The sequence below is a fragment of the Microtus oregoni genome, unplaced genomic scaffold, assembly GCF_018167655.1.
Source record: "Microtus oregoni isolate MIOR12 unplaced genomic scaffold, Mior012 000003F_ref0000135, whole genome shotgun sequence".
NCBI classification, from domain to species: Eukaryota; Metazoa; Chordata; class Mammalia; order Rodentia; family Cricetidae; genus Microtus; species Microtus oregoni.
Window position 1 is genome coordinate 36,855,901 of NW_024543062.1, and position 72,089 is coordinate 36,927,989.

A 72,089-nucleotide genomic window follows, 5' to 3' on the forward strand; every position below is an offset into this window, starting at 1 on the left:
GTTTTGCATAGACCCATGCAGACCCTTTTGTTGTCACAATCTTTAGAATGGACCTCTATGAGTTCTGCTTAGTTGATTTTGGGGCCACATTCTCTGGGTCCTTGACTCATCTGACTTCTTCAGTCTTTCCTACATAGCTCTTAAAACTAAGACCCATAATCTAAAAGATAAGAATTGGAATACATTGTTCTTTACTTCAAAAACCAGAGTCAGAATTTATAAATAATAATTTGGGAAGGAATATTCATATTATAATAAGGGCGCCAGAGCTGAGGAATTGCCTAGATAATATATTTATACCTTACCAACATTTTAATTCACTTTTACAATAAATTACTTTTCTGATTAAAGGTATTTTCAAACCAAGCACAGTGGCACGCATGTTTAATCTCAGTACTCTGGAGGAAGAGACATGTGGCTATCTGTGAGTTAAAGTCTAGAATTTTTCTACATAACCAGCCCCAGGCAAGCAAAAGCTACATAGTGAGACCTTGTTTCAAAAAAAAAGGAAAAATAATGTCATTAAAATGGTGGCATCTTAGAAATAAAAAAAAAAACTATGAGGAGTATGTTTGTTATCTGAAGACAATTTATTCTGAAGATCAACTGTACTTTCATTTACATATACACATCCTCTGCTGAAGAAAAAAGAAATAGAAATCTTGATAGAAATCCAGCATACCTCAAATCTACTGCATATATTTTATACCTTAATTTTAATTTTGGTTGAGCCAGACATAGTGTCCCTTCAGTAAATTACTTAAACTTTCCAATTATAATAGTGTCCTTCAGTGTATATGAGAGGCGATGTTATAAGTGACACATAATTCTCACATTAAAGTATGTTGTAGAGAGATGTAATGAGCTGTAAAAGAGATGTTTGGCACTGTAATAGATTTGATAATTGTTAAGAAAAAAATAAGTGGATCTACCACAGTGTTATTGAAAATATTGACTATATTTTTCCAAGAAAAATTGACTGTCAGAATATGTGACAGCAATAATGTAGTTTGTTTCATTGGCATTAAGGAATAATAGTTACATTTGTATTTAGTTAAGATATATAGTTGAGAACCATTAATTTTATCATTTAACATAGACTTAAAGTGAAGAAATTATGATTATATTGCAGAGAATAGGTTTTTCTTTTTTAAGTAGCACAAACAACAGTTTTGAGCCTAAATGTTTCTTGCAGTGATGTGGCAGTGTTTGCTTTGCAGCTATCTTCTTTGTATTTAATTTTCATATAAATTAAATTACACTGTTATTATTTACATGGAATAGAAAACACACAACATTATTAAGCAATGTGTTAATGTGTTCAATATCTCTATTTCACTAAGAACTTTAATTTTAGAGAAAGAAAGCTGTAGAATTTTATATTTGAAGTTAGGATAATGTATGTAAAAAAAGGCAAATTTTCTATTTTTAAAGCAAATTTCAAATTACATTTGCTTACATAAAGTCAAGAAAATAGTTTTTATTTTTAACTTGATAAGAGGTTTACAGAATTCCCAATCTCAATGATCTGGTATGTTATTAAAATATTTATTTTGATTTATGTCTGTTTTCACAATTAGATCATCAAAATACTAGTTTTTATTTGTTTTTAGATATAAATGTAAAGGGAATAATTTGAATGAGTTGTGGGAAAAAATGTGCTCAAGTATATGAACTTGTTTTCAAGCAAGAAGGTTTGAATGTAATCAGGCAAAGCAGAAAATTGTAGTATTTTGTAAATAAAACTCTTATAATGATGAACATGGAGAAAAGCATACAAATAATATTCATATATACATAAATGCATATATACATAAATTTCTATAGCCTTATTTAAGACATCAATGCAAAGAGATAATTTCTGGCAACCAGTCTGCCATATTGATTAGGGAATAAGGTGTGCTATCTTTACTTTTTCTCCTGTCCTCCAATTTCAACAACACAGACCTTTCCAGAGGATTTAATGTGACCAATGTTTCTCATCTGTCCCCATAACCCAGTATCTAGAAATGTCACACCCGACAGGGAGACAAAAACATTGCGTACCAGAAAACTGACAGTCACCAAACTCTACTAAGAAACAAAGAAACCAGCAAAAAGCAAGAAAAAAGTACCCTACCAACAATGACAAGATCAAATATTAGCACATAGTTTTATGATCATTGTAGATCCAATGTATAGATGCTAGAGAAATTGACTCTCCCCAATCCTCACCTTCTCTCCCACCACCCCACCCTGACCCCAGTGCTTATAACTTTTGCCTGGTGATCTTGTCTGTTTCCAATGTCCAGGAGGATCTATATATGTTTTTCTTTGTGTACACCTTATTACTTAGGTTCTCTAGGATTGCAAACTATAGGCTCAATGTCCTTTATTTATGGCAAGAATCCACTAATGAGTGAGTACATACCATATTCAACTTTTTGGGTCTGGGTTATCTCACTCAGGATAGTATTTTCTATTACCATCAATTTGCATGCAAATTTCAAGATGTCTTTTTTTCTCCCACTGACTAGTACTCTAATGTGTAGATTAGCCACACTTTCTTTATCCATTCTTCCATTGAGGGGCATCTAGGTTGTTCCGAGGTTCTGGCTATTACAAATAATGCTGCTATGAACATAGTTGAACAAATGCTTTTGTAGTTTGATTGCGCATCTCTTGGGTATATTCCCAAGAGTGGTATTGCTGGATCCTGAGATAGGTTGATTCCCAATTTTCTAGAAACCACCACACTGATTTCCAAAGTGTTGCACAATTTTGCATTCTCACCAGCAATTGATGAGTGTTCCCCTTACTCCACATCTTCTCCAGCATAGGTTATCATTGGTGTTTTTTATTTTAGCCATTCTGGCAGGTATAAGATGGTATCTCAAAGCTGTTTTGATTTGCATTTCTGTGATAGCTAAGAAAGTCGAACATGTCCTTAAGTATCTTTTGGCCATTTGAAATTTTTCTGTTGAGAATTCTCTGTTCAGTTCAGGACCTCATTTTTTTAATTGGGTTATTTAGAATTTTAATGTCTAGTTTCTTGAGTTCTTTATATATTTTGGAGATCAGTCCTTTGTCTTATGTGGGGTTGGTGAAGATCTTCTGCCATTCGGAAGGTTGCCTTTTTGTCTTATTGACTGTGTCCTTTGCTTTACAGAAGTGTCTCAGGTTCAGGCGGTTCAATTTATTCACTGTTGCACTTATTGTTTGTGCTACTGGGGTTATACATACAAAGTGGTCTCCATGTATCGCAGGCTACTTTCTCTTCTATGAGATTCAGTGTGGTCGGATTTATATTGAGGTCTTTAATCCATTAGGACTTGAGTTTTGTGCATGGTGATAGATATGGATCTATATTCATTCTTCTACAGGTTGACATCCAGTTATGCCAGCACCATTTGTTGAAGATTCTTTCTTTACTCCAGTGTATATTTTTAGCATCTTTATCAAAAATCAGGTGTTCATAGGATTGTAGATTAATATCCTGGTCTTCAATTCTATTCCATTGGTCAATGTCTCTGGTTTTATGCCAATATCAAGCTGTTTTCCTAACTGTGGATCTGTAATAGAGTTTGATGTCAGGTATGGTAATACCTCTGGAAATTCCTTTATTGTATAGCATTGTTTTGGTTATCCTAGTTTTTTTGTTTTTCCATATAAAGTTGATTATTATTCTCTCAAGGTCTGTGAAGAATTTTTTGGGGATTTTGATGGGGATTGCATTGAATCTATATACTGCCTTTGGAGAATTGCCAATTTTACTATGTTGATTCTATCAATCCAAGAGCATGGATTCTACCAATCCAAGACCATTTTCTGATATCCTCTTCAGTTAAGTTCTTGTTAAATAGGTCTTTCACTTCCTTAGTTATTGTTATCCCAAGATACTTTATGCTATTTTTGGCTTTGTGAAAGGTGATGTTTCTCTGATTTCATTTTCTGCTTCTTTATCCTTTGTGTGTAGAAGGGATACTGAATTTTTTGAGTTGATCTTGTTTCCTGTCACATCACTGAAGGTATTTATCAGATGTAGAAGTCCTTTGTTGGAGGCTTTTTTTCATGGTTCACTTATGTACACTATTATAATATCTGCAAAAAAATGCAAGTTTGACTTCTTTCTTTCCAATTCCAATCCCCTTGAACTCGTCATGTTGTCTTATTGTTATAGCTAGAACTTAAAACACTATGTTGAAGAGATATGGAGGGAGTGGACAGCCTTTTCTTATTCCTGATTTTAGTGGAATCGCTGAGTTTCTCTCCATTTAATTTTATGTTGCCTATCAGCTTGCAGAAGAGTCATGGTCAAACACTTTTTATGAAGCTACAGTTACCTTGATATCAAAACTACACAAAGACTCAACCAAGAAAGAGAATTACAAACCAATCTCAATTATGAACATCAATGCAAAAATTATCAATAAAATACTGCCAAACTAAATCAAAGAACACATCAAAATAAATCATCCATTATGATCATGTAGGTTTCATCCCAGAGATGCAGGGCTGGTTCAACATATGAAAGTCTATCAATGTAATCCATCATATAAATAAGCTGAAAGAAAAAAAAATCATCATTTCATTAGATGCTGAAAAAGCATTTGACAAAATTCAACACCCCTTTATGATAAAGTTCTTAGAGATATTAGGGATACAAGGATTATATATAAATATAATAAATGTCCAATTCATTTTAAAAGACCAAAATTAACTTGACATATTAAGCAAAAGGAGACTCAACAAAGAAAATTGCAGACCAATTCCACTTATGAACATAGATGCATAAATTTACAGTAAAATACTTGTTAATCAAGTATATGAATAATTCAAAATAATCATCCACTAGCTTCAAGTAAAATGCATTCCAGAAAATAGGAATAGTTCAAAAATAATATATTTATAAATGTAATAAATCTAACTTTTCATTTAAATAGTATGAAAGGCAAAAAGCAAATGATTGTTTAATCACATGCATAAAAGGCTTTTGACAAAATTCAACTCCTTTTCAAGATAAAGTTCCTAAAGAAATTTTGGGTACAGGAGACACAGTTCAACTTAATAGAGGCAACATAGAACTAGAACACAGACAACATCAAAATAAATGGAAGAATGTCAAGGCATTTACAATGAAATGAAGAACAAGACAATGTTTTCCATTGCCTCCATACATATTTATTATACTACTATGTCTTATCTGGAAACATAAAAAAAACTAAAATATGCCAAGGGATTCCAATTAAAAAGTAAGGACAAAGTACATATTTTCAGATGATAAGATTGTATACATAAGTGACCTGAAAATTTCCACCAGTAAACTTCTATACCAGATGAAAACTATCATCAAAAGAGCAGGATTTATAATTAATAAAAGAAAATTAATAGCATTTAACTATAGGAAGAAAAATGGACATTGAAAGAAATCAGTGAATCAATATTTTTCACAACAGTCATGGAAATTTTTCAGGGCAACTCTTAAGCAATCAAGTAAAAAAATTATATATTAAAAATTTGTACATTAAAGAAAAAAAGTGAAGAATATATCAGAAAAGTGAAAGATCTTCCGTGCCCAATTATCAGTGGAAATAAAATTATAAATATGAATACCCTACAATAAGTAATCTAATTTTTATATTTGATACCTACCCAGAAAACTGCCTTGTCTTCTAAATTTTCCAGTCTTTTTTAGTCCAGGTTTTTAAAGTATGGCCTAATGAGTCCCTGGATTTTCTCAGTGTCTCTTGTTGTGTTCCCCATTTTATTTCTGATTTTATTAAATTGGAAGTTCCCTCTGTCTTTAGATCAGCTTGACTGAGGGTTTGTCTGCCTTGTTGATTGTAGTGATTGGGGAGCGGGCCTGCTTTCCGTCCCACCCGGCTCCCGCATGGCTAGCTTAGCCCTGAATTAACAACACACAAATTGTATCCATTTAAGGACTGCCTGGCCCATTAGTTTCAGCCTACTATTTGCTAACTCTCACATCTTGATTAACTCATTTCTAATAATCTGTGTAGCACCAAGAGGTGGTTGCTTACCAGGAAAGATTAAGCATGTCTGACCTGGCAGCTGGCTCCATTGTGTCTGACCTCACTTCCTCTACAAAGCATCCTGTTCTGTCTACTCCACCAACCTAAGGGCTGGCCTATCAAATGGCCAATGCAGTTTCATTATTAACCAATGAAATCAACACAAAACAGAAGACCCTCCCACATCAGTTGATTGTTCTCAAAGAAGAAGCTCTTTGTTTCATTGATTCTTTGTATTATTTTCTTTGTTTCTATTTTATTGATTTCAGACCTCAATTTCATGATTTCCTGTTGTCTACCCCTCTAGAGTGATTCTGCTTCTTCTTTTTTTTTTCTGGAGCTCTCATGTGTGTTCTTAAGTAATCAGTGTGAAGTTTCTCCATTCTTAGCACTGCCTTCATAGTGTCCAAAGGTTTGGGTATGTTGTGCATTCATTTTCCTTCAATTCTAGGAAGTCTTAACTTTCTTGATGTCTTCCTTGACCCAGGGATGATTCAACAGAGCACTGTTAAATTTCCGTGAACTTTTGGAGTTCTTCTAAGAGTGTTATTGTTGAATTATAACTTTAAACAATAGTGATATGGTAAGATACAGGGAGCTGTTCTAATTATTATATATCTGTTGAGGTATGCTTTGTTACTAAGTATATGGTCAGTTTTAGAAAAGGTTCCATTAGGTACCGAGAAAAAACTATGTTTTTTTATTTGTGTGAAATGTTCTATAGATGTCTGTTAAGTTTATTGAGTCATGACATCTATTAGTTCTATTATTTATTTTTTTTAGTTTCCTAATATCTAGAACCTGAAAATAAGATTCTCCCAAACTGAAAAATGTATAAGGAAAATCTGGTATGCTGTTGGGAAGGAGGTTTGTTTGTTTGCCTGCCCAGCAGAGACCCAAAATGATCACATAGAAACTGTATTAAATAAGTCACTGCTTGGCCCATTAGCTCTAGCTTCTTATTGGTTAACTCTTACATCTTAATTTAGTCCATCTTCATTAATCTGTGTATCGCCAAGTGGCAGTGACTTACAGGGTAATGTCCCCAGTGTCTGTTCATGACTCTCTGAATTCACCCTTCATTCTCACAACATTCAGTTAAGGCTTCCCTGCACATGTCTATTCTATCAGGCCAATCCAGTTTTATTTATTCATTAATGGTAATCACAGCACATAGAAGGGAATCCCACATCACCTCCTTTTTTTTTCTGTTTAAATAAAAAAGGAAGATTTTAACTTTAATATAGTAAAATTACATAATTATCAAGCAAGAATTATAGTTACAACATTTATATATACTTTATTTTATATGATAGCTAAAGAAAACTATATCTAATTTTTAACTCCATCAGAGACTCCAGAAAGACATAATATTATTTACATAAACAGGAGATGCATTGTCAGCAACTTCCAAAACTATAGAATTAACAGAGACATATCAATGTCTGGACAGTCACCCAAAGTTCTTCTGTACCGTTGGGACATCTAATCCTCAGACCACTGACACATAGTATGCAGCAGACATTTCCATAAAACAGGAAATTTCACAGATAGTTCTGCCTATAATGGCAGTTTGTCAGTTACATTTTTCTGTGTCCTACAGAATGTCTAGTAGACTCTTTCATGAAGCATCTCCTCTTTAGGCAAGTTCAGCAGTCATTTTTCTCTAGGTCCTACATGTTCAGTTCATCAAGCAGTCCAGGCAAGAGCAGTTTCTTGTCCAAATGGCTAACAAACTCCATAAGAAGCCTCTTCAAGAAAAAAAAAAAAAAAAAGAAGCCTCTTCAATGCCCATCTTACTCTTGAGGTAGATTGGTGCTGCCCTGAGCTGATGTGTCTCACTGTCATTAAAAGTCCTAACTTCTTAAAACATTTTAAATGCCATATTTTGTAGTCTTTGAAAGGTTTGAAAAATGCCTATCCATCTGAAATACAACAAGCTTGACTATTATAGATGATTATCTATTAGGATATATTTCTTGATTATATATTAATTTTTAAATACACTGCAGAAACATAATACTTTGATCAAGAGCAGAAATATACATATAACATAATTTAAATTTGTATCAATAAACCAAGATCCATACCAATGCAAATTTCTATAGCATACCCCCTTTTAAATGTAAAGAAACATTTATAGACAATATTTGGGAATATGGGTGTAGTTTTGTTCAAACTTCTTCCTGCTGTTTATTGAGTAAAGTAATTTTTGAGGGGTGTTCAAGGCAACCTTGCAAAGGGTCTTGGTCCATCAAACCACACTAGTCTGGAAGGATTCCTCAGATTTTCATCCTCTGTGGAAACTAAAGAAGAAACTCTTTACTAAAGGAACAAATCCTTAGATCTATATTTTGAAATCAAGATACCTTTAAAATATATATGTTGGTTTAGCTCAGCAGCCCATTAAATGAATTCTCTCTGTGTTCTTAGCTTTCTTACAGGCAAAAATGTCAAGGAATATACAATAATATACATAAACAAGACTTTGTAAGTTTTCCATCTTTATATTGCTTATTTTTCTTACTCCTCTACTCTATTACTATCTGTACTCTGTTTCTTTAATGATGTTATTTTACTTTATAAAAACCAGTTACTTCTTTCTATAACTCTCTATACTCTTTGTTCTCTCTTCCAAGCTTACATACATTTATCTAGCTCTGTGACTTGTGTGGAGTTCTCTTTTATCTGAATCTGTCCTATTGTGAATCTGTATTATTTTACTGCCCAGGAACACTTCTTAAAATGCCAAGCACTTCTTAATAACTTAAGCTGAAACTTTACTAGTGTATATGCAGTAGTTTCTGCTTGCCTTGCCCAGTCCAGCATGGTGGAGTACTTGTGCTAAGCCACACATTCTGCCCCACTTCCAAGCACATATCAAGTCCACATTGCCACCAAGCAAACTGCAGCATGCTGCTCACAAACCAATGGTATGTTTAAACAATGGAGTATTACTCATAAAAACTATGACACCATGATATTTGCAGACAAATGGATAGAACTGAAAAAAAATTCCTGAGTAAGGTAATCCAGAGCAAGAAATACAAATATGTTATATACTTGCTCATAAGTGAATATCCAACATAAAGCATAGGATAATGAGCCTATTGTTCATGACCCTGGAGAAGCTAGGCAACAAATAGAACACTAAAACAAACATATATAGAACCTCCTGGAAAGGGAAACCAGACTAAGTTCTCCAAAGAAAATTGGGAGTGTGGGGGTAGGGGTCTAAAGGAGGTAGAGAAAGAAGAAGAAGGGAGGATGGGAGGGAGTTGAAGAACTTGAGGGACAAGAATGGACATGATGGGTAAAGGACAGGGAGGGAAAGCAATGAGAGTTGTTACAATTGAGTGAACGGTTATGGGGCTAGAAAGAAACCTGGCATAGAAGAATCCATAAGTATGACCTCAGTTAAGACTCTAATCAATAGTGGATAGAGTGCCTGAACTGGCCATGTCTTGTAGTCAGATTGAAAACTATTTTAAATGTTATCATAAAACCTTCATCAAGAAACTGATGAGCCGGGTGGTGGTGGTGCACACCTTTAATCCCAGCACTTGGGAGGCAGAGACAGGTGGATCTCTGTGAGTTCTAGACCAGCCTGGTCTACAAGATCTAGTTCCAGGACAGGCTCCAAAACCACAGAGAAACCCTGCCCCCCCCCCCAAAAAAAGAAAGAAACTGATGAAAGCAGATGCAGAGATCAACACTGCTGCACTGGGCTGAGCTCCCAAAGTCCACTCAAAGAGAGGGGGGAATGCTAATATGGAAAAAGGAGTCAAGACCATGATGGGGATGCCTACTGAAACAGCTTACCTGAGGTAATGGGAGCCCACTAACTACTGGCCTGACAAAAGAAGAAGCATTTTAAGATGAAACTATGTCCCCTGGATGTGGGTGACAGATGAATAACAGGGACAGACTATGAAGCCACTGGCAGTGAAACCAAGATTTATCCCTTTTGCTTTCTCACACTTTTTGGAACCCATTCTCTTTGGAGCAATTCCTTCCTCAGCCTAGATATAATAAGAAGGTCTTTGGTCCTGCCTCAAAGCAATGTGCTAGATGTTGGTGACTTTCCATGGGAGTTCTTACACTCTCTGAGGAGTGAATGGGAGGCATGGTAGTAGGGAAGTTGTAGTGAGTAGGAGAATGGGAGAGAGTTGAAACTGGAATAGTTTTTCTTTTTTTAAAAAATAAATAAATAAATTTTAAAATGTAATCTAAAGATTTAATGCAATATCTATTAAAATTTAAAGAAATTCTTCTTAAGTTTGAAAGGATAATTTCCAGTTTCTTAGGAAAACACACATGCCCACAGACAGACACACACACACAAACTAAGAGAGATGTAACAATTTAGAAAAGAACTCCCAAGATTCTCACCATTGTTGATAGCAAATTAAGTGTTCAACAGAGCCATAGTGATTAAAACATAATTGTATGAAAACAAAAAAGACACATTGATAAAATGAATTCAAGATGCATATTTTGTCCACATATATGTGGAGAATGTATTTGTCTAAAGAATACATAAAAATGCAATAGAGGAAAAAACAATATCTTGAATAAGTAGCACTGGTTAAATTGATAATTACATATTGAGGAATGCAAATAGATTCAACCTTATTGTCCTGTAAAAACTCAACTCAGAATGGATGAAAGATCTGAACATTGAACTAGATTCATTGAATCATATACAATCAAATGTAGGGAATAGTGTTGAATTCCTGAAAAAGGAAAAGATTATTTGAACAGAGCACTCATGGCAAGGCACTAAAAACAAAGAAATTTAAGCAATGGGACCTCATAAAACTGAAAGCAAAAAAAAAAAAAAACTATCTGGATGGCAAAGCATGCCATAGTGGAATGCTACAGAATGTAAAAGGATTTTGCCACCAATGTATCTAAGTCTGATATCTAAACTATATAAAGAGCTCAAAAAACTGCTCTTCAAGAAAATAAGTAACCTAAGGAAAAATGGGTAGAGATGTAAACAGAAAAATACTCAAAAATAAGTAGAATATTAAATGACACAGAAGTACTTAACAAAATATTCAATTCCTTACTAATCAGAGAAATGTAAATAAATACTACTTTAAGATGAAACAAGAAGCAAATCATACTAGTGAGCATGCAGAGTAAGGGAATCACTCATCTAATACTTGAACAACAACTCTGGATATTTTTGTGTTGTGAGTGAAAACTTGAACAGCCACTATGGATATTTTTGTGTTGGCTTCTCAGAATTTAAGAATCAATCTACTTAAAATTCCAGCAACATCACTATTCAAGCTAGTACCTATCTAGAGTATTCATCCATTAGAACTCATACTTATAGTGATGGAAGTTACTATGCACACTGTCAAGGGAGAAAAGTAAGCACACCAATCTAGCTACAAAACCCTTTATCTACAGTGATGAACTGCCTCCAAGATGTCACTGTTGAAATAGTGGCACAATGCTGTGGAAGTAATCAATAAAAATTTGTCTGGATTTAAGGCCATCTCCATGAGATAAAGTCTATTCCTGGATTTGCTCTAGTTGTCAAGAACATGCAACCAGATAGGAAACGTTGGGGAAAACCAAATACTACTATCTAGCTAAAGGAACACACCCATCAAATAAATTCTCATGGTATTCAGCTATACCAATAGTTCAGAACCTTATTGATACATTATGAGATAAGTTTTCTCCTCCAGAAAGTGAGAGTAAAGATAAAGACCAATGACAAGACAATTTACTGAGAGTGAGAGATTTTGAAAGACTCAATTCTAAATGTTATATCTCCAACAAATCTCTCCTATCAAGGTTCAGGGAAATCTTGGGAAGAGAAGACAGAAAGACTGTAGAAATCTCAGGGGATGGATGGCACCAAAAACTTCTAAGCACAAAAAGATCTAGAGATATATAACCCCATAGATAGTGTGGCATAATGCACAGGGCCTCTCAAAGTATGTATAAGATGGAATCCCAGTGCTGAGAGATGAAATGGAAAAAAGCCCCATTCATAAACCAGAAATTTTCCTCAACTGATAACCATTTTTCCAATGAAATATTACATTTTTTCAGTAGAGTAAAACTGAGTTTATAAAACACTTATGCGGCAGTTAACAACCCCTGCAGCATATTACCAAAACAGAAAAAAAAATGGCATCTATGGATGGTCTTCATCTCAGCCCATAAAACTTTATGAGGTCTCTATTTATTTCATTTTAACTTAGAATTTATTTTATATATTTAATAATATATATTATAGTTTTATTGGAATCCTGTAAATATGTATCTCTAAACCTATAATTCTTTCTTGTACCTTTTCATGGAAATTTATTCTTCAGACTTTTTGTTTTGTTTTACTATAATTTCATCATTTTCTCTTTTATCTTATTTTATTTTGTCTAGTTTTTAGATATCTATTTGTTTTCTAAGTAAAGACAGAAGAAGAAAGTTAATTTAGATACAAAGGTAAAATAAGAGAAACTCAGAGGAGATGGGAGAGGAGAAATTGTACACAGAATAAAATGTATAAAATTATTTTCAATAAAAGAACAAAAATATCAATGTTTTATATACTATATCTATATTTTAGACTGAATAGGGTATTCCAGTTAGACACAGAAAGATATTATGGATTCTTTTTATGAGAAGGTTTAGTGATGGCATATGGGTTATGTACTAAAAGTTACAATCCATTTGTATATAAGAGCCTTGGTGTCAATGCTTTTTAAAAAGGCTATTCTATATCTTTTGCTAATCACTAAATACTAATTACCTGTATCATTATTTTTTTTTCACTATGAATTTGAGACTTTAGTCTACATACATTCCCAGAATTATTATAGGCTTCAAGTGACATTTTGTTCACTTAATGCAATCGTTTAGGACTGAGACACCCTGTATTGTGCAGGTTCTACCCTAGACCCTAGATCACGCACAAATCACACCCAAATACCTGTTTCCACAGAGAGATCCTTATTAACTAGGGAAGAAAAGTTAAAATGGCCTCATTCTAACTGTGACAGAGAAACAGCAGCCAATGATCTTTCAGTTGTAATTTTTAAGAAGATAAAAAGGGGAGGTCTGTGTTAGAATGAGGTAGGATGCAGTGGTTTTGATTTTCAGATATTGTGATTGTCCATTTTAATTAGGTTAGCCAACGGGTCTTTAGATTGCTAGACTTTAATTCTTTGTAGTCAGTCTCAGGAGGAAGAAATGCCAAACAAAAATGGACCTTGGGAGGTGCTTAATTAATGTGGTCTAAAGGATTTTAGCAAGGAAGGGGAAGTGAGAGAGAAGGAAAATCCTTGACTGAGCTGAGCCACATGAAAGTGGGCTAGTATCCACTCAAGTACACATAAAATTTATTTAATCAACTTTTGTGAGATGTTTGAATATTTTATCAGGATGTATTGCAGTGATTAGTGAAGTGAAACACTTGATGGTCAAAATTTAGGCAGTGAGAAAGGATCATAACCGTAAATAAGGTATATAATTGATAAATACCTATCTCAGTCTTTAGTCTGCTTCAATATTCAAATTATCTTGTCATTTGTCATATGAAAACTTACTAGTTTTCTGTGGTTCCATTTATTAATGTTGGTCTTACTGTCTGTGTTACTAGTGTCTTGTTCAGACAGTCCTTTCTAGTGACAATGAGTTCAGGATTATTCCCCACTCTCTCTTTAATAAGATTCAGGGTATATGACTTTATATTGTGATTATCGAGTAATTTGGAGTTTCGTTTAGCTCAGAATGATATACATGGAAATATTTACACTCTTCTATATGCAAGAATCTGATTTGACCAACAGCATTGGTTGAATATGTAATTTTCTCAATGTCTTTGTTCAGCTTATTTACCAAAAAACTGTATTTGTCTATATATCTGTTGACTTATTTCTAAATATTCAATTCAATTCCATTGATTAATATGTCTGCCTTTTATGTCAAAACCATGCAATATTATTACTGTAGCTCTAGTGCAACTTGAAACCTAGGATGGTGTTATGTCCATCAGTTCTTTTATCACTATGTTTTGTTTAACTATACATTTTAAAAATGGATTTACTGGATTTTCTTTATGATATTTCAATTATTTGTTGACACCTGCCTCAGGATATTTTATTTTTCTAAAGCTATTATAAAAGGTGCAGTCTTTCTACATTCTTTCTTAGTGTGTCATTTGTATACAAGAAGGCTATTGCTTTGTTTGCTATATTTATATACAGATTACATGCGGAAGTGTTTTTCAGAATCAGATATTTTTCTGATTGAATTTCTAGAATCATTTATATATAAAACATATGATCTGCAAATAGAGATAATTTTAATTTCTTTCATTTCTATTTGTATGCTCTTGATTGCCTTTAGTTATATTACAGATAAAATTTCAACTCAAAGTATTATATTAATAGGTATGGAGAGAGTAAAACATTGTTTTATTCCTCATTTTAATAAAAATATTTTGTTTTTTCTCTACCTGAAATGATATTGTCTATAGACTTCCTGTAAATTGTATTTAATATGCTATGGTATGTCCATAATCTCTTTGGAACTTTTATCATGAAGAAATATTGGATGCTGTCAAAAGATATTATTTCTGTATATAATGAGATTATCACTTTCTTTGTCTTCTAGTTTATTCATGTGGAGTGTTATATTTAGAGATTCACAAGTCTTGAATCATTTCTATATTTGTAAAATGAATTCTACTTGATTATGGTAGGTAATTTTTGATGCGTTCCTGGATTCATTTTCCATGTATTTTATTATTTTTTTTATATTGTGCATAAGAAAAATTGGTCCACAATTATCTTTCTTTATTGAGTCTTTATATATGACAGTTATCAAAATAATTGTGGACTTGCATGAAAATTTTGGCAATCTTCCCTCAGATTCTATTTTATCAAATAATTTTAGGAGTATTGACATTTATTCTTCTCTGACAGTTTGGTAGAATGCATCAATCCATCTGGTGCTGGCTTTGTTTTGTTAGGGGTTGTAATTACTTCTTTCATTTCAGATGGGTGCCATGAGTCTGCTAAAATTACTTATCTGATATTGATTAACCTTTTGTCACACACACACACACACACACACACAGACACACACACACATATACAGAAGTATATGTTTTTATAATTTTCCAAATATTCTCTGTGGATTTAGTAATGTCCTCTTTTTCATCTCTAACTTTATTAATTTGAAGCCACACTTATACTTCTTTATAAATGGAAATATCTCCCTAGATCTCTCTATTTTGTTTTATTTGCAATCTTGCTTCAATAGATTCAAACAATGTGCCTCACATACTCTACATTAACAAGTGATTTTTTTTTGATAATTTCTATTTCAATTTTTAATTACTTCGTGTTGTAACAGATTTTAATATATTAATCAATATCAGTTGACATAAATTTTATAATTTATTTCTGTATTTTAAATGATTGAGTAATTTTTTTGTATGTTAAAGAGTATCATTTTGCAATTGGTCCTACTGATAAATGCAATAATCTAAGGTAGATAGTGCAAATTGTCTTACACCCATGAGAAATAGAACACAAATTTCATTGCAATTTGTCTGGCAAAACTTTCAATTAATAGGACACTCATATTTCCAGAGTTTGAAATAATTATTAATATATAATAAAATAATTGTTATGCAATACATTTTGACCATTCTTGTTTATATCTTTGTGGATATTTCATGAATTGCAATTCTTCCAAATTACCACAATGTAGCAATTAGGCTATGGTTGATGATAGAAGTTACAAAATAATCCAACACTAATTCAGAATTATATATAATAAAGGGTTCTTTATTTAGGAGTAGACTCATAGATCATAGTCCTCTGCATTAAAGGGGAACAGGAACTTAATTTAGCAGGCAAAAGTGAGAGCTGGAATTAAGAAAGATCCAGTATCAGGGCCCGTGAGGGTCCCACATAAATTCTCTGATTCCCTAACCCAGCTGGAACGGAGTCATGAGGAAAAGAAATGACACAGCTTACACCATCATCATGGAAAAGGCCAGCCTCTCCATTTATTCTCCAAACATTTTATATACCCACACCAAACTGAGCTGAGAGAACATATTACGCCATCACCTAGGCAACCAGGTGCCTGGGCTCAAGTCATGTCTGCATCTAGCAGTCAGGTAGGCCCTGAATTAGCATCTCTATAAGACATCTTCCAAATTACAAAAGGAAGGAAGCACCAAACACCTAAACTCCTAAGTCCTCAGCTTCAGTCAAACATCTCTTTTCAGGCAATCCACATTTTAACAAAAGAAGCTAGGAGCAGGCATCCTGGCTTTTGTTAAGGGCACAGACAGCTTGTCTGCAGAGCTACGTGATCAGCTCGGACTGGGGTAATGGCTTTTGTGCCATATCGAAATATGGGCCCACAATCCAGTGCATTCTTTATAGCTGAATTTGTAGTATAAGATACCATATGCAATTGCACTAGTATCTTAAAGGCTATTGGAAGAAGGAGCTCCCACCGCACTTCCCACTTTTGTTTAAGCAAAGGAGTCCCAAACCAAATACAAAACCATATACACTAAAAACAGATATCAAGTACAAGCTTAGAACTCTAATGAGCATAAACAATATTTATCAAGGAACATATAATAAATGTTTTTAATAAATATTCTATCTTAAGAGGTCTAAGTCTTGCTGGGTCTGTTACTCTTAAGTCTTGTTAGTCTTAATTAATATTTGTAAATCACTGAAAGGTTTTCTCTGGCCCTTGTTCAACCCTAATGTTATTCTTAATTCTGTGGGTTAGAGGGTAAAGACGGTACGTGAGGAAGAAGACACAGACACGCGGCGGTCCCACATGGGTGCACTTTAATGGGGGAGGGGTAACAGGCAGGTAAGGGGTGTGCGGACACAATGGGAAAGGCGGGGGAGAGAGAGAGAGGGAGAACTCGTGGCGGCCTTTGCTTTTTAACAGGGAATGCAAAGGCTTCTGGGAAATGTGTCCTGCACTTGTGTGGCTGGCATTCGTGGGCCAGCGGAATGCTGGGAGCTGTAGTCTTGCAAAGGAACAACATTTCACCCTTTTGGTTTGATTAAAAAAATGGGTACCTTAAAGGGTATGGAATGGGGGCGTAGCCCGGTCTCTCATGACTGCTGCCTGCTGGCTCTGGGCGTTGAGGGGTCTAGGGAATGTCCAATTATTCCGGTGATGTCCCACTGGCGTCTGAGGTCGCTGGTGTCTGGCGATGTCCCACTGGCGTCTGAGGTCACTGGTGTCGCTGATTGCTGGTGTCTGGGATGGCTGATTGTACCGCTGGCATTTGAAGTCCTGGCTGTCGTCTGAGGTGGCTGATTGAAGAAATCTGTCTGGCTTTTCCTGAGTAGCTGGGTCATCATTAAGATGCTGGAAGGCAAAAGTTGCATTAGTAAAAGGAAAAATTAAAAAGGGAGGGATCTGGGGTGAGGGGGGAGAGGAGATCCGGGGTGAGGGAGTCTTAGGATGTCCGGGGTTAAGAATGATAAAAAAAAATTAAATGATACTTCTTCCGTTAATGGTCTGCTTGTGTTTGATTTGTTTAGGTGGGTTGGGCTGGCATCCTGGAGCTTAAAGAGAGTGTCTTAAAAGAAATAGATTTTAGCCATATATTCCTTAACCTTTCAGGGGCCACTGCTGCAGTCAGCAGCTGACCTGCTATGTCAAAGAACCTTATTGAGAATCTGCTTACCACCTGAGTCCTTGACTCCATATTTGATGATGGTACCTGTAACGACAGCTAGATGGTTATTTATGAATTTAAAGAAGGGAGGGTGTGTTAACACAGCGATGGATGGGGACCACTGTTTTCCTTAGGCTGTAGTAGAGGGGACTGAATCCGGCGTCCTTTGGAACTTAAGAGAACAAGGTCCTGTCTGAGTTACTATGTATGAAGGATTATCTTGAGCTGTGGAGATAAATGGTTTAAGATGTGACAGGTGAATCCATTGAGGAATTCCTTCAAGCTTGGCAGCTGTGGGAGTTAAAAGAATTACTCTGAAAGGGCCCTGCCATTTAGGGGAAAGAGGTGAAGGGCGCTGGCCTGGAGGTGAGAGTAATACCTTATCTCCTATTTTAACCGGCGGTGGACATGTATTAGCACATGGTCAAGGTAGTTAGTGATCTGTGAAGTCCCACATTAGTGAACGTAAGTGGAAAAGGAGGGGAGTGAGTAGGTGGTCAGGAATGGGAGAGGTCCCCGATGAAAAGCCGGGGGTTAAGACTGGCCGCCCATACATGAGTTCAAAGGGTGAAATGAGAAGGGGGCCCCTTGGAAGAGCTTGGAGCCGGAGAAGAGCTAGGGGCAGGAGTCTTACCCAGTCGAGGTGGAGCTCCTGTGACATCTTAACGAGGGCTTCCTTTAAAGAGCGGTTAGTTCGTTCTACCTTACCTGATGACTGAGGATGGTATGGTAAGTGAAAATTCCAGGGGATTCCAAGAGCTTTAGACAGATTTTGAGAAATCTGAGAAGTAAACTCTGGACCATTATCTGACTGAAGAGAAGTTGGGAGTCCAAACCGAGGAATAATCTCTTGGAGAAGAATATCATAGACTGTCTGGGCTCTCTTGTTAGAGGTTGGGAAGGCTTCAACCCACCCAGACATTGTATCCACCAGAATCAGGAGATATTTAATTCTCCTGACTATGGGCATATGAGTAAAATCCAACTGCCAGTCAGTTCCCGGAAGGGAGCCCCTTGCTTAGTGGGTAGGGAAAGGGAAGCTACGATATTTAGTCCTGGGATCTGACTTTTGGCAGATCTGACAGGAGACAGTGGTGGCTTTTAGAAACCTGATGTCCTCAGGCATGGGTTTGATATGTGTTTTTACAAAATGAAGCAGAGCTTTTTCATTGGGATGAAAAAGCTGTTGTAGGTAGGACAGGATCTGTTGAGTGTTAGGAGGTGTCTGTGAGGTTGTGGGCTGTGCTGTAAGTACTCCCTGAGGTAACTGAGGCAGATCTGAGCTAAGTGCTGCTGTCTTAGCTGCTCTGTCAGCCCGGTTATTTCCCTTGGAAACAGTAGAACTGTCAGACTGATGGGATTGACAGTGAATAATTCCTATAGCTTTAGGGAGATGGGAAGCTTTTAGTAAGTCCATAATATGCTCTGAGTTGGTAATAGACCCTCCCTTCGCTGTGAGAAGCCCGCATTCCTTCCAGATGGCCGCGTGAGATAACAGGATATGAAAAGCATATTTAGAATCTGTGTAGACATTCAAAGATTGTCCCGCGGCTAACTGAAAGGCACGGGTGAGGGCTATCAGTTCAGCCTGGTGGTTAGTAGTATGAGCAGGGAGTGCCTTTGCCTCGACTATCTCTGTGTCTGACACTATGGCATAACCTGCTCTACAGGTCCCATCACATAGAAAGGAGATGCCGTCCGTGTACCAGGTGTGAGTAGCCTGGGACAGACTGCCCTACTGTATATGTGAGGGGTGGGGCAGTAGGTCCTCTAGGACCTCAATGCAGGAATGGGATGGAGAATCATTAACACCAGGTTGAGGTAGAAGATTTGAAATATTGAGAGGTGGGCAGCACTGGAATGTGAGACTCGTATCTTCCACCAGTGCCACCTGAAGAGAAAGAACTCGAGAAGGAGGTAGGGTCTGTAGGCCTTTGTAAGTTAAGAGGTTAGACAGGTTATGATGAGAGAAAACCGTAGTGGGTGCTCCGAAGGTTAGCTTTTTTGACTCACGAATAAGAAGTTCAGCAGCTGACAAAGCCCGTATGCAGGGTGCCCAGCCCTGAGTGGTGAGGTCCATCTTCTTTGACAGGTAAGCTACAGGTGCGAAGGAAGGTCCCAGTTGATGGCCTAGGACTCCCAGGGCATAGCCCTCTTTTTCTGTTACGTAAAGAGAAAAAGGGCACGATAATCCGGAAGATGGAGAGCTGGGGCTTGGGTAAGGGCCTGTTGGAGTCTCCCGAAAGGTTTGGTGATGTGGTGAAGGAGGGGCTCATGCAGAGAGCTAAGAGCTGCTTCATATAGGGGGCGGGCGAGGAGAGAGAATGAGGGAATCCAGGATCGCAGGAAACCGGCCACTCCCAGGAATGACAGAACCTCTTCGTTGGTGGAAGAAACTGCAAGAGATTGAATTAGTCTTTTTCTGTCCAGGGTGATAGCTTTTTGTGTTGGGGTTATGGTTAACCCCAAATACGTTACCTGAGTGGTGGACAATTGAGCCTTAGAAGGCGAGACTCTGTAGCCCTTTTTGGATAAAAAATTTAATAAGGTGGCAGTGTCAGTCCTGCTAGTCTCTAAAGATGGGCTACATAGCAGGATGTCATCGACATAGAGTACCAGTTTTGATTTAAGGAGGGACAGTGAGAGCAGATCAGAGGCCAGAGCCTGGCCAAAGAGGTGTGGGCTGTCCCAGAATCCCTGAGGGAGGATGGTCCAGGTTAGTTGTGTAGAGAAATTAGTATCAGGATCTGTCCAGGTGAAGACAAAGATGTTCTGAGACTGAGGGCTGAAAGGAATAGAGAAAAATGCGTCCTTTAGGTCTAAGACTGAGAAGTGGGAGGTCCCTGAAGGAATGTTTGACAGAAGTGTGAGAGGATTAGGTACCACTGGGTGTAAAGGAATGACAGCAGAATTGATGAGCCGGAGGTCCTGAACCAAATGATAAGTTCCATTAGATTTTTTGACAGCCAGTATAGGAGTGTTAAAGGGGGATGAGGTGAGACGAAGCAGCCCCTTCCTCAAGAGATCAGAGATTATAGGTTTTAGTCCTTTGAGGCTTTGGGAAGGAAGGGGGTACTGGGCTTGGGTGATATACCCAGTAGGGTTTTTTAACTGAATAACAAAGGGGGGTGGTGTTTAGCAACAGCTGGGTTTTGGGTATCCCACACGAGAGGGTCCACCTGGGAGGCTGGAAGATGAAAAGCCATGTTAGTATCAGAGGATTGCAGGGCCAGGAGAAGCAGCAGCTGTGTCACTGACAAATCTGAAATAAAACGGGTGGGGGCGCAAAAGAAATGGAGGCTCCCAGCTTGGTCAGAAGATCTCTTCCCAAGAGTGGGACTGGACAGGTTGGTAGAACTAGGAATGAATGAGTGAGAAAGATACCTCTAAATATGCAATTGAGAGGTGGAGTTTGGTGAGGTAGATAAGGCTGTCCCCCTACCCTGACGATAGGGGAGCTTGAGGGGGAGGTTGGCCCCCAAAATTCCCTTAGAACCAAATATGTTGCTCCGGTGTCCAAGAGAAAAGAGATGAGGCATCCCGACACTGTAAGAAGTACCCACGGTTCCTGGTTGCAAATGGGCGTAGCAGTCGGGTTGTCGATGGAGGAGCCCGGGAACCTTTAGTCTTCCAGAGCCAAACCCAATAGGTCAACCTGGGGGTCCTCTGGGGAGGCTGCCCCCGCGTCATCGAACGCACGAGGACAGTCTGCGGACCAATGACCCTCCCTGTGACACCTTGGGCAGGGGCCCCTTGGGTTGTGATGGGGATTGGGGCATGCCTTTGCCCAGTGACCTGTCTTACCACACTTGAAGCATGGGCCTGGCGGTTCACGCACCCCGGGGGCGGGGGAGCTGTGCGAGGAGGGCGGGTAGTGGAGTCCATCACCTCGGCTGGCCTGGCGGGTGCGGTGATCACGTGACAATGATTCCGGGTCCTGTCATTCCTCGCGTGGTAGATCTTGAAGGCCATCTCCAGAATCTGTGCCTGTGGGGTTAGGGGACCCTTCTCCAAACGTCTGAGCTTTGCCTTGATGTCTGAGTAGCACTGGTTGACAAAATGGGTCATCAGGAGCTGTCTGCCCTCCATGGATTCTGGGTCCATGTTTGTAAATTGTAACATAGCTTTAGTAAGGCGGTCAAGAAATGCAGAAGGTTTTTCCTTAGTGTCTTGGAAAATTTCTGCGAGTTTATAATAATTTACTGGTTTGAGAGCAACCTTCCTTAATCCCACCAGGAGGCAGGTTAGGAATCGGTCTCTGGCCAGAATGCCCACGGGGGAGTTGTAATCCCAGTGGGGTTCTTCTTCTGGCACCGCCTCTGCGCCGGGGGGATGAGAAGGCTGAGTCTGATGAACTTCATCAGCGTGCAGTCTCGCCTGCTCCCAGACCCGTCAGCGTTCCTCAGGAAGCAAGTTGTTACAGAGAATCCTATAAATATCATGGTAAGTTAGGTTGTAGGATTGGGTTAAATATTGAAACTCTTTTGTAAAATTAGTGGGGTCAGCTGTGTACGACCCTAGTAGCTTAGAAATATGTGAAAGTTCCGATAAGGCGAAGGGGACGTGGACCCTCATTAGCCCCTCTACACCAGTTACCTCCCCCAAGGGCAGGACGGTAGCTGGTTTGAGTTGATCAGGGCCAGACTCTGCTGCTGTAGCAGCGCATGAGCCCGTGAGGGGAGGGGTGAAGTTAGGGGCAAGGCGGAGGGTAGGGTTAGGGCCTGAGGGGGTTTTGGAAGACCGAGGCGGCGGGGTGGGCCGGGGAGGTGACTCGGAGTATTCCGAAGTTGATTCGGACAGCCTGCGCCTCCTGTGGCGGGAAAAAATTGTTAGCTGCCTGCGCGATCGTGTCCGGCTGCAAGAGAAGTTAGGTGAAGCTGGATTGGAAAGGCTGCGATATAGGAGATGGGGGGAATAAGATTTTTCAGGGGATTTAGAGGAGTGGGAAGGCGACCCAGAAGGATATTTATGTGGAACTCATGGAGACCTAGGAACAGAACGTTTAGAGGCGTGTGGGGGAAGGTGTAGGCGAGTCCTTTCTGTACCTAAAAGAAACCTTTGAAGAAGGAGGGATAGGAGAGGTGGCCCCCGATTGGGCAGGGCGGGAAGGGGTGATCCCACGAGGTCGGGGGTGGCGGGGGGTCGTCAGCGGGGTCCATGGCCGGAGCGGAGGGTTGAGAGCCCATGGCGGGAGCAGAGGGTTCCTGGATGGAGGGCATTGCCAAAAACATGTGAGCATGTGAACAGTGTGAAGAAGTAGAAGGATCAGTCTTTAGGGCCATGTAAAAGAAGGCCATCACGTACATTATTTTTTTTCCTTTAGCTGACCGGTGACAGAAATTGTCCAACTCTCGCAGAGTGTCAGGGTCAAATGACCCTTGGGAAGGCCAGGGGATAGAACCTTGCAAATTGTACTTAGGCCAAGTTTTGGAACAGAGGCATGTCAACTTAGATAGTTTTATGGAGGGGATGAGGGTGTGAGGCTCAAGAGCTTCCAGAAGCTGCCCGAGAGGGGAAGATGGGGGAATTGGCTTAGAAGACTTAGAGCCCATGACTAAAACGCAAGCCTGTCCACAAAAAGGTACTGGGGTACCATGAACACAGCAGCCAGCAAGTACAGGCGTCCGAGTACTCAAGGGGCGTGTTAAATCTTAATTGGCCCGAACCCAGCTACCGACAGGAAAAAGCCCTGGCTGGGAGGAGACAATTAAGCTTTTTGGGGCTGACCGTACAGCCCAGAAGGCACCACACCAGAGCAGGCAGGAAGGAAGAGAGAGAAAGATTAGAAAAAAAAAGAGAGGGAGAAGCTGGAAGCACCAAGCTTCCAGGGGCGGACAGAGGCAGGATTTAGCCGAGGGCAAAAAGCCGGGGGAAGAGGGAAGGGAGGTCAGCGACCTTGCCCAGGATGCGCCAAAGAAAGCTGGCCAGACAGTCTCTGAGCATCCCGGGGGGAAGGAAGCCAACTTAGGTTAACTCATGGATCAGGCGGTGGTGGATGGCCATGGTAAACAGGTGGAGGTGGTTGCAGGCAGTTGGTTCAGACCTTGTGCCGGTGAAGCCCAGAGGCAAAAGCCTCAGGCACCAGGACGGAAAGGTCACTGAGTCGATGATGACACCAAAATGTTGTTCTTAATTCTGCGGGTTAGTGGGTAAAGATGTTACGTGAGGAAGAAGACACAGACACGTGGCGGTCCCACGTGGGTGCACTTTAATGGGGCAGGGGTAACAGGCAGGTAAGGGGTGTGCAGACACGATGGGAAAGGCGGGGGAGAGAGAGGGAGAACTCGTGGTGGCCTTTGCTTTTTAACGGGGAATGCAAAGGCTTCTGGGAAATGTGTCCTGTGCTTGCGTGGCTGGCATTCATGGTCCAGCGGAATGCTGGGTACTGTAGTCTTGCAAAGGAACAACACCTAATATATGATTCAATTCTCTTTCCTAGTTCCTGAGTCCTCCCCCAAGCGTTTAAAGCTGCTAGGCTACATAAGGACAAAGTGCATTTGTCATAGTGAGCCTGATCCTGAGGATCTGGGCAATTGTGGTTCTAAAATTTTTACCTCTTCTCTCCAATAATGATTTCAAATCAACTGAGGTCTCTCTTCTACTACTGATGAGATTAATTGAATCCAATCTTGTGGGATAGCCTTATCGCTTGAAGCCCACATTTTGACAATTTCCTTGACAAAAGAGAAATATTGTCCATAATAAATCATTGCTTGTTTAATATTATTTAGATAACTCAACTTAGGGTACTTTGTGCCAGATTGTGTTCCTGAGGAAATTACAGGACAAGCAGTTAAACTCTGTGTAAGTCATCATGGGGTCTAACACATACTGATGAGGTTAATTTCCATCATTGTACCTTCTGTCCCTGCTCGTCAATTTCTCAATTTAATTCCTCAATCTTATTTTTTTATACTAATGCATTTTGTAAAGTCTGTATCCCTTATCCAGTTTTCTGTTCTAATGCCCTCATATATTATTCCACAGTATGAATCTTGTCTAGCAAATGTAATGTCTCATCCTTGAGCATAATTTTGACAGTGCACATATTGCCTTCCTAGAGAGATAAGTTCTCTGTTAATCTATCATAACTTTTCAACAGATTCTGACTGTTATATTCAACAGCACACATTCTTTCATATAATTTTGTTAAATTGATGCTATCCCTCTCCAAAGTATTGATCTTCTCAACTACCTGTCCATTTTTAGTTTGTAAAGAGTGTATTATGTCTTAAATTGCCTCATACTTGTCACTGTTGTCAAACCATTTTAATGAGATAATAAGAAAAATAAAACTAATTCCTAGAATCTAAAAAAGAGATGTATAATGAAAATCACTTAAGCCTTGCAGAATAAGCAAAATAATTACTTAACTCCTGGATAGTTACGTTATTAGTAGTTTTTGTAGTTTTTCAGATCTTACCTGTCATAAGGCAATTACAATGTATTGGAGTAGGTGTAATAATCGTTATTGGCCAGTAGGTATCATTGTTGCAGCAGCATGGCTGAGAGATGTTAGCAACAGCAATCAGCACATTTTTTTTTACTTAGGTACTGAAAAATAAGCTGTGTTTAAGGAACAAAGAGCGGTTATTAAGGCAATCAAGTGATTCCAGGACTTGGGGCTCAGGATAAAGAGAAAACCCAATGTTTCCTGTCAGTGCACCTTATGAACTGTGTGTGCTTCAGGGATTGCAGGCAACAATTTTTAAATCAAGATATATTTAAAATACATAGTTTGGTTTAATCCAGCATTTATAAGCAAATATCTTTTAGCAGATGTTACTCCTTGCTCAGCAGTAAAAAAAAAAGACAAAACAATAAAATACAGAATTCTAAGTCTGTTTATTTCCCATCTTTATGTGACTTGATTTCAATTTTCAGAACTTTATCCTATTTTCTTTCTTTCCTCAGTATACACATATTTTAAACACACTGTAAACTGTTAAGGGGTTTTTCTTTTTCATCTAAATCAGTATTTATTTTATATCTCTATCTTTTTCAGGTAACTTGAGTCTTTAGTATGTTGATTGAAGTGACTAGGAATAAAGTATAGGCTGTTGCAGCTTGCTGGGCTTAATTTTTGGGCTCCTGAGGGTCAATCTTTATGGCTGAGGTACTGGCAGGAGCCAAATTCATTGCAACAGCTCTGTGGAGTTACTAGCTTCATTCCACTACCAAGAAAAATGCCACAAAATGCTCATAAGCACCATTTATGTATTTGTCAGCAGGGCCTCTTAAAAGAACCATGCAGTTTTTGTTTTTTTTTTCTGCTAAAACTGAGTTAGGAATTTTCTTAAAGGAAACACACCTCTGCTTACCACTACCAAACAGAGCCCACCAGAGAAAATGTTAACGCAAAGAAATGGTGTCTGACTCTATTCTTTTGTGTCTAGAATAAATTCTCTGGTACTCTCAGGTTTTGTGTGGATGTAGTTGCCTGATGTTGGACATCAGTTGTAGATGGAAGTTTCTGACTCATCTGGTCTCACAGCCATTCAGTCACAAATAAACACATAGAGGCTTATATAATTATTAACTATTTCACTGTTTGCTCAGGCTTATTACTAACTAGCTCTTATATCTTAAATTAGCCCATAATTTTTATATGTTTATCCACATGACTTGGTACCTGTTCTCAGTAAGGCATTCTCATCTTTCTTACTCTTTGCCTGGCTGGTGACTGCATCTCTCTCTACTGGGCAATCAGCATTTTATTAAACAAATACAAGTGACAAATCTTTACAATGTTCAAGAGCATTATCCAAAAGCATATATAGGTCTATATATGTATATTCATATGCACATGTGATAACAATTAATGAAAAAATAGGTTATGGACTATATAATTTTAGAGATTTTATTTTATATTTAAGTATATGTGTGTGTGTGTGTGTGTGTGTGTTTCTGCTTTTTTATGTGCACAGATTGACTGTAGGAGTTTAGAAGGTTCATAAATGAGTATTAGATCCCCTGAAACTAACATGGTTGTGAACCTCAACCTGGGTACTAAGAAATGTACTTTGGCCTTTTGTATGACCAATAAGAGTTCTTAAAATCTGAACTATTCTTTCATTCCCAGTTATTATTTTGACTGAAAAGATGTGCAAACCTAGTCACATTCAATGCATTTTTTTAAAGCTTGCATCTATTGTAGAATGGCCATAATAGTGATTTTTTCCCATTATGCCTTCAAATTAGTTATTCCAACACTGAAGATATGAAAAGAGAATATCTAATATTATTTAAAGGGTTACTTTTTTCATAATTCCAAATTCATGTCATTACATTAATTTATATGTTATTCATCAAAAGTTATTATGAAAATTTCACTTTGCCTGCCGGGATCCTGATTATATTGTGAACTACTGCTTTGTGTAATATATATTTTTTTCTTTCTATGTATTTTGTCTTAGATTTTATTTGTTATTTCTAATATTGTTCTATTTTTTAAACAAAAAATGAATATAATGAAAGACAACTAATTGTCCAGTTTAATTATTTTTATTTGCTTGCACATTTACTTACTGTGAAGTTATGTTTCTCTAATAATAGGTTTATATTTTTGTTTTGGTCTCCATTTGCTTCTAAAGTAAAAATACAGTGCTTGATAAAATCCACAAAAGGTTAATGACATCAAGAAAACAGTTTCTTTCCAACACAGGGCAAATGCAAACTTAAATTTACAGAGGGTGTTAGAACATGACAAAAAAAAAAAATCAGTACATGTCAGACAAAATTCTAGCTTTAAAAAGTAGAAGTGGACACAAAGTTCCACACTTAATTAATTGCTAAGCTTTTTCCCAATGGCACCTGCTTGAAAAGAAAAAAAATAATTTTCTTTGAAGAATGTTGTTATGCAACGTGTATCTGAGTATTTTTCATCATAAACAAACCAAACACTCCCTTTTGTATGTGCTCTGTTTAATTTATGTATTTTTTATACTAGATTTTTTCACATGTTAATTTTTATTTGCTTTGTTTTGTGACAAAGGGAAAATTGTGGGTTTTTTAGGGCACTGTAGAGGATCTTAGAGATGAAGAGTGAAAGAAAACCATTATCAATGTATATAAAAAAAGCTAAAATAAAAGAATAAAATGATAAGGCATGGTTTGGTGATACTTTTCATTCATTTTTTTCTCCAATGATTGGATAGAAGTGAATTATTGGGTTTGAATTTTGAATGTTTTTGTATGGTCATCCCTTATGATCTTAGATTTAAATTTTTGTTATACTTTATATCCTGTATGATGGCTGAGTGCTTGTGTGTATAAGTGTTTGGGTGTATGGTTTCTTGTCATAAAATCCATGTGGACATAAAAGGAAAAATTGCATAAGCTAGCCTCTCCATTCATTCCATGAGCCCCAGGTGACTAATACAGGTCATCTGATTTTATCCAGATAACTTTACCATTTGATTAATGTCACTGGTCCCTTTCTTAGTTATGTGTTCAAGATAATTTACACAGATCAGAATGAAGCTTTGCTTATTGTAGCCATTAGCTTTGATTAAAAGTTTTATATATTTGATAGCTTTGCTTTTTATGACAACTCCTGTCAGAGTCTGCATAATATAATGGAATTATCGATAATAAGCCATAATTAATTTTTTCTCTGTCAGTTTTCATTGGAACTTTCATACTACCTATCTGATAAGCAACCTTTGATTTAGTGTCTGTAGATTATTCCCTTTGGCCATATTTAATATTAAATGTGCTAGCTATGGAAGATTGTTGATTGCCTTGGCGGGTTACTTAGTCTAGGGTTAGTAACCTGCCTGGCAGTTCAGTTATTCCAGGATCACGGAGAGGCACTATCTGGAAGATAAATGGGCTAAGAAAGAGGAAGGAGGCTAAGCGGGGTTCTTGTCAAAGCCTCAGTTTATTAGAGATGGGGTACAGCTTATATAGGGTAAGAAGTTGGGGGATGGGCACAGGGGCCTGGGCTCTTGCCGCGTGGTTCACATTGGTCACATGGTCCTGGTTGGTCATGTAGCCAGGAGGTTACCTTCGGTCAGGTCACAAGTTGACACACCTAGTTCTTTAGATAGTTTGGAATTTGGGGTGGGTTCCGCTAACAGATAGCTCTCCTCTAACAGCCAATTTGGGTGTGGGGTAGGCTCTGTCAATTCCTAACACAATTAGGGGTGTGGGGTACTCTGCAGACTCCACAGGGTGATGGCTCCTGTAATGATTTTAGGAAGAAATTGGCTCCTGACAGAAGATGTTTTAATCTTTCTTCCAAAGTACCCATTTTCTAATTGATAAGAGGAATTTGTCTCATGTTTTCTTAAGTATCTGTTCATACATGCTTATGTTAGAATAAGATTTTAAAATTAGGACAAAGGAAAATAAAGTTAAAATTCACCACTTTTGCCATGGCAAAAATTCTGAACATTGCCTTCAATTTAGATAATTATATAAATTTAGCATAGTGAAAGCACACACACACAATCCAGTTTAGTAATTCTACCTCCACTTTCACTGTTGTTTCTAACAGAAAAAATAAAGTTTTACTACCTCCACAATGACTGTTGTTTCTCACAGGAAAAATTAAAGTTTTACTTTCTAATGCCTAGAATAATGATGCAGTATAAATTTTTGCATATAATTGACACTGCATGATACATGTTTACTCTGTTGTGTTAAGAATTTGTCATGTAAGCTCTGTACATAGCTGAGTAACCTGAACATGAACAACAAACCTTTTTAAGATGTCTCATCACTGAGTTTCTCAGCAATAGATCTTAACTGCAGTGAGCTTAATAGCTGAGGATTACAGATGAAATGCTCCCATTTTCAGAAATGTTTTTACAGGGGAGTACTGTGTCTTGAAATAGTATATTGGACTAGTATATGCCTATCTTCTTTCCTGCCAAAATAGTCTAAAATAATTCATATTTTCCCAAATGATATAAGAGAAGTGTTTTGGAAAATATTTTGTACATCCATGGTATCCAGCAATTAATATAACTTGTTAAAATTTTTCAAACATGAAAATGTACCAGTGTAAAAAATTGGAGGGTCAGCAACTGTAATCTTTCTTGCTGTATTTCTATGTCTCTTGTTCCCTGTGTTATTCTTTCATAGCGACTGAACATTCAAAACTTAACTACCTGCTTTTGATTTGACAGTTTCTTCTGTATAATAAACTCATTCCAGTAACTACAAAGATAATGATGAAATTTTTCAGTGTTTTAAGAGTTTCTGGTCACTAAAGTCATGGCTCAGTGGGTAACAAACCTTACAAATCAAAAATGAGGATCAGAATTTATATTTCACCTATATATAACAAGCAAGTTTATTATCATATGTCATGTACTCCCAGTTCCAAGAGATCCAATAACTTTTAATTTTCTGCTTAGTAGTTGTACCCCCTCACATGTATATACACCCTCACAGATACACATACATATGAGAACATCAATAAATAATTCATTTAATAATAAATAATACTAATAATCTATAATGCATTCTCATTCATTTTACTGTCATGTTAGCTATCCTATGAAGACCTGCCTCTGGAATTTCAAAGTTCTTATATTCTCTTACTGTCCCGTTTTGCATCCTGCTCTAATCTTTTTCATTCCTCCCTCTTGCTGACTTTTCTCTTGATTTTCTGTTTTGTTTATGAATCATTTAATACCATTTTTGATATACTGCCAAAGAATCAAAAGAAGCAACATATTTAACTAACTATTTTTATTATCACATTCACTAACTGGAATTTTCTGAAGAGGCATAAAAACAATATATTTGAATTTCCTAGTTCATCAAATTCTTATTATATAACCATGTTCCAATATTATCTGATTTTAAAGTTGGTTTTTAATATTGACTTGGTGAAATAAAGTTTTATTTTATACTTAAACTTATTATAATAAAGAACTATCAAGGTATCAGTTTTCATCTACTGATTGAATATCCAGAGCCATGCAGCATCAATTAATTGAGCCCATTGGTAGAGGAAGTCTTGGTTACTAATAACAGAATTGTGTCAGTTGTGCTGGAACTCAATTTCAATGTCAATACTTTGTTACTTTGCAAGGCCACAAGGTATTGAATTTAATTTGAGCAAAGCACAGTTAGTTGCCCTGAGGCCCCCTCTTCATAGAGTTCAATAAATAATATTTTTATCTATTTTCATGTGACCAAATTTTTTTCACTCTGTGTAGAGATTGCGGAAATATCTATATACTGAGGGCCCTGACAATAGTTGTTTGTATATAATTTATCTCAACCCAAGAACTGCTATACTAGAGGATTACAAAATGATGGCCTTTAGGAAAGTTTCATAGAAGTGATTGTATAGATACATCTGTGATGAGGAATCTCCTTCAGTCTATAACCTTTAAGAATGTGGATTATTTTATGGCATGACCATAGAAAAACTAATGGGCCACTCAGGTCAAACTCTTTCTTTGGTTTGCTTGTTACACACCTGAGATTGGACTTCTCATTCCTGTTTCATGAGTTTGCTCTTTATAATAAAGAATTATAATTGGAATCTTTTGGAGGTAGCTTGATATTCATTGACTTGTGTCTTCACCCCCTAATTTGGTAACATCTGGCACACAAATCTTGCATCCAGGGAAACATTATATATTCTTTTTGGGTTACTGCAACAGCTGCATGGTGCATTTGGGCACTGACTCTCCCCTACTGCAGCTCCAGTCAGCAAGTAGTTCATGATCAACAGTCTCAGCACAGCCATCCTGTCAGGGATTGCAACAGAATACACAGTCTGGGATTTTCAACAATGGGAGGCTCTGTGTTTATCTTTATCCTGGCCACCAGCTCTCAGAATTACTTTGACCACTTTGATAACTTCTCTTAATTTGTTAAATAAAGCATTTTTTTTTCAGAATCTAACATGCAGAGACCAATTTGGACAGTCCATGGCTTGCATTTTATGGCTTCCTAGCTGTAAATGTGACACCTGCTGACCAGTAATGGTTATTGAGTTTACTCCAACTCACTATAATTGCCTTACAACAGGAGAGAATTATAAAGCTACATTGATGAATAATTTAATGATCCAAGAATTCAATAGCCTTTTTACTTATAATATGATTAGTATTCTGCAAGGCTTATGTGATTTTTTACTTACATCCCTTTATTTGATTCTAGGGATTAGTTTTGCTTTTCATATTATTTTATTACAAATGGCTTGATACTAGAGCCAAGAATGAGGCATTGTTGGAAATAGTATAGTATTTATAGACTGGTAATGATCAGCTATAAGAAAAAAATCAGCAGTCTGGAAAAGGATATGAACAATTTGATGGACTAAACTTGGTCAATGACAGAGGGAGCTGAGACATAGTGAAAATTCATGCTGCTGAATGTAATAATCGGAATCTGTTTTACAGCTATGATAGATTGTTGGATAAGATGTTTACCTAAGAATGTAATATGTATGTCATCAAAATTATATCCAAGAATGAGATCTTATCTTTACTAGACAAACTTCATACTTTGGAATCCTCGGTGAGGGCATAAGAACAGAACACAGGATATGAGATCAAGATTTTATAAAAGTGATTGGTAAAAAGATTTGAAGAGATTTAGGCATTTATTAATATTGAGAGCAGGAACAGGAGGTACAACGACAAGATTTAGCCTCATCAGTACATGCCAAACTCCAGGGTGACTAACCCAGAGTTGTAACAGCCTATCCAGTAATATTCTTTGAAAGACCGTCTTGCACTAAGAATGCTAAGGTATTCAAAGAATATACATGGGAACCTATACATATGAATGGTTTAAAGAAATTAAACAGGAAATAGTGGTTTATGGATTGCATTCCCCATTTTCAGGGAAATGGTGAAAACATGTACTTCAGGCAATGAGACTACCCCACAACATTGGATTTGATTAATCTCAGCCGTCCTAAAAGAGGGATCTCAATTGGTTTGGAACTGTTACTGCAGAGAAGAGTCAAAAATTTTAAAACTTGAGCAAAAGAACTTGAAATTCTTTTGTCCCTTGCCAAGATTATATTCTTGGCAAGAAACAATACTCTGATCCTCAGGACCAGTCTCTCTATGATGAACACACCTTGTCTTTATGTAGCACAGGAGCTTTAAATGCTTGGGACAAGATTCAGAAACTAGGAAAGAGAATTAAATCATATATTAGGGTTGAACAAGTGCCAGAGAAAACCCTTCAGTGATTTACAAATATTAACTAAGACTGTACACATAAGAGTAACAGACCCAGAAGATAGATGTGTACTCATTGGATTTTGGCTTTTGAAAATGATAACTTATAATGCAAGAAGATCTTTTGGTCTTTAAAAGTCATCTCAGCAACAATAGATGAATGGATCTTGCATGCAATGAATGTTGAGATATTTGACTAAAATACTAAAGCTTAAGTAGGAGAAGCAATTTTAAATGAAATGAGCAGGCACTAAAATGCAAAATATTATAATTGTGGTACAATAGGACATCTGAGAAGGGACTATACATAGGGAATTCTTATTAATAATATCTTGTCTTCTTGTCTAGGAATAGCAAAAATAGGAGGCCTCAGACTTTGGGTGCATGCAGGAGGTGTGGCAAAGGTCTACATTGCAACAATGAATATAGGTCAGCAAAAGACAGACAAGGCAACATAATAACATTGGTTAATATCGTGGGGGGGTGCTACTCACAGGATCCCATATAAAACGTGGTTCAATCATTCCCAGTCACTGTTAAGAATACGTCACACCAGAAAAAATAAAAAAATAAAAATAATTCAGTGCCTACTGTATGATGGAATTCTGGATGATGGAATAGACATGGAGGATGAACCAAAAACTCCAGTAGGAAATAGGAAACATATATTCTTGCAGACATCTACAAATTTTCAAAAGCTAAAGCTAAGAGTGCATATAAATGGCATTATAATTGTGGGACCGATAGACATGGGTGCGGAAGTGAATAACATTATTTAAGAATCTTGGCATTTGAATTGGCCTCTTCAAAAGGGAAACATTTAATTTCTAGGAATTGAAACCTTATTTCAAGTGAAAGAAAGTATGAGATGAATTGAATGAATAGGGCCAGAAGGACAGAAAGAAAGGTTGAGGTCATATGTAGCTAATATTACAGTGAATTTATGGGGTCATGACCTATTGCAACAATGGAACAACCATATTAACATTCCTACAACCTGAAAAGCTGATGTTTCTGGGGAGGGTGTATTATAGACAAACCTCATCAGCCATTCAGGTTCAAAATGTTTCTTTTGCTGGTTTCTTCAAAAACACAAAGAAACAAGCAAACCTTGAGAGGTACTAAAGGCCCTGACTTTGAAATAATTAATTGAGAAACCAATATGGCTTAAATAATGGCATTTAACAGAATGCAAACTGCAGACTTTAGAACAGCTGGTACAGTAGCACCTAAATGCTCACCATATTGAATAATCTACCAGCCATTAGAATTATTCTGTATTTGTTTCTAAAAAGAAAACTGGAAAATGAAGAATGGTGACAAATCTCTAGCGTTGTCAACAAAGTTGACAACTATGGACCTTACGGAATTCTTCTGCCTTCTTTACTACCAAAAGGGTGGCTTCTCAGAGTCATTGATTTAAATAATTGTTTGTTCACTATATCTTTATAAGAAAATGGAAGAAAAAATTGCCTTCACAGTGCCTACTTATAATAATTCTCAGCCTACTAGGAGATAGCAATGGGCTATCCTCACACAGGAAATGCTTAATAGTCCCACCCTGTGCCAATACTTTATCAGTCAGCCACTGGAAATAATACACAAGCAACTTCCTAAGTCTTGAATTTACCATCACATGGATAATATTTTGTTATCTTACACAAACACAGATACTTTAGACAGAATATTTGAAGAAATAAGAAACATTTGCCTAAATGGGGATTTCAAATTGCTCCTGAAAAAAATATACAAAGGTGAGGTTCTGTCAATTACCAAGGTTACAAAATAGGTTTACAGAAAATTAGAAAAAAAAAAAAAGACAAAAATTAGGAGAGACCGACTGTGTACTCTTAATGACTTGAAAGGATGCTAAGAGACATTTCCAGTCTTCAACCAGCTTTTAGGACTACAGTTGATCTAATATTTTTTTAAACAAAGCTTCAAATGGTGACAAAAACTTTAAGAGTCCCAGCGAACTAACAGCTGATGCAAAAAAAAAAAAAAAGAATTGATGATCATTGAGAAGAAATTAATTACAGGACAGGAGGCATGTGTGGATAGGGTGAATCCAAATCTTAATTGTATTCTAATTATATTGCCTTCCAGAATTTCTCCTACAGGAAATTTAATGCAGAGGGAGGATATTATGTTAGAATGGATCTTTTTAACCACATCAACCAATAAAAAATAAAAATTTATTGGGAAAAGTCTCTGCATTATTTATAAAAGGAAAATTGAAAATTTTTCAATCAGCAGGAATAGAACCAGCAGAGATGATAGGGTCTTTTACTAATGATGAAATTGAAAAGTTAAAAGAGGACAATGAAAAATGGGAAAGAATGTATGCTAATTTTTTGAGAGAAATTATTATCAGTTATCCTAAAAGAAGTAGATTTAGTCTTAAAAAGACAACTACTTAGATTCTTTCCTGAATTGTACATGATGGAGATATGGAGACCATATCTTTTGTACTGATTGAAATAAATCAGGAAACGTAGGTTAGAAATCAGAAGAGTTAATTAAGGTGGAACAAAGCCCTGAAAATTCTATTCTGAAGGCAGAGTTATATGCTACTCTCATGGTACTAAGAGATTTTAAAGAACATCCCAATATAGTTACTGATTCACAATGTGCAGAGAACTTTGTTGCATGTTGAAACCATTGAATTTATACCAGATGATACAGAATTGACTTCATTATTCATTCAAGTTTAAGACATAATCAAGAATAGACTTTGTTATATATATAATCACATCTGATTCATATCGTTCTGACCCATTCTTTAGCACAGGATAATGCAGAAATTGACAAATTATTCCTTGGAAGCATGTTAAAGGCCTTAGAATTTCATGAAAAATATCATGTCAATAGGAAAGATTTAAGGTAAGAATTTTCTAATACATAGCAACAAGTTAAGGAGATTATAAAGTGATGCCCTACTTCTTTTTATAACCAAATATCATTACCTGCAGGGAGTAACCCAAAGGGTACTCAAAGGAATGAGATGGCAGATGGATGTGTTCCATTTTACAGAATTTGGAAAATTAAAATATATATATACTACATATTGACATTTATTCATGTTTTAAATGTGCAACTGCCTTGAGCTCAGAAAGGGCTGATGCAGTAATCATGCATTTACTAGAAGTTATGGTCATAATGGATATTTCTGTGCAAATAAAGAAAGACAATGATCCAGCATATGTATCTAAGAGAGTGAAACAATTTTTGCTCATTATAATATAAAGCTTATTATAGAAATATCAAATGATCCTACAGGTCTGACTATTATAGTAATGTCAAAGCAATCTATAAAGAATATGCCAAACAAAGAGAAAGAAATGAAAAATACCCCCAGAAATGTTGCATTATACTTTATTAACCTTGAATTTTCTTAATGCTAATGAGAAAGGAACAACAACAGCAGAGACATTTAATAATGGGAAAAAAAACTTCTGAATTAAATCAGCCAATGTATTTCAAGAATGTGTTGACCTCACAATGGAATCCAAAAGATGTGCTACATTGGGGAAGGGTTTTCAATTTTGTTTCCACAGGAGAAAAACAAGCCATGAATACTATCAAAAGATCGTATCACTTTAAAAAATAGATTCAATTAAAAAAATAGAAACTTATTGAGAAATAGAAATGACATCTCATCCACAGAGGTGAGAACCATACAGGGGTAAGGAATTCTCATATAGGATCAGGAGAGTGTTCTATTCTTATCTTTACAGGAAAATACACATCTTCAAAGATTCAGGAGATCCCATCTGTTTGGATGTTGAAAGAGGAAAAAAATAACTATCCCAACAGGATCACCAGGCAAAAAGGAACATAATTTATGAAGACACATTGTATACATGTGTGCATGTATGTATGTATGTATGTATGCATGCATGTGTGTATGCATGTATATATAGTTGTAGTTACATATATATGTGTATATATATATATATATATATATAGTTGTAGTTATAGTTACATTTATTTAGAGCTGATTTTGAAATTGGATGATGGTTATCCTCTAAATCCAAGCATGTTGTTGAAAGAAAATGTAGAGTTTCTGTCTCTTGTCAGGAGCCATATTGTATGGGACAGAAAGAAGAAAAAATTTAGGAAAAATTTTACTTTCTCCATGCCTATTTTGTCTATATCATATTTTCCATGGAACATATGTCTATAGAAATAATGTTTATGTTTTCCACAATGAAGAGTAGATTTTCCTACAGATCTTTTTTTCTGCAGTAATCTTTGAAATTTCCAGGAAATACATGGGGCCCCACAACAACACTATCTGTTTGAGATGACATCATGATGTTGATAGTGCTACAGTGAGACTGGTTTTGGGTACACAGTTGCAGAAATGGTGTACCTTCTCACAACATTCTCACTGGAAGTTCAAATAAAACTTTAGAATACCTCAGAAATTATTTGCAAATATGCTGGACAGTAATTTTGAAACTAAAACTTTGTTTTGCTTTTTCAGGATCCAATAAAATGAACATTGTGCCCATGAGAGCTGGAAGCAATTCTAGATAATGGCATCCCCTCTCCCAACAAAGTTTGTGCTCAGAGTTGGGGACACCATTCAAGGGTTTTTTATTACATGTATAGAGTAGAGGGTTGGGGTGGAAATTATGTAGGACCAGAGATCTTCTTGAAAAAAAGAGGGAAAATTGAATGGGATAATAGGTAATAATAACAATGAGTAATAGAATGAATACTTGTGAGCTATTATTTATGAATAAATTACATTGTTATAGATTCTTGTATATTTATACAACTTCAAATTATATTTGTTATTTCTGTTTACAATATTTGTTCACCTATGCAAAGTTATTTTGCCATTATACATACATGCATATTTCTACCTCTGTTTTGGATATTTTGTATACTGAGACAATTTTTAGAATATATTTGTCATATTGCATTATATATTCTTACCTCTGATCAAGATACTTATACATTGTTTATATATTGAGGTAATTGTCCTCATTTACCTCACAGTTGTTTACAGATTATTTCATATTCTGATAAGTTTAGTCTTTAATTTATAGAAGTATTAAGCATTATTGGTCAATAGTCACTCATGTTTGTTATACTTAGTCAGACTAATTGGTTTTTTAGATACATAGAGATTGTATTCTGCACTGATAGGTAATCTTTAACCACTTCAAGGATCTATAGAACATGGCATTTAAATAAACTTAGGGTTGTGTTGACATGAGATACAATTGCCCCTGAGAGCACCAATCTATTCATGAGAGAATGTTGAGTACTGAAGACTCTCCACTTGAAGTTTGTTTTTTTCTTGGCACAACTGGACTTTAGGCAATAAACAGCCCATGACTTGACAACTGACAAAGTGCATGGTGTCAGGGCTGGATGAGCAGGACACAAGGAGAAAGACTGCTAAACCATGCCAGGACAGGGTATGACAATTCTGAAAATATTCCTGCCACTGAAAATGGTCTGTCAATTACTCTAGGCCTGAGCCAAATTTGGTTGCTTCAACATTGCAAATGAGACTTTGGGCAATTGCTCAAGTAAAAAGACATCTCTGTCATATATTGCACTGTTTGGAAGCTGCTTGATTATACTTCCTACTTACTCAATAATATCTCCATTCTCAGGCCTTTGATAGATTGATTATTAGATAGTCATAGTTACTTTCCTCTTATGATTTAGTCAAGCCATTTCCAATGCAAGACTCAGATTCCTAAACATAGAATGTTTATTAAAACAGTTAGCATACATTCCTTGCTTAATATACTTTATGCTAGTTGTAATCATAATTTTAGATTTGGTAACTGTTCCTAGTATATACAGTTTTGTATTGTGCATAGAAACCTCTTATTTAGAGAAAAGGTGGAAATGATAGGAAACCTCTTTTAGCCAACAAGCTTTAAGATGCTGGACCAGGTTGGGTGTGACTTTTGGGGTTTCCAGAGAAAAACTGCTCATTCTCTCTCTCTGGTTATACACCTGAGGTTTGATTTCCCATTCATTGTTTGGTGAGTTTGCTCCTTATAATAAAAAAAAAATTATAAATGGAATATTTTGGAGTTAACTTGGGATTCTTTGACTCCCAAGTTGTTTCCTTACAACACTTTTTATAACACATCTGGAAGATTAAAATATCTACTGCACGCCTTTAATCCCAGGACTCGGGAGGCAGAGGCAGGCCTCCCTCTGTGAGTACGAGGCCAGCCTGGTTTACAAGAGCTAGTTCCAGGAAAGGAACCAAAAGCTACAGAGAAACCCTGTCTAGAAAATCCAACAAAAAAGAAGAAGAAGAAGAAGAAGAAGAAGAAGAAGAAGAAGAAGAAGAAGTCTCCCATAAACTATAGAATCACTATAGGACTAGAAATAGCAAGAGTCAAGGATGATAAAATCCTTTCTTATGACACTCTAAGCATGTTAATCAATGTAATTATGTTTTACCTCATTTAAAAATGTAAACTGATTTGTAAGTAGATTGATCTACATTTCCAAATTTCTATCAAATCTATAAGGTGGACTTGACATTTCTTCCCCAATATTTTTAAGCAAAGCACATACCAAAACACTATCTTGAACCTCAAATAATCCTTACAATACTGATGGGTCTAGTTTATTTACTATAATAAAATTACCTGTCAAGATGACTGAAATGTCACCTTATTTTTTTTAAATTTATTTTTGATTTTTCAAGACAGGTTTCTCTGTGTAGCTTTGGAGCCTCTCCTAGCACTAGCTCTTGTAGACCAGGCTGCCTTGAATTCACAGAGATCTGCCTGTCTCAGCCTCCCAAGTGCTGGGATTAAAGGTATACACCACCACCACCCAGCATGAAATGTCACCTTATTAATGCTTAATTATTTATGATACTTAAAATTATTTCAAATTCTTCATTCTGGTTAATTCTTATAAGTAGGTCAGCAATTGTCCAGTACAAAATACATATTTCTTTTCACATTATTACTATTCATTCTCTTTAATTAGATAAATTTTTGAATGAAAATGTTTGAAATTTACTCAAATACTTTTTTAAAAAGACCTTTTAAACTTTCCTATAATGTAAATTGATTATATTCACACATATCCACATCTGTTTCTAGATAAAATTTCTTCCTCATTTTACATATTGCTGTTGTTTCATCCTTCAAGACTGATTCTGTTGCCTAAATATGATTGGTCTCCTACTCCAACACATTTGATTAAGTGAAGGAATGCAGACTTAGAGAAAACTGTTCCTCCCTTCCCTAGCAATTGCCATTCTTTCTATGGATAGGAGGAGGTTAGTGTGCCCATCTCCAATTCCTATCTCCAATTTTGGTCTAGCTCAGTCTTGTACAGCTTCAAGCTGTTACAAAGACCATGAGTTCTTATGTGCAGCATCCCTGATGTTTATAGAAAATGTTTCCTTGTAGTGGTATATAGCCTCTTACTATTATATATTTTCCTTCTTTCTTCTAAAATGATTCTTCAACCTTCTGTTAAAGGATATAATAGTGTATATACTCTGCTTTTGAATATATTTATTTCCTCCCTGAAGCTTAATCTGTGACTTTTCAATCCTTCTTATCTACAAGTTTTATCTCTTCTAAAGTTTTAGTTTTCAATTTCATTGTAAGAACAAAATTGTGCATGAGACAAACTATAACTAGCTATTTTGTAGATTTTTACAAATTTTTGATTTCCAGCAAATTGTTTTTTTAACTGAATACCAATAATTTACTAAAAATGTTTTAATCGTGTTAAAACTCATAACTTAAAAATCACAAATAGAAAGAGTTCATATTGAAATGATTTAATAAAGTAAACATGAGTAAACATCAGACACTGGTAAGATAGAGCCATAAGCAATATACAAACAAATATACTAATAGTTCTCAAGCAAATAATTGTCTAGAAAACCAATGTAAGAAAATTATTTTTCTTAATATAGATCTATTCAGTTGTTGAATAAATAACAGGAAATTAATGAAAAAATAAACAAAATAATAAAGAAAAATCATAATTTTGAAAATGACAAATCATATAAGAAGATTCTAAAAAATGCAAACATACAAAATAAATTAAAAAGTTAAAATGCATTAAAATAAAAATAAAATATTAAAAATTCATTCAATCCTTCAAAAGCAGAATTCCTAAAAATATCAGTGTTCTGAAAAAGAAGATATCTCTAAGACAACTTGAAATTAGATTCCTTCATTTTCAATATTTTGAAGCCACAAAACATATGAATGAATTTAGTAATATGATTATTCATATGTGTTCTACCCAAAGGTAAAACATGAACAAAAGCACATTGTAAAAGTGAATAATATCAATACTTATGGCAGAAGAAAAAGAAACAAGTTTAATGTTAAGGGAGTGATGAACAGTAAAGTTGTAAATAGTAATACTCCTTTACCATTGGTAGAAATACCAACTGATGTAGTCAATTTGGTATTTAGTAGGGAGAATCTTTCAAAACCTAAGTTAAATCTGATGTATAACCCATATTTTTCTCTCCTTTGCACATGCACAAAGGACTGTACAATCAGCTTACAGGCACTTGCATTATAGTGTTTAGAGCTGCTGTATTTATGGTAGTCAAGCACTTAAACAACCTAAAACTCCATCACCAAGCAAATGGATCATAGATATGCATTCTGTACACACACCACCCCCCCCACAATATACCTTTAAAGAAAAATAAAATTATGAAATTGCATATATATAAAGTAAATGAAGATATTAAAGTGCATGGACTGACAATAGGCTCCACAAGAATCAATTATTATATACCCAGTACCAGATATAGGAAACCTGTTTAACCTGGTAGTCAATGTGACTCTCAAAACAATATAGATTATTAAAGTAACATTTTGTTGCTTCTTTGTCTCTCAGGGTTTAAATATGAGCTAAGATTACTGAAGACACAATATAATTAGAACACACAAAGTCACAAGCTGTGTCCGACATGGAAGCCTCTTTCCTGTGTTCTAGCTCCCGTGGCCTCAGAAATTCCTATGTAAGATGCCAAGGCTTGGAAGAATTTTAATATTCCTTTCCTGCAGTGAATGACAACAATCAGTGGGAAATATGTATAAAGTATTAAGAACTAGCCTTCACATGCTGGAGACAACTAATGGGTTTCCAACTTGATTTAAGATTTACTCCCTATGAAGAAAAATATATCTCATATGAAACCTAGCCTCCATCCAGTAGAAAGGTCATTTTCCTTAAAGATGAATCTCCTCCTTCCACTTTTGAAAGACTAGCATAATTGTTCACTGCATTGTAATTCTTATCCCTATCTCCAAAGTAAGTGTAACTATCAAACCTTACCAAGCAAATTTCTTTTTGTACCAAATTGGGTTCATCAATGACATCCATAGATGGACACATGCAGAGGTCAACAAATCATGGGCAGCTCAGTCACAAAAGATACATCTATATCATAGTTCCTGATTCTATGGTTGAGAAATAATTATACAAAAAAAGACAGATAAATTTTAAGAAACAGACTACCAGGAATTTTACTGTGTAACTGTCTATGCAAGTAATTTCAGCATCAACAACACCAAAACAATATCCTTATCTATGGACATTAAAGTGAAAGTAGAAATATTTTTTTTGTCCTTCCCCTAGGAAAAGAATGTGTAGCAAAAATTGATTTCTGGGAAAATGAGAATTGGTTCTGCCCTTATTGAGTGTAGAATGTAGAATGTAGAATATATACAAAAACAGACTCAACAACATGTATATAAGTAACAATTCTACAAAAATTGAAAATGCAATCAACTTGAAAGTGGAGGACTTTGGGGAAATTTGCAGGATGGTATTTGAGAGGGTCTAAAGAGAGGAAATGAAAGAGTAAATGATTATCATCATTAAGAAAAAGTATACATGTTAGGGGAGAATCATGGTTTGAAGATCCAGGATTGGTGAATATATGAAATTGTCAAATAATTTAAAAAGCATATAAGAAATATACATTTAATATATGCAAATTATTACATGACTAGCCCCCTATTTCAAGTATTCAAATTACTTATATCAGTCTTTTATTTATTTATTTTTTATTTGCAATACTGTTTGGCCAATAGCTTAAGTATATATTTAGCTAAACTAACCCATCTCTATATATCTGTGTATTGACATGTGACTGTGGCTTACCAGGTAAAGTTCTGTCCAGCATGCAGTGTCAGGGGTTTAACTCCAGCAGTACTACATGGCTTTTCCATGATTCCACCTACTCTCTCATCTCTTCCAGTCTGTCTATATTCTGTTAAACCATTGGCCAAAAGCAGCTTTTTTATTAACCAATGGCAATAAAACATATTCACAGCATACATCATCTCCCACACTACCCTGGTTGTATTGGTGAAGTTCTTTGGACTAAATTAATAAAAAGTAAGTAATATAAAAAAAAAATAATTTTATTTAAAAATGTTAAGACATTGTTTGGCTATGTATGCAACACTGGTAAATGTCTTATTAAGAATGAAATTTATCTATAATAATAGAGAAAAATGTCACTTAGAAATATTATAAAGAATATGTGTGTTTCAGTTTTAGATGTGTATATAAAAAGAAAATGAACTGTAATTGGATAGACCTGGGTATAGATAAGTGTAATGAAATGATAAGATTTGACATATAGATGGTGTGGGTTGGTATAGATAAATGTAATGAAATGATAAGATTTGATGTATAGATGGTGTGGGTTGGTAGAGCACGATTTACGTGCAAATATGGGAAGGAATAACTAACTTTAAGATTTTCTGAAAAAAAAAACTACTGCTGTCGAAGCTCCCTCAGGTGTGTATGTATGTATGTATATATGTGTGTGTGTGTGTGTGTGTGTGTACATATACATACATTTAAATGGGGTTACTTTATATTTGGGCAACAATGTTCCAACTAGAATTCACAGAATAGCAAATAAAATGTTCATTTGTCACAAATGTGCTATGTCTATTGGAGCTATTGACCAATAAATTCCCATAGATTCAGAAATATCACAGTCTATTGTCATTGCTTTGGATTATTCTCTAAAAATTGATAGCATGACTCTATTGCCCTATTGTTGAAGACAGTACATGCCTCTTGAATCATAACACATGGATAAATCAATGTGATATTGACCTTGAGCCTTCATGAATACTTTCTACTTCAAAGTATTGAAATGTGCTGTTCTTCGACCAGAGGAAAATTAACCATCAATACTAATCTTCTGTGAAGTAAGTGGCCTACAATAACATCTTTCTGCTTAGCTTTAGGGTTTGCTCAAGGAGAAGGAGCTTATTGCTGACATGATTAACTGGGTCAGCAGCCTTTTTTAAATCATTCCATGGGCCCTTAAGAGGAACCTACTGCTATTACTCTGCTAATTGGACATAGCAGTAAATTGATTTATAATGCTTGATGATTATAGCAATATATTAGAAAATCTTTGAAATCTCATTACAGAGGGCTCTATCTTTTGTTTAGTTTCATATTTTTCAATAAATGGTCATGAACACAAACACTCAAAGGGTTTTTGGAGTGATTGGCACTAAATAAAATTTCAGATAAGAGAATCGGGATCATTGGAGAAGGAGAAACAGAGATGCTACATGAGTCTAAAGCCACAGGTGATGACCAGGAAACAATGTTTTCCATATGCAGTCTCCCATTTGAGCTCTCAGCAGTTAGTACAGCATAGAAAATACCCATGCAATCTCCAGGTAAACAGAATTACAGCATGAAAATGGGATCACAGTCCCACATATAGTTAGAAGATTATGATCATTGAAAGCTGCTGAGAAATAGAGAATTGGGTTTCTTTGTGATGTGGCTCCATTGATATACTCACACATAAGGGTACATAAACGGCACCAGTAGGACTGAATGGGTTTACAAATATGAAGACATCAAATTTGAATAAGGCATTAACTTAGAAGGAAACAGATGAAGAAATTAAACATGCTCAAATAAACTGTATGAAATTATCAAAAATTACTTAAATGTGTTGTAATGTTAATATTATGTAAAAAATTATTAAAAGAAAAGCTATAAATTACTTAAATTTTGTATAACTATAGTTTTAATCTCAATTTCTGTACTATTTTACATTAAAACAATGAACTTCATTAGCTATGAAATACAATTTCAAAGATAGATTTTAAACAATATCATATATGTTTCTGTAAGAAATATAACAGAGAAGTTCCTTAAAAGAATTTTTTGAGGATATAAGATACAACAATAATATAATTTTAGAAATGTAGAATATAAAAACCTATCATGATTCATGATCTTCTTAAACTGTGAAAATTATTTCCATTTAAAAGAACTAGTATGTCTTATTTTTACACTTTATCTCAGATTTCACAGCACTTTCAAGCAAGCAGCTGCTATGAATCCTGAAAGTTAAGCTGTCCTCACTTCATATTTATTCAAATTAGTAAAGTATTCTCAACAGTCACTGTGATAGGCAAAGGAAAATGATTATATCAGGAAATACAATTGAATCACAGTTATGTGTCAGTGGAGGTAAAGTCAATGTGCTCTTTTCTGAAGAAAAGTCATTCCAAATAGTACAAAATTGAAAAGTACAAATAATTTCAATCTGAGATTCTTAGAATATGCAGTACCAAGAGATTCTTAAAAGATTTGAAAAATGAATAAACAATATTAAATAAATGGACAACATTCTTAGTTCTCAATATATTTCCAAATTTTATATATCACAATCTGTATATTGTAGTAATATTCCAAACTGACAAAATAGTTATTTGGAAAAACAATTTCATTCCCAAATAAAAAATTATAAGAGATTTGTAGACACAAATTATTAGTGATAGGATTATTGGTATATAAATGTCATTCTTTAGAATTATTTCCCCTGAGCCCCGTAGCTATTAAACTATTTAATGAAGCAATAAAGAGGTACTAGTTTTTTTAATAATTAATACTTGTTTGAAAAGAATAAATAACTCAAAAATCCTAAATGCATAATGAAAACCATTCTGATTACAAAGATGAATTGTATAGCCTATTTGTATTCATTTTATGAAGAATTGGTATATCAGTTTAATCACAACAATGTAGCTCATATGCCCATCTTTGTAAATGAAGGTTTCTCTGTCCCATAGATTCTTTTAAATAATCACTCAGAAGATTAAAATTAATTACAAAATGCTTGGCTAAAGAGCTCGGGTTTCTTACTGACTTTGTTTCAAAATTAACCAATTTTTAATTATTATTATTTTGTGACATTTGTCTTGTGGATTTACCTGTGCTCTATCTAATACACCTTGCTCACCCATTGCCTGGCTGTCATTATTACTGACTTTGCCTTTTTTCTCCCTGTATTCAATTTGGCTTTAATGTCTGGCTATATTGTGCCATGCTATAGATCTCTCATAACTACCTCTGCCATAATACTCAAAGATTAAAATAGCAACAACAAGCCTCTTAGATTTGTGATTTTTTTTTTTAATTTTCATAGGGCAAGAGAAAACACTTCAATAGTTGTTGAGAATGTTGCATAGTATCTTTAAGAGTGATTATGTTTGGATTATTTGTAAGTAACTCTAACAATTATAATTTTTTGGATTGGTTGAAAACTTCCTTGCTAAATCCCTCCAACAGAAAGGACATGATAAATCTACTGTGATCATATGTCAGAGATACTCTATCCTCAAAGACACCCTCTACTATGTATGCTATGAAGTTTCCTACCTGTTTCCACTATCAGAGAAGTTGAATTTCTCTGGCTTCATGCATAGCCTTCATCATTAGTTCATCGGAATTTGTCTAAGTTGTTTTCTACATCACACAGTGATCAATGTCTTGGGTAAAAGAGAGGAAATGAGAATTCTGAAAGACTCTGTATTGTATCCAGCTGTTTTGTCTTGGGCTCACAGGCTTTCTCCCTTTCTTTCCAAAACTATAGATATCAGATGTTTACCAATCCCTACCTTTCTTTCAGAGAATCCAGGTAGTAGGAATTAAAACAATATGAGTAAAACTTCTATTTAACCTAGGTTCATTTTTATGTTAGACTTAATCTCACCAAATTATTAGAAGATATTATTATAACAATTATAGATAACAGTAAACAGAAACTGGCTTAAATAATCTCAATCTCCTGATGATAATGACTCTTCTTACAAGGAAGTCAGACAGCAATGCTGTGGGACAATGGTCTTGTACCTTATGATAATCTGTTACTTGATTAAAAAAAAAACACAATCCCAGAGTACTTAGACAACATTGGGGACACTAAGACTTATATAGATCTAATCTACACGAGAAGTAGAAAGTAGAAAAAGACAAGATCTCCTGAGTTAATTGGGAGCATGGGGACCTTGGGGTAGGGCTGAACACGGGAGGGGAGAGGCAGGGAGGAGAGCAGAGAAAATGTAAAGCTCAATAAAAATCAATAAAAAAAGATTTGCCAGTAGCCAGGCAGGAGGTATAGGCAGGGTGACCAGACAGGAAGTAGAGGCAGGACAATGAAAACAGGAGAATTCTGGAAAGAGGAAAGTGTCCATCTGCAGTCTCCACAGAGAAAGACAGACACAGAGCAAGCAAGATGAGAATGCCTCGCTGATAAAAGTTACCAAACCACATGGCTAACACAGACAATAATTATGGGCCAATATAAGTTATAAGAGTAAATAAGAAGCCCGAGCTAATAGGTCAACCAGTTTGTCATTAATGTAGACCTCTGTTTGATACTTTGGACCTGAACAGCTGCTAGACCAGGTGGGACAGAAACTTCAGTCAATACAGCATGAATATGCTAATTAATGTAACAAACAATATTCTTTGATTTCTTCTGAAATATAGGCAAATGGTCATCATGTGTTGAAAATTTACTCAAATATATTAAAGCCATTATTAAATCTTTACAATATATTAGTAAAACAAAAATTCCTAAGAATTGTGTGCCAAAAGATGATTTAAAGATTTATTTTTTTCTGATCAAAAGTTACATAATAATTTTGGAAATTATGTTATGGATAAGGGAGTTGTTTTTGACAAACTATAGTCAAAATTCTTAATTTTTAATAAGTATTTTAAACATAATAGGGAAAATTGCAAAATTTTCAACAAAATTGGAAAACTAGGATATTTATTTGCTTTTTAAAAGTGTGGGGCCCTCCCCCTTTGAGAAAAAGTGACAATTTAAAAAATTGTTGAAAAGTCTCTAAAATACTATATTTTTAAAAGTGGTAAACATGACTGCCCTCTCTTGGCGCGTGGCATCGCCCAGCCCGGCCTATCTGGGCGCTGGGTCCGAGTACCCGGGGCTCCCGGGCGGGCAGCAGTTCCTTTGTTTCTGTGGCCTGCCTGCACCAAGCGGGGTAGGCGCTTGGTCTGCGAGCTGCCCAACCAGCACGGAGGCCTGATCTTTCGGCGCCAGGAGACCCAGCATTGGGGTGAGTTTCTGGCCCACGGCGCCAGCCTGGGACGGGGAGCTCGGGGTGTTTCTTGGCCCCCTGTCCTGCTTGGGCTCTCTGCAGGGCCTCTACTCCCCGGGTGCTGCCTCTTTCTTCCTGGCCCACCCAGCTTCTGTCCAGAGCCCTCCCCACTTCGCCCCCACTGCCCTCTTTTGGCGCGTGGCATCGCCCAGCCCAGCCTATCTGGGCGCTGGGTCCGAGTACCCGGGGCTCCCAGGCGGGCAGCAGTTCCTTTGTTTCTGTGGCCTGCCTGCACCAAGCGGGGTAGGCGCTTTGTCTGCAAGCTGCCCAACCAGTACGGAGGCCTGATCTTTCGGCGCCAGGAGACCCAGCATTGGCAGAGCCAACATTGGGGAGAGACAGCGTTTGGTAGGCAAGGAGACCTGATCCGGTAAAAGAAGATCCATAGGGAGCATTTGGAAGAAGAGATGGGCCGACGTCAAGGCAAGAATTCGCCCAACAAGCTGAAAAGCAACATGAAGCTACCAGAAACAAGCGACCTCACAACGGGAAGACAAGAACCCCTTAATCAAGAGGAAGGAGAAAAGATTGACTTCATGAAAGTGATTGACACCCTTAAACAGCATGTAAAAAACGCCCTTATAGAAATGGATAAGAAATATAACAGAAAGTTTGAAGAATTGAATAAATCAGTGAATGATACCCTAGAAAACCAAGGAAAAACAATCAAACAGATAATGGAAACAGTTCAAGACCTGAAAACTGAAATGGAGGCAAAGAAGAAAACACAAACAGAGGGCCGGCTGGACATGGAAAATCTAGGTAAACGAATAGAGACTACAGAAACAAGCATAACCAGCAGAATACAAGAGATAGAAGAAAGACTCTCGGATTCTGAAGATACCATAGAGAAAATAAACACACTGATCAAAGAAAACAGCAAGTCCAACAAACTCTCATCACAAAACATTCAGGAAATATGGGACACAATAAAAAGACCAAACCTAAGAATAATAGGAGTAGAAGAAGGAGAAGAACGGCAGCTCAATGGTCCAGAAAATCTATTGAATAAAATTATAGAAGAAAACTTTCCCAACCTAAGGAAAGATTTTCCTATGAAGGTGCAAGAAGCATACAGAACACCGAATAGGCTGGATCAAAAAAAAACATCCCCTCGCCATATAATTATCAAAACACAAAGCATACAGAATAAGGAAAGAATATTAAGAGCTGCAAAGGAAAAAGGCCAAATTACTTATAAAGGTAAACCTATCAGAATTACACCTGACTTCTCCATGGAAACCATGAAAGCCAGAAGGTCCTGGATAGATGTACTGCAGAAACTGAGAGACCATGGGTGCAAGCCCAGATTACTATACCCAGCCAAGCTTTCATTCACTATAAATGGAGAAAATAAAATTTTCCAGGATAAAAACAAATTTAAACAATACGCAGCCACAAATCCAGCCTTACAGAAAGTAATTGAAGGAAAATCACTAACCAAGGAGTCCAACAATGACCACAGTAACTCAGACATCTAGAGACCCTTCACCAACACAAAACAAAGAAGGGAAACACACAAACTCTACGACTAAAAAAAAATGACCGGAGTTAACAACCACTGGTCATTAATATCACTTAATGTCAATGGACTCAACTCACCTATAAAAAGGCACAGGCTAAGAGATTGGATAAAAAAACAGGATCCAACATTCTGCTGTTTACAAGAAACACACCTCAACCACAAAGACAGGCACCTACTCAGAGTAAAGGGCTGGGAAAAGGCCTATCAAGCAAATGGACCTAAGAAACAGGCAGGTGTGGCCATACTAATCTCTAACAAAGTTGACTTTAAACTTAAATCAATCAGAAGAGATGGAGAGGGGCATTTTATACTCATAACAGGAACAGTTCATCAGGATGAAGTCTCAATCCTGAACATCTATGCCCCTAATATAAAAGCACCCACGTACATAAAAGAAACATTGCTAAAATTCAAGGCAGCCATCAAACCGCACACACTAATAGTAGGAGACTTCAACACTCCTCTCTCACCAATGGACAGGTCAATCAGACAGAAACCTAACAGAGAAATAAGAGAATTAATGGAGGTAATGAATCAAATGGACTTAACAGACATCTATAGAACATTCCACCCAAATAGGAAAGAATATACCTTCTTCTCTGCAGCTCATGGAACCTTCTCGAAAATTGTCCACATAGTCGGTAACAAAGCAAACATCCACAGTTACAAAAAAATATTAGTAACCACCTGTGTCTTATCAGATCACCATGGATTAAAGTTAGAATTCAACAATAATGCTACCCCCAGAAAGCATACAAAGTCATGGAAACTGAACAGTCAACTATTGAACCATACCTGGATTAAGGAAGAAATAAAGAAAGAAATTAAAGTCTTCCTGGAATTCAATGAAAATAAAGAAACAACATACTCAAACTTATGGGACACTATGAAGGCAGTCCTAAGAGGAAAGTTCATAGCACTAAGTGCCCACTTAAAGAAAACAGAGAAAGCTCACATTGGAGACTTAACAGCCCACCTGAAAGCTCTAGAAAAAAAAGAAGCAGACTCACCTAGGAGGAGTAGAAGACTGGAAATAATCAAAATGAGGGCTGAAATCAACAAAATAGAAACACAGAAAACAATACAAAAAAACAATGAAACAAAAAGCTGGTTCCTGGAGAAAATCAACAAGATTGACAAACCACTATCCAAGCTAATCAAACGGCAGAGAGAGAATTTGCAAATTAATAAGATCAGAAATGAAAAGGGGGACATAACCACAGACACAGAGGAAATTCAGAGAATCATTAGATCTTACTACAAAAGCCTATATGCCACAAAATTGGAAAATGTAAAGGAAATGGATACTTTTTTAGATGAATATCATATACCAAAGGTAAATCAGGACCTGGTGAACAATCTAAATAGACCTGTTAGTCGCGAAGAATTAGAAGAGGTCATCAAAAACCTCCCTACCAAAAAAAGCCCAGGACCAGATGGTTTCAATGCGGAATTCTACCAGATCTTCCAAGAAGATCTAATACCTATACTCCTTAATGTATTCCACAAGATAGAAACAGAAGGGTCATTACCAAACTCCTTTTACGAAGCCACAATTACTCTGATACCAAAACCACTCAAAGACTCAACCAGGAAAGAGAACTACAGGCCAATCTCACTCATGAATATCGACGCAAAAATCCTCAACAAAATACTGGCAAATCGAATCCAAGAACACATCCGAAAAATTATCCATTATGATCAAGTAGGCTTCATTCCTCAGATGCAGGGCTGGTTCAACATACGAAAATCTATCAATGTAATCCAGCATATAAATAAACTGAAAGAAAATAACCATATGATCATTTCATTAGATGCTGAAAAAGCATTTGACAAAATTCAACATCCATTTATGTTAAAAGTCTTGGAGAGATTAGGGATACAAGGGTCATACCTAAATATAATAAAAGCTATATACAGCAAGCCGACAGCTAACATCAAGTTAAACGGAGAGAAACTCAAAGCCATCCCACTTAACTCAGGAACACGACAAGGCTGTCCACTCTCGCCATACCTCTTCAATATAGTGCTTGAAGTTCTAGCAATAGCAATAAGACAACATAATGGAATCAAGGGGATTCGAATTGGAAAGGAAGAAGTTAAACTTTCGTTATTTGCAGATGATATGATAGTGTACATAAGCGACCCCAAAAACTCCACCAAAGAACTTTTACAGCTGATAAACAGCTTTAGTAATGTGGCAGGATACAAGATCAACTCCAAAAAATCAGTCGCCCTCTTATACACAAAGGATATGGAAGCAGAGAGGGAAATCAGAGAAGCTTCACCATTCACAATAGCCAAAAACAGCATAAAATATCTTGGGGTACATCTAACCAAGGAAGTGAAAGATCTATTTGACAAGAACTTTAAGGCATTGAAGAAAGAAATTGAAGAGGATACCAAAAAATGGATGGACCTCCCTTGCTCTTGGATTGGGAGGATCAACATAGTAAAAATGGCAATTCTACCAAAGGCAATTTATAGATTCAATGCAATCCCCATCAAGATCCCATCAAAATTCTTCACAGATCTGGAGAGGACAATAATCAACTTTATATGGAAAAACAAAAAACCCAGGATAGCCAAAACAATCCTATACAATAAAGGATCTTCTGGAGGCATTACCATCCCTGACTTCAAACTCTATTACAGAGCTACAGTAATGAAAACAGTGTGGTACTGGCATAAAAACAGAGAAGTCGACCAATGGAATCGTATAGAAGACCCGGATTTTATCCCACAAACCTATGAACACCTCATTTTTGATAAAGGAGCTAAAACTATACAATGGAAGAAAGAAAGCATCTTCAACAAATGGTGCTGGCACAACTGGATGTCATCCTGTAGAAGAATGAGAATAGACCCTTATCTATCACCGTGCACAAAACTCAAGTCCAAATGGATTAAAGACCTCAATATCAGCCCGAACACACTGAACCTGATAGAAGAGAAAGTGGGAAGTACCCTACAGGAGATGGGCACAGGAGATCGCTCCCTATGTATAACCCCAGAAGCACAGACATTAAGGCCAACATTGAATAAATGGGACCTACTTAAACTGAGAAGCTTCTGTAAAGCAAAGGACATTGTCAGTAAGACACAAAGGCAACCTACTGACTGGGAGAAGATCTTCACCAACCCCACAACAGACAAAGGTATGATCTCCAAAATATATAAAGAACGCAAGAAACTAGACTTTAAAATGCTAATTAACCCAATTAAAAAATGGGGCACTGAACTGAACAGAGAATTCTCAGCAGAGGAAGTTCAAATGGCCAAAAGACACTTAAAGTCGTGCTCAACTTCCTTAGCAATCAGGGAAATGCAAATCAAAACAACTTTGAGATATCATCTTACACCTGTCAGAATGGCTAAAGTCAAAAACACCAAGGATAACCTTTGCTGGATAGGCTGTGGAGGAACGGGTACCCTCATCCATTGCTGGTGGGAATGCAATCTTGTGCAACCACTGTGGAAGTCAGTGTTTCGGTTTCTCAGGAAATTCGGGATCAACTTACCCCTGGACCCAGCAATACCACTCCTGGGAATATACCCAAGAGATTCTCTATCATATGTCAAAAGCATTTGTTCAACTATGTTCATTGCAGTATTATTTGTAATAGCCAGAACCTGGAAACAACCTAGATGCCCTTCAATGGAAGAATGGATGAAGAAAGTATGGAATATATACACGCTAGAGTACTACGCTGCGGTAAAAAACAATGACTTCTCGAATTTTGCATGCAAATGGATGGAAATAGAAAACACTATCCTGAGTGAGGTGTCCCAGACCCAAAAAGATGAACATGGGATGTACTCGCTCATAATTGGTTTCTAGCCATAAATAAGGGCCACGGAGTCTACAATAGGTGAACCTAAAGAAGCTAAGTAAGAAGGTGAACCCAAGGAAAAACATATAGTTATCCTCTTGGCTAAGGGAAGTAGACCAAATTGCCGGGGAGAAAATTAGGATCTTGGGGGTGGGGTGGGATGGGGGTAAGGGGATATGGGGAGAGAAAAGATAGAAGGGAAGGAGGGGGGACTTGGGGAATCAGGAGAATTGGGATAAAGGAAAGGTGGATAGGGGAGCACGGAACCACAGTTCTTAGTTAAGGGAACCACTTTAGGGTGAGCAAGAGATTTGACCCTAGAGGGGCTCCCAAGTGCCCAACATGAGGTTCCCAGTTAGTTCCTTGGGCAGCTGAGGATTGGGAACCTGAAATGACCCTATCCTAGAGCAATACTGACGAATATCTTGCATATCATCATAGAACCTTCATCTGGTGATGGATAGAGATAGAGACAGAGACCCACACATGAGCACTGGACTGAACTCCCAAGCTCCCAATGAGGAGCAGAAGGAGGGAGAACATGAGCAAAGAAGTCGGGACCACGAGGCGTGCACCCACCCACTGAGACAGTGGAGCTGATCTACTGGGAGCTCACCAAGGCCAGCTGGACTGTGACCGAAAAAGCATGGGATAAAACCGGACTCTCTGAACATGGCGAACATGAGGGCTGATGAGACGCCAAGGACAATGGCACGGGGTTTTGATCCTACTTAATGTGCTGGCTTTGTGGAAGCCTAGCCAGTTTGGATGTTCACCTTCCTAGATATGGACGGAGGGGGGAGGACAGGGAACCTGGACTGCTCTGTGGACTGGAGAGGGAGGGGGAGAGGAGTGGGGGGAGGGGGAGAGGAGTGGGGGGAGGGGGAGAAGGGTGGGAGGAGGGGGAGAAGGGTGGGAGGAGGGGGAGAAGGGTGGGAGGAGGGGGAGGGAAATGGGAGGCTGGGAGGAGGTGGAAACTTGTTTTTTGTTTATGTTTTTTTTCTTCTTTTCTTAATAAAAAAAAATTATAAAAAAAAGTGGTAAACATAATTTTATAACACACTTTCATTTTAAAAATATATGTAGGGTTATATCTTTTATAGAACACAGATGTACACATCTATTTCTATGATCTAATAATGAGTTGCAATTACATTTCTTTTGAAAACCTTATAGTTTAAAACACATTTGAATGTCTCAAATCTTTCTACTCTATGTTAAAATGAATAAGGTATATTTCAAATGCACAGCAACAGCTTAAAAGAAACTTTCAAATTCCTGAATATCTAAAGTGAAAAAAACTCTACTGACAAAATAATTTTGTTTCTTTTGTTTACCTGAGAAGAGATTTCTCTGTGTATCTCTCACTGTCCTGCAACTCAATCTGTAGACCAGGTAGGCCTCAAAATCACAAGATACACCTGCTTCTGCATCCCTGAGTGCTGGAATTCACCAACACTGCCTGGCTTGAAAAAATACTTTTATATTATACATTATTGTTAATATATAAATAGATAAATAATATGTAAAATCAGATATCAGTACATAAATATGTAAAATAATCCTTTAAATATCCATTGGCATGCAGCCCCCACTTTTCTCCAATCATTTTTCAGAAAGGAAAAAGCATCTATTGATGTGGGAGTGTCATCTACCTGTTGCTTTCATTGGTAATTAATAAAGAAGCTGTTTGGCCTTTGATAGGCCAGCCCATAGATGGGTGGAGTAGACAAAACAGAATTCTGGGAGAAAGAAAGCCGAGTCAGGCAATCGCCATAGCTCTCCTCTCCAAGATGGATGCAGGTTAGAATCTTTCTGGTAAGCTACCATCTTGTAGTGCTACACACATTAATAGAAAAAGGTTAATCGAGATGTGAGAGTTAGCCAGTAAGAGGCTGGAACTAATGGGCCAGGCAGTGTTTAAATGAATACAGTTTCCATGTAATTATTTTTGGGGCATAAGCTAGCCAGGCATGCGGGCAGCCGGGCGCCAGGAAGGCAACCCGCTGCTCCTACTACAATCTCTTTATTTATCAGCTAAATATATGTTACTAAATTTCCTTCTCTTTGAAAGATACAAACAATATGTCCTGTCCTTCTCCTACAGTCTAACTACAAACTATTGTGTGATTTGACCAGAGTTCACTTTGGAAAAGCAATGCACTTATTAGGTTGATTCACAGAAAAATGGATGAAGATTTGCAGACAGCAGCATGGATAACTTTAAATAAGTAACACTGGAAGGTCCATACCTAATATGTATGACTCCCCCATGACTGTGTAGCATTTCCCATTTCTCTCCTACCTGTAACTTCTAGGCTTTCCTAGAAATAAGTACGGCACATACACTAATGGAAGAATTGAAGATAATTGGTTGGAAAGGATGGCTGGAAGCTCAGGTGAGTGCCCCCGGACTCATTTTGCAAGAGGGAATTTCAGGAGTCCACATTGCCTCATTTTGATGATCTTTGGTAAGGAGGTTAATTCAACTTCCTAGAGATGGTGACAATTTTGCTCTGAGGATAATGCCATACAACAGTTCATCACAATCATGGGCTGGAAAAATGGTTGAGCAGAAAAAAGCCACTTGCTCTGCAAGCCTGATGACAAAAGTTTAAATGCTGATATCCAAAATAGAAAGAAAGAACTATCACCCTAAAATATTTTCCTGTCACCTCTCTACACAAATGTGCCATATAATGCCAATATTTGCATTCACAGAATCACACACACACACACACACACACACACTCAAACATACATACAAATACACAGACACATCATAGATAAAACACAGCCCCTCACACATACCTACAAACACAAAAAAGAAAAAAGTATGTTATGATCATCTTATACGATCCTATATAATAAACATAATTGATGATTGAATTTATGATATATAGTTGGCTTTATCTCTTCTAGTAGACTACCATCTAGCACCCAAAAAAACCCAGAGTAATCTTATTCTTTGTTATAAATGCCTGGCCTTAGTTTAGGCCTATTTCAAACAAGCTTTTCTAACTTAAATTATCCTGTTTCTTTTTTCTATGTTTTGCCTTAGAGCTATTTACCTCTTTTTCTGTCTTCCTGTACGTCTAATCTCCTGTTTTTTTTCTGTGATATGCTACCTGACTACCTGGTAGTGACTTCCCCTGGCATTACAATCACAGTCTCCTTCTCCTTCTGTTCTCCCTGCTCAAGCCTAGATTCTATCTCTTATCAGAAATATCACTACAATCTGTCTGCAAGACCCATGTATCTTTTCTCTGCCTAGCTTTGATCATTCTTGTCTTTATCAAACCAATCAGGTGCCTTAGGTATGTAAGGGAAAGTAACTACATAATTTTTTTATAAATAAACACAGCCAAGATAAACAAATTTAACACATTCTTCCATAATTAAACTAATATATCACAGCTTGAACAAATGCAACACATCTTTACATAATTAAACAAATAATTAACAATAAAGACATACACCAACAAAGTAGAAGAATTAAGTAATTTAATAGATCACAGAATTTCACATGGTATAAAATATTTGTGAAAGAATTATAATGGTTTTAATTATAAGATTATAATGGTTTTGTAATATCTTGAACTCAGTAAACAATCTACTATAAAAAAATATCCATTAAAGGGACTGTTAGCTCTAATATTCTATCTCAAAGTCAAACACAGGCAAGAACTGTTTTATGGCAAGTAATATGTTATATTCAGTTAGATTTAGTTAATTACTTATATAATTGAAGACTAATTTTAAACAGAAAAATTAGAGTATGATGTTAGAATCCATAATGCTATACAGTAAAAGAACACAGACAGATCAATAGTCTAATCCTCTGGAAGAATATACATACATATTTACATGGAATAACCCATTATTTGCTTTGGTTTTTTCTTTTTTTTTTTGCTTGTTTGTTTGATTACTTTGAAACGTATATTTAATAGGTCATAATTTTTTTTTGTTTTTATTGAACTATATATGTTTCTCCATTCTCCGTTCTTCCTCGATCCTCCTTTTCTACCCTCTGCCATAACCCCCACACTCCCAATTTACTCAGGAGATCTTGTTTTTTTCTACTTCCCATGTAGATTAGATCAAGAAAAATTAGGTCATTTTTCTTGTCTAGGTTTTTTGTAGTTGTGAACTGCTGATTAGTTTTTCTTTGTTTTATGTTTAAAAGCCACTTATGAGTGAGGAAACATTATATTTATATTTCTGGGTCTGAGCTACCTCACTTAGTAAGATGATTTCTAATTCCATTCATTTACCTGCACAGGTCAAGATGTCATGAGTTTTTTCCCTGTTGTGCAGAACTCCATTGTGTAAATGTACCGCATTTTCTTTATACATTTTTTGGTTGAGGGGCATTTATTTTGTTTCTATGTTTTGGCTTTTCAAATAATGTTTCTATGAACATAGTTATACACATGCCCTTGTGGTATGATTGAGCATCCTTTTGGTATATATCCAAAAGTGATATTGCTGAATTTAGAGGTAGATTGTTTTTAATTTTCTGATAAATTGCCAAACTGAATTCCAAAGAGGCTGTAGCAGAGTTTTCACTCCCAACAGCAAGGGAATAATATTCCTTTTACCACACATTCTATCCAAAATAACAGTGGTATTTTTTTTGTTTGTTTGTTTGTTTGTTTGTTTTTTTATCCTGGCCATTCTGCCAGATGTAAGATAAAATCTCAGAGTTGTTTTGATTCACATTTCTCTGATGGCTTAAGGGTGTTGAGTATTACCTTAAGTGTCTTTTGGTCACTTCAGATTCATCTGTTAAGAGCTCCCTGTTTAGGTCTGTGCTGCATTTTTTATTGGATATTTTTTATTTTAATGACAAGTTTCTTACATTATTTGTGCATTTTGGAAATAAGTCCTCTGTCCAAAGTGCAGTTGGTAAAGATCTTTTCCCATTCTGTAGGCTGCCCTTTTGTCTTGTTGACCATGTCCTTTGCTTTACAGAAGCTTCTTGATGTTAGGAGGTCTCATTTATTAATTGTTTTTTCACTGTTTTTGCTATTTGTGTTATATGTTTGAAACAGTCTCTGGCGCTAATATGTTCAAGTGTAATTCCCACTTTCTCTTCTATGATGGTCAGTGTGGTTGGTTTTATTTTGACATCTTTGATCTTGTACTTGAGTTTTATGCATGCCAATAAGTAAGGATCTAATTTCATTCTTCTACATATTGCTATCCAGTTATACTAGCACAATTTGTTGTATATGCTTTCTTTCTTCCACTTTTTATTTTTTGCTTCTTTGTCAAAAATCAGGTGTTCATAGGTGTGTTGATTAATATCTGGGTCTTTGATTTGATTCCATTGGTTTCCCTATGGCAATACCAGGCTTTATTACAGTTCAAAGTCAGAGATCATGATGTCTCCAGAAGTTCCTTTATTTTGCTTAATTGTTCATGCTATCATTGGTGTTTTGCTTTTCCATATGAAATTGAGAATTGTTCTTTCAAGGTCTATGAAGAATTTTTCTGGGATTTTGTTTGGCATTGCAATACTAATCTTAGTAATCCCACAAATACATAGAATTTAAATAATGTTTATTTGAATTACCAATCAGTCAAGGAAGAAATAAAGAAATTAAAGATTTGCAAAAATTCAATGAAAATGACCATGTAACATATCCAAATTTATGTGAGCCAATGAAAGCAGTGTTAAGAGGAAATTTTATAGCACTAAATGCCTATATAAAGAAGTTGGAAAAATTTCACATCAGCAAGTTAACAGAACACCTGAAAACTATAGAACAAAAAAAGCAGACCCTTCTAGGAAGAGTAGCTGTCAGGAAATAATCAAATTGAGAGCTCAAATCAACAAAGAAAACAATACAAAAACCATTGAGATAAAGAATTGCTTCTTTAAGAAAATCAGCAATATGAAAAAAAAAACCTTTATTTAAACTAACCAAAAGGCAGAGAGAGAATTTCCAAATTTAAAAAATCAGAAATAAAGAGGTTGACATAACAACAGACACAAAAGAAATCTAGAGAATCATCAGGCCATACTTTGAAAACCTGTACTCCACAATATTGGAAAACCTAAAGGAAATGGAAAATGTTTTCAATATCATTTACTAAAATTAAAGACCATATAAGTAAATTATGTAGACCTATATCCACTAAGAGATGGAAACAGTCATTATAAGTCTCCACCCCCAAAAAAATATCCACAAGACCAGATATTTTCAGTGCAGAATTTTACAAGATTTTCAAAGAACTACTGACAATACTCCTCAAATTGTTCCACACAATAAAAACAGAAGGAGCATTGCCAAAATTTTAATGAGCTCACAATTACCCTAAAATAAGCTGTTTTGCAGAGCTTAGGTAATTTTCTTTTTTTGTCAAAGTACTTGTCATATCTGTGAGGCCTTATGAGGCCATCATTCTCTTTTCAAAATGGGATTTATTCCCAGAACACCTCAGCAGCTTAACTTTTCCTGTAGGGGCAATAGAAGAACATTTCCATTCCCTCTCACCATGAGCCCTCACAGTGATAACAGTCACTCTTTGTTTTAACAGACAAATTTTCGGTCCCACAAAATTACCTGTTAACAGACCACATAGAAAATTTCAACGAAGACAGCACTTAGCAGGAAAACCACATACTCCACATTTTAGGAAAACAATAAAACCTAGGAATATTATGAGCCAAATCAAAATGGTTCAAAGCAAGAAATTTGTCTATGTAGAACTTATTTCGTCTTCAGTTTCCAAATCTATTTAGTGATGTTTTAATTTCAGTTAGTACAAATTCTGTTTCCCTGTTCCCATAATTGCATGCAATATCAAACCATTGCAGCAGGAGACTGCAATATGAGGTACTCTTGTTCTTTAGATTCTGTTATGCTTAAGTTTTGGGATTCAGCATCACATATCTGTCTGAGTTGTGGTTACGATTGCTGTGATAAAACTCTGTGACCAAAAGCAATTAAGACAGGAAAGATTTATTTGCCTTATACTGACATATCTTTGTTCATCATCAAATGAAATCAGGACAGAACTCTGGAGAAAACAATGCAGAAACTTTCAGAAAAGTTCAAATGCACAGACCATGGAGGAGTTTAGTTTATGAGCTTGTTCCCCATGACTTCTTTGGCATTTATTCTTATAGAACTCAAGACAACCAGTTCAGAGATGTCATCACCCACAATCACTAATTGAGAAAATGTCCTATAGACTTATATACAGCTGTATCTTATGGAAACATTTTCTTAACTCAGGTTCCTTTCTCTCATGGAATGATTTTGGCTTGTAATAAGTTAATATAAACTTTGTCAATGCACTATCTGCTTGAATTTCCAAGTCATACCCTCATTACAACCATAGAATTTCTTAGTAATGTCAGAATTCCAATGAGATAGTAGGAAACATACAGGACAGTGTTTGCACAATGGAGTTTCTGTAGCTCTCCATGGTTAAATAAACATTTTTAAATAAGAAAAAATTGACAAATATATAAAATATATCATAATGATAAAATGGAGTTTACCTTTGTCTAGTTATTCTAGTGTAACATGAAGAAAAGGGGATGTGACTTGCCCTGCTGAAAAAAGTATTGAGCCATGTTCCTAACATAGATAAGAATAATGTTCTAATATCTAATCTTTGGGATTTACCAGCTGTGGGAAATGGGCAGGATAGAAACCCCAACAAACAAGCCCTCATGTTACAGAATGGTGCCCACGTGGATAACTGCATTCATAGAAAGCCCGAGAAAGCTTGGAAAAGAATAAAGTAAAGCGTGTTTTCTTGGTAGAAGCAATTTCTTCAGTCTGCTCTGCTTGTTAGAGGCAAGTGAGCACTCTCATCTAAGAGAGGATTCCTGACTCAGCATTAGCTGTAAAACCTTGCAGCTTTTTTAGGAAAAACTTAAATAGTATTGATGAAAAACTGACCACATGTTTTTCAGTTTTCAGCTATAGCAGGAAAAAAAGCCACACAGGTTTAAAATGCTGGCTTTTTTGGCAGTCCTGCTCAGGCAAACTCTGACTCTTTCATGCAGGCAGTATGACTAAGAAGCATTTGAGTGTGGTTTGTGGGAAAACTGCTGTAGCTTGCTTGCTGGCAGGGACCTTGGAACACTATAGAATTGTGGCAATGAATATGGCTACAGCCAGTACCTCTGCCATGAGGCTGTAATTGCAGAAACCTAAGGATTGGGGTGGATCCAGCCATCAAAGTCACAGCTTTAATTCTACCCATATTGCTTGGTAAATTAAAGATTCATGTGGTCAGAAAAAGAGAGATATATAGTAAAGAGAGATTCAAAAATTAAAAATCCCTCTAAATGGTTTACAGTGTGTTAAAAATATATGCAGGCTTAAAAAAAGGTTAAAGTCCTTAAAATAAAAAAGAAAGAAAGAGTAGTTGGATGTGGTAGTACATACTTTTAATCCCAATACCTGGGAGGCAGAGGTAGACTGACTTCTCTGAGTTCAAGGCATGGTGGCATGTGCCTTTAATACCAATGCCTGGGAGGAAGACAGACCTCTGTTACTTCAAGGTGTGATAGCACACACCTTTAGTACCAGCACTGGGAGACAGAGACAAAAGGATCTCTGTGAGTTTCAGGACAGCCTGGTCTACAGAGGGAATTCCAGAACAGTCAAAGATATGTAGAGAATCTGTCTCAAAAAGTAAAAGTAAAAATAAAAGAAATAGAGGCTAAAGTAAAGCCACATAAAGATGGAAAACACACAGAGAATTTGGATACTGTGTGTCATTATGCCCTCTTTGAAATATTTGAATGATGAAGAAGGAGCAACAGCTGCTAAAGGATATTAGTTTACAAATGCTGCTGAATTAATCCAAGGTAGGTATTTTGAAAATACCTTGACTTCAAAATTAAATTCAAAAGGTATGTTATTTTGGAGAAGACATTTTGCTTTTGTTTCCACAAGAAATGAGAGGCTGTGGATTCATTAAGAAAAATCAGGTTTGATCTAGGAAGACCACCTGAGAAATCTCCAGTAGGAACAGATGGCCCAGATATCTGAGTTCTACATCCAGAACAAATTCAAGACTGCTTTTTGAGATGATCAAGACTCATAGAATACTCCAGTTGAGACTTGATCATAATTCTAAATTGTCTTTAGGTTCCCATAAGATTATTAGCACCCCTAACCAGCAGGAAGTAACTTGAAATACTATGCCCACATTTCCCCAAAATAGACTATAGATATTTTCCTTTGTTTAAAAGAAAAAAAAAAAGAGGGGGAAGTGGTGTGGGACAATTCTTTATTCTGTCACATATGTTTTAAATAAATGCTGATAGGTCAGAAGCCATGCAGGAAGTATAGGGGGAAAAACAGACAGGAAGTAGAGTTGGAACAAGGAGAACAGAAGTATGTTGGGAAAGAGGATGCACATCCCTCTGTAGACCTGCCCAGAGCACGGACAAAGCAGGATGTGACCTGCTCCAATGAAAAAGATACTGAGCCATGTGGCTAACATAGATAAGAATAATGACCTATTATGAAGCCTGAACTAATGAGCCAATCAGTTTGTAATTAATGTACATTTCTGCGTATTTTCTTTTGGATTTACAAGCTGTAGGAACTGGACAGAACAAAAACCCCAAAAGCAAGCCCTCATGTTACATTCTAGGAACATCATGGTAGAACAGGATTCCATGGCTGATGTAATTCTTCCCATTTATATAGTCTTTTGGTCATAGGAAAGTGAGATAATAGCAGTGTGTTGTTATGAAAGAAAATGGCCCAAAATGTGAGTTGTACTATTAAAAGGCATGGCCTTGTTGGAGTAGTTGTGATCTTTTTACATAAAATGTGTTACAAAAAAGTCATAATTTGAGGTCTCACATATGCTCATGCAGAGCCCATTTTCCCAGAACACTTCCTGTTGCCTACTGATAAGGATGTAGTACTCTTAGTTCCTGTGCCATGTCAGTCTGTATAACACCATATCAACCATGATGATAATAGACTAAAGCTCTGAACTATAAGTGAACTTCCTCATTAAATATTTTGCTTTAAAAGAGTTACCTTCCTAAACAAGACAAACACTAGCTTTTTCACTTTGATGTTTTCTTGTTTAACTAAATGTTCGTATTAATGGAAGACTGATATTGAGGATCAACTGGAAATCTTCTCCTCCCCATAAACAATTTACCAAAAATTACCTTTCTTGAAGTGTTTATAGACTATTTACTTTATTGGCATTGATGCCATGATACTATGTTGTAATAGGAATGGCGGGGCTGCGTCCCCAGCACACCGGCCACCTGGCTAGCTTATACCCCAAAATAACAACACACAAATTGTATTCTTTTAAACACTGCTTGGCCCATTATATCTATCTTCTTCTCGGCTAACTCTTGCACCTCGACTAGCACATTTCTAATAATCTGTGTAGCATCAGTCTTACCAGGAAGATTCTAGCCTATATCCATCCTGGGTGGGAGCTTCATTGTGTGTGCCTCAGAGAGCAGAGCTATTGCATCTGCCCGAGAGAGGGGAGCATGGCGTCTCTGCTCCAGAGAGCAGAGCTGTTGAGTCTGAGCTCACTTCCTCTTCCTCCCAGCATTCTGTTCTGTTTACTCCACCCACCTATGTTCTAACTTATCAGGGCAAACAGTTTCTTTATTTAATTAACAAATGACCTTCCTCCATCATTTCCCCTTTTTCTGTTTAAACAAAAAAAGGAAGGCTTTAACTTTAACATAGCAAAATTACATATAACAAAACAGTTATCAATTAAAATTACAATATTTATATCTATTTTATCATTTTCATGACTAAGGAAAACTATAACTAACTATTCTTCAACTCCATCAAAGACTCCAGAAAGATACAGTATTACCTAAGCAAACAAGAAATAAGCAAATTTCAAACTCTAGAAATGACAGAGACATCTCACTGCCTGAACAGTCACCCAAAGTTCCTCTGTACTGTTGGGGCATCCATCTTCAGCCTACTGGCCTATAGTATCCAGGAGACATTTCCATGAAGCAGGACATTTCAAAGTCAGTTCAGTCACTATCTGTTGTGTCCTGTAGAATGTCTCACAGACTCTTTCATGAGTCAGGAACCCTGAAAGATCATCTCACCTTTAGGGAAGTTCAGCAGTCCTCTTTCTGTGGGTTCTCTGTGTCCAGTTTATGCAATAGTCCAGGCAAGAGCAGTTTCTTGCCCAAATGGCTATCAAACTCCACAAGGATCCTCTTTGATGCCCATCTTCTTCTTGAAGTAGATTGGTGTTTCCAGGAGCAGACATGTCTCATTGTCATGAAAAACCCTAAGTTATTAAAACATTAAATAGCAGATTCCATAGTCTTTGAAAGATATGAAGAATGTCGATCTAACTGAAATATATCTATACATCTAGAAAATCTAACTAACAGGACTACAAACTTGACTATTATTAATGATTATCCATTAACAACCTATATACATTACATTTTTAAATTAACTACACAATCACAATACCTTAATCAAGATCAGAAACACATATACATATAACAAAATTGACCTTAAATTTAAATCACTAAAGCAAAATGCATATCAATGCAAATTATTCATATCTATAACACATCCCCCTTTAAATGTAAAAGAACATTTATAAACAGTATTTGGGAATATGGGATCAGTTTTTTCTCTCCAAACTGCTTCCTGCTGAATGGGGTTGCTGTTATTTAAGTATTTCAGAGTATAACCTGTCTGCTAGGTTCATCTCAGTTGGCAGTTGAATGAAGTAATTTTTTGAGGGTGTTCACAACAACCTTTCAGGAGGACATGGTCTATCATACCACTTTGGGATGGAAGCAATCCACTGACTCTCACCCTCTGTGAAAACAAAATAAGAAACTCCTTTCAAAAGCATCATGTCCTTAGATCCAAATTTCGAAGTCATGGCATTTTCAAAATATCTACATTGGATTAGTTTAGCAACATTTATTAAAAAAATATCTTTTAGCAGCTGTTGTTCTTTTCCCAGCATTCAAACAATTCAAACAGAGCATAATAGCATACAGTATCAAAATTCTCTGTGTATTTTCCATCTTTGTTCATTTTATTTTAACCTCTATTTTGTTTATTTTTATTTTTATTTTTTGCTTTTTGAGACAGGTTCTCTGTATCTTTGACCTGAATTAACACTGTAGACCAGGCTGTCCTTGAACTCTCAGAGATCTGCCTGTCTCTGCCTCCCTGGCATTGGGATTAAAAGCACGTGCGACCACACCTAGAAGTCACAGAGGTCAATCTCCCTCTGCCTCCCAAGTGTTGGGATTAAAGGTGTGTACTACCACACCCAATTACTTTCATTCTTCCTTTTTTTGGTTTTTTACTTTAAGAACTTTAACTTTTAGTCTGCATATATTTTATCACACTTTAAACCATTTAGAAATTTTCTTTGTCTTTGAATCTCTCTTTACTGTATATCTCTCTTTTTCTGACCACATGAGCCTTTAAATTACTGAACAATATGGGTAGGATTAAAGCCGTGGCTTTTCCAGCTAGATCCAGTCCATTCCTTAGCTTTCCAATCTCATGGTGGATATACAGGTTGTAGCCATGTTTATAGCCACAACTCTATGGCGTTTCAAGGTCCCTGCCAGCCAGCAAGCTACAACAGACAACACTCAAGTCCTCTCTCTGTAGCCGGCCCTCCTGCCTCAAACAGTCAGAGTTTGCCTTGGCAGGATGGCCCAGAAAGCCAGCATTTTTAAACCGCACAGCTTTTTTCCTGCTATGGCTGAAAACCGAAAAGCATGCGTTCAGCTTTTCGTCAACACCGTTTAAGTGTTTTGTGGCAGGATCTCTTAATGAGCTGCAGGGTTTTGCAGCTAAAGCTGAGTCACGAAGCCTCTCTTGGATGAGAGTGCTTGCTTGCCTCTAGCAAGCAGAGTAGACCCGAGAAAGGGCAGCTACCAAGAAACATGCTTTACTCTTTCCCAAGCTTTCTCAGACTTTCAGTGGATTCAGTTGTCCACACATTTGGGCGTCATTCTGTTGTAATAGGGGCTGCAGGTTGCATTCTGCCACCCAGCTCCTGCCACCTGGCTAGCTTATGCCCCAAAATAACAACACACAAATTGTATTCTTTTAAACACTGCTTGGCCCATTATATCTATCCTCTTCTCGGCTAACTCTCACACCAGGACTAGCCCATTTCTAATAATCTGTGTAGCATCAGTCTTACCAGGAAAGATTATAGCCTATGTCCATCCTGGGTCGGAGCTTCATTGTGTGTGCCTCAGAGAGCAGAGATATCACGTCAGCCAGGGAAAGGGGAGCATGGCATCTCTGCTCCAGAGAGCAGAGCTGTTGAGTCTGAGCTCACTTCCTCTTCCTCCCAGCATTCTGTTCTGTTTACTCCACCCACCTATGTTCTAACCTATCAGGGCAAGCAGTTTCTTTATTTAATTAACCAATGACCTTCCTCCCTAAATACTATTCACAAAATATTTAGAAACTTAATAGTCATCTGGGTTCTCATGGAAGTCCATCACATCTATTGACTAAATAAAAGCACATATTAAATTTCCCAAGTTACAATCTTTGTCTTCCCAATTAGAGACAAGGAAGAGGTACAGTTGTGCACATTTCAACACATTTTAAATATGCCCTATGTTGAGGACTAGCCTTGACAAAAATACCTCTTACAAGTGTTGGGACATGGAAATTTACAGTACAAAGCAGAAAAAGAACACTTCCCAAAGAAACAGGCAGCAACTGAAATAGTCGGACCAAGAGGCAAAGACATTGCCAGCACCATTGGAGGAAGAGATGAGTAGGCATCAATGCAAAAATTCAATCAAAACCTAAAAGGATATGTGATAACACCAGGACCCAGTAATTATTCAACAGGAAGATTTAATCACCCTAACACAGAAGAAGCAGAAAAAATGATTTTAAACATAACTTTCTGAGGATGATGGAGACCTTTAAAGAGGAAATAAAAAATACCCTTAAAGAAATGGAGGAAATGACAAACAAAAAATGGAAGAAATCAATAATTATCTTAAAGAAAACCAAACCCCCTCCCCCAGCTGCTTCTGCAGGGCTGTCTTTCTTTCGCACGAGCCAGCACCCCCAGCACCCCTCCCCAACCCTGCCCCGCTGTATGCTAGGACCAGTGCTCAATTACAGTCTTAAGCTCCTAAACTAAGGGGACCCACCCAGAGCGGTGAGTGCCTGCCAGCCGGGCAGGCCTCAGGGTCCCCTGTAAGGGAGCCGGGCACCTCCAGCTCCGGCGCCAGGCTTCCTGCGCGCTCCTGGATACCACCCCCCCCCACTTGCTCCATTCATCCTGTTGGCCCTGGATCATTGGGCTACCGGCGGCCCTGTTTAGTTGCTGAGGAATCCCATCAGGATGGGTGAGTGTATGCTTCCCAGGGGCGGACTGTCCCGGAAGAGAACACAAACCCCCTCCCCCAGCTCCTTCTGCAGGGCTGTCTTTCTTTCGCACGATCCAGCACCCCCAGCACCCCTCCCCAACCCTGTCCCGCTGTATGCTAGGACCAGTGCTCAACTACAGTCTTAAGCTCCTAAACTAAGGCGACCCACCCAGAGCGGTGAGTGCCTGCCAGCCGGGCAGGCCTCAGGGTCCCCTGTAAGGGAGCCGGGCACCTCCAGCTCTGGCGCCAGGCTTCCTGCGCGCTCCTGGATACCACCCCCCCCACTTGCTCCATTCATCCTGTTGGCCCTGGATCATTGGGCTACCTGCGGCCCTGTTTAGTTGCTGAGGAATCCCATCAGGATGGGACAGTTGCAGAGGAATCCCATCTGGACGGGAACGGTTCCTGCTTCTACACTGAAGAGATATACCCTGAGAGTCAATCACAGCAAAGTCTGGACCAAGAGACCAGGCCTCTCCTGGCTCCATTTGAAGGAAGAGATGGGAAGGCGCCAATACAAGAATTCCTCCAACAATCTGAAAGGCAACATGACACCACCAGAAACCAGGGATCCCGAAATAAGAAGAATTGTACACCCTACTCCTGAAGAAATAGAAGAAATCAACTCAAAAGTGAACTATATGAAAATAATAGAGGACCATAAACAGGAGGTGAAAAACTGCCATAAACAATTAGAGATTACAAACAAAAAGGTAGAGGAAATGAATAAATCGCTCAAAGACACGCAAGAAAACCAATAGAAACAAGAAAAAGCAATCAAACAGGTTAGGGAAGCGGTTCAAGACATGAAGAATGAAATGGAAGTAATGAAGAAAGCACAAACCGAGGGAAGAATGGAGATGGAAAATCTGGGTAAACGAACAGGAATGACAGAAACAAGTACTAACAACAGATTACAAGAGATAGAAGAGAGAATATCAGACACCTAAGATACCATAGAAAAAATAAACACACTGATCAAAGAAAACAGCAAAACCAACAAATTCTCATCACAAAAAATTCAGGAAATTTGGGACACAATAAAAAGACCAAACCTAAGAATAATTGGAGTAGAAGAAGGAGAAGAAGTGCAGCTCAACGGTACAGAAATTATACTTAATAAAATTATAGAAGAAAACTTTCCCAACCTGAAGAAAGAGGTACCTATGAAGGTTCAAGAAGCATACAGAACACCAAATAGGCTGGATCAAAAAAAAACATCCCCTCGTTTATAATAATCAAAACACAAAATATACAGAATAAAGAAAGAATATTAAGAGCCGCAAAGGAAAAAGGCCAAGTTACTTATAAAGGTAAACCTATCAGACTTACACCTGACTTCTCTATGGAAACCATGAAAGCCAGAAGGTCCTGGATAGATGTACTGCAAAAACTAAGAGATCATGAATGCAAGCCCAGACTACTATATCCAGCCAAGCTTTCGTTCACTCTAAATGGAGAAAACAAAATTTTCCAGGATAAAAACAAATTCAAACAACACGTAGCCACAAATCCAGCCTTACAGAAAATTATAGAAAGAAAATCACTAACCAAGGAATCCAACAATGCCCACAATAACTCAGTCATCTAGAGACCTTTCACCAGCGCAACTCAAAGAAGGGAAACACACAAACCCTACTACTAAAAAAGTGACCGGAGTTAACAACCACTGGTCATTAATATCACTTAATGTCAATGGGCTCAACTCACCTATAAAAAGGCACAGGCTAAGGGATTGGATACGAAAACATGATCCAACGTTCTGCTGTCTACAAGAAACACACCTCAACCACAAAGACAGGCACCTACTCAGAGTAAAGGGCTGGGAAAAGGCTTATCAAGCAAATGGTCCTAAGAAACAAGCAGGTGTGGCCATACTAATTTCTAACAAAGTTGACTTCAAACTTAAATCAATCAGAAGAGATGGAGAGGGACATTTTATACTCATAACAGGAACAATTCATCAGGATGAAGTCTCAATCCTGAATATCTATGCCCCGAATATAAAAGCGCCCGTGTATGTAAAAGAAACATTACTAAAACTCAAGGCAGCCATCAAACCACACACACTAATAGTAGGAGACTTCAACACTCCTCTCTCACCAATGGACAGGTCAATCAAACAGAAACCTAACAGAGAAATTAGAGAATTAATGGAGGTAATGAAGCAAATGGACTTAACAGACATCTATAGATTATTCCACCCAAAGAGGAAAGAATATACCTTCTTCTCTGCAGCTCATGGAACCTTCTCGAAAATTGACCACATACTCGGTAACAAAGCTAACTTACACAGTTACAAAAAAATATTAGTAACCACCTGTGTCTTATCAGATCACCATGGATTAAAGGTAGAATTCAACAACAATGCTACCCCCAGAAAGCCTACAAACTCATGGAAACTGAACAGTCAACTTCTGAACCATACCTGGATTAAGGAAGAAATAAAGAAAGAAATTAAAGTCTTCCTTGAATTCAATGAAAATAAAGAAACAACATACTCGAACTTATGGGACACTATGAAAGCAGTGATAAGAGGAAAGTTCATCGCACTGAGTGCCCACTTAAAGAAAACAGAGAAAGCACATATTGAAGACCTAACAGCCCACCTGAAAGCTCTAGAAAAAAAAGAAGCAGACTCACCTAGGAGGAGTAGAAGATTGGACATAATCAAACTGAGAACTGAAATCAACAAAATAGAAACACAGGAAACAATCCAAAGAATCAATGAAACAAAAAGCTGGATCCTGGAGAAAATCAACAAGATTGATAAACCCCTATCCAAACTAATCAAACGGCAGAGAGAGAATACGCAAATTAATAAGATCAGAAATGAAAAGGGGGACATAACCACAGACACAGAGGAAATTCAGAGAATCATCAGATCATATTACAAAAGCCTGTATAACACAAAACTGGAAAATGTAAAAGAAATGGACGCTTTTTTAGATAAATACCATATACCAAAGTTACACCAGGACCAGGTGAAAAATCTAAACAGATCTGTTGGTCACGAAGAATTAGAAGTTGTTATCAAAAACCTCCCTACCAAAAAAAGCCCAGGACCAGATGGTTTCAATGCGGAATTCTACCAGAACTTCCAAGAAGAGCTAATACCTATACTCCTTAATGTATTCCACAATATAGAAACAGAAGGGTCATTACCTAATTCCTTTTATGAAGCTACAGTTACTCTGATACCAAAACCACTCAAAGACTCAACCAGGAAAGAGAATTAAAGGCAAATCTCACTCATGAACATAGACGCAAAAATCCTCAACAAAATACTGGCAAACCGAATCCAAGAACACATCTGAAAAATTATCCATTATGATCAAGTAGGCTTCATTCCTGAGATGCAGGGCTGGTTCAACATACGAAAATCTATCAATGTAATCCAGCATATAAATAAACAGAAGGAAAATAACCATATGATCATCTCATTAGATGCTGAAAAAGCATTCGACAAAATTCAACATCCATTTATGTTAAAAGTCTTGGAGAGATTAGCGATACAAGGGTCATACCTAAATATAATAAAAGCTATATACAGCAAGCCGACAGCTAACATCAAATTAAACGGAGAGAAACTCAAAGCCATCCCGCTTAACTCAGGAACACGACAAGGATGTCCACTCTCTCCATACCTCTTCAATATAGTACTTGAAGTTCTAGCAATAGCAATAAGACAACATAATGGGATCAAGGGGATTCGAATTGGAAAGGAAGAAGTTAAACTTTCGTTATTCGCAGAGGATATGATAGTGTACTTAAGTGACCCCCAAAACTCCACCAAAGAACTTTTACAGCTGATAAACAGCTTTAGTAATGTGGCAGGATACAAGATCAACTCCAAAAAATCAGTCGCCCTCTTATACACAAAGGATAGGGAAGCAGAGAGGGAAATCAGAGAAGCTTCACCATTCACGATAGCCACAAACAGCATAAAATATCTTGGGGTAAATCTAACCAAGGAAGTGAAAGATCTATTTGACAAGAACTTTAAGGCATTGA